General features: G+C 39.5%; 3 protein-coding genes across 3 annotated transcripts; all 3 read right to left on the reverse strand.

The window, feature by feature from the left end:
- Nucleotides 1-2,198: 2,198 nt before the first annotated feature.
- On the reverse strand, nt 2,199-10,465 carry fap (fibroblast activation protein, alpha). The gene is made up of 26 exons (XM_071523033.1): nt 10,212-10,465; nt 9,897-9,981; nt 9,230-9,322; nt 8,997-9,091; nt 8,816-8,890; nt 8,589-8,641; nt 8,301-8,373; nt 7,828-7,948; nt 7,578-7,732; nt 7,259-7,356; nt 7,008-7,137; nt 6,813-6,851; nt 6,618-6,716; nt 6,457-6,527; nt 6,287-6,340; nt 6,019-6,143; nt 5,760-5,810; nt 5,113-5,211; nt 4,952-5,021; nt 4,635-4,829; nt 4,386-4,440; nt 3,832-3,931; nt 3,549-3,607; nt 3,338-3,410; nt 3,063-3,136; nt 2,199-2,774 (listed from the first exon to the last, which is right to left on the reverse strand). Exons 1-26 carry the CDS (start codon nt 10,212-10,214, stop codon nt 2,667-2,669), a joined length of 2,253 nt encoding a protein of 750 aa, XP_071379134.1. The 5' UTR covers nt 10,215-10,465; the 3' UTR covers nt 2,199-2,666.
- Nucleotides 10,466-10,736: 271 nt separating this feature from the next.
- ifih1 (interferon induced with helicase C domain 1) lies at nt 10,737-21,604 on the reverse strand. The gene is made up of 16 exons (XM_071523038.1): nt 21,092-21,604; nt 20,568-20,742; nt 19,951-20,085; nt 19,512-19,577; nt 16,834-17,060; nt 15,905-16,115; nt 14,640-14,857; nt 14,146-14,247; nt 13,889-14,012; nt 13,547-13,762; nt 13,109-13,365; nt 12,850-12,999; nt 12,534-12,695; nt 12,182-12,375; nt 11,923-12,016; nt 10,737-11,794 (listed from the first exon to the last, which is right to left on the reverse strand). Exons 1-16 carry the CDS (start codon nt 21,518-21,520, stop codon nt 11,594-11,596), a joined length of 2,961 nt encoding a protein of 986 aa, XP_071379139.1. The 5' UTR covers nt 21,521-21,604; the 3' UTR covers nt 10,737-11,593.
- A 1,680-nt stretch (nt 21,605-23,284) lies between these two features.
- LOC139647169 (voltage-gated inwardly rectifying potassium channel KCNH7-like) lies at nt 23,285-59,304 on the reverse strand. Its single transcript, XM_071523021.1, has 16 exons — nt 59,229-59,304; nt 58,508-58,738; nt 48,212-48,367; nt 43,057-43,497; nt 41,372-41,583; nt 39,195-39,620; nt 36,295-36,694; nt 35,858-36,057; nt 33,420-33,672; nt 29,537-29,742; nt 29,221-29,305; nt 28,939-29,063; nt 28,833-28,869; nt 27,203-27,359; nt 25,414-25,594; nt 23,285-23,608 (listed from the first exon to the last, which is right to left on the reverse strand). The coding sequence occupies exons 1-16, from the start codon at nt 59,302-59,304 to the stop codon at nt 23,285-23,287; spliced, it is 3,510 nt and encodes a 1,169-aa protein (XP_071379122.1).
- Between the last annotated feature and the right edge of the window lie 12,785 nt (nt 59,305-72,089).

Genomic DNA, 72,089 nt, shown 5'->3' on the forward strand with positions numbered 1-72,089 from the left:
GTGTCAAAAACAAACATGACCTCGAACCTGACAAACAAATTCAAATATTCGCTCCCATCTGCGTTCAGATTAACAGACTCTCAGTGTCTGTGTCTGTCAGTGTGTATTCATTTTGGATAGTTACATCTCTTTTCATTTTAAACTACCCGTGTGGAGTAGACAATATGGTAACCTTTTAAATTACAGGCCATTATTGATTGGAAATAAATGACTCAATAATATCCAAGTAAAATAGATGTGATAACTAGTTATAGCATTAGAATGACGGTAATTTCTGAGAAATATAAAAGTAAAGTGCTTTTTACCGGACTGGGCCTGTTCTGGGGTTTCTGTTGTTTTCTCTTCTTATTTGTTTCGAGTTGGTATGAGTTTATATACCTATATGTGAATATTGTAAATACTAAGTGGTATATCTTTTCTAAAATACATAATGTATTGTTGTATGTATTCTACAGCAAATGAAAACCTAAAGAAAAAACATTACAGGTGTAGTCACTGCAGATGAATGTCCCTCCCTTCAGTGGAAGATAAATCAATGTAGACAGTGTGATTCTTCCTTTTTGAACTAGTTTATCCTTTGCCTGCAGCACCTCTCTAAGTTTTCAACAGTGTGTAGTAGTGACACTTATCTAATACAATTACTGGTAAAAGCACCTTTTTTTCTACTTTCATTCTACTGTCATTCTAATGCTATAAGTTATTTTCGGTCATTACTGCATAATTAATGGCCTATAATTTAAAGGCCATCCCTTTACAATCCCTAAAAGCATGATATTCACTGCACTTGTTCAATGTGCTTCTATTTGTATGCACCACTTGAATGTGAACTTTACGACCATGTAAAATATGAATCAACCTATAACTGAAACACACCAGCAGTAGGCTACTTTCTCACACCATCAGTGCTTAATTTGTACCGGATCCTGCCGGAACAGTACCGGATCCTGCCGAAACGTTATGCCACTGGTGGCATAACGTTTCTTTTTTTTTTGTAATAATCCCAATAGTTGACACTTCCTTTCCCCTCCCTTCAAAAAATCGAATGGGCTCATTTCCATATAAAGACAGGTGATTACCCTATTAGAAAGTAGCAACTAGCACATCACATGAGTGAGCTGCTCTGCAGAGTATGTTATGGTCAATTCAGACATCGTCATGGCTAAAAGACAGTTGAATTTACTGTCCATATGTCCGCTGTGTGGACTATTTTTGGAAAATTAGACATGGTAGCCTAAGCATGTTTTTTTTTTGTAAACGTGTTACAGTTCTCTGCTAGGACAATAACATCTAAATTCATATTTGCATAGATGAAAACAGAAATTATTCGAGTGTGGACCTGTAAGTCCCGCAGTTAAATATGTGGGCAATTGCACACGTTATGTTGAGTGTCCAGAAATAATTGGTAATATAATTGGTTGAGTGAAGGGCTGTAAGCCCCACATCAATGTGGGCATTTCAAAACCAGCGCAGCCCAGCTGAGTGTGCGCATTTAGGTCTACTTCTAGCTGCATGGCATGACCATGATACATTTTATTTTTGTTTATGTGTGATTATGATGTCTCACAGCCAAGGGTGGCCATTTTTATGTTGTGCACAGCACAGTTATATATTTAGTCCACTTCTTGAAGGGCAGGTTTGTAAAAAAAAACATTGTTTTGGACAAAATGGGCATTATGTACCCTATGCAATAATCAAATATTGTAATAGGTCTCCAGTAGTCGGAGCTCTAAGGTCATATAGTCATTTAGTAATATTTAGGGTGTTGGTCTACAGTAAGCTGTATGGCTGCACTGAGCACCGCCGTGCCTCCAATGCACTTGTTGTCTTGATATGTTCCAGAACCTTTTCCCTCCACACCGACTCGCGGGAACACCGACCACTTGGTGTTCTGGGACCTCATCATTTACAAATTAAGCACTGCACACCATAATTACTTTATCACAGAACTTTCTCAAAAAGGTGATGAAAGTGACTTTTAGCCAGGGATTACACTCTACAGTCAGTGTGAGCAAGGTTTTACTAGACTGTTACTCCTGATATAACCATTCTTATGATACAACTACTATCAAAACATTGGAATGTGAATGTTTCACAGATATGTGTGTTCATAAAAGGAAACAAGGCATGTAGCCTAATCAGTACTACTCTATGCCTGTTATTCAATTGTAATGTGTGTTGTACAGTAAGCAGAAAATTCATTTGCATAAAAAAGATCACATTTATTTGACTAGTAACACATAATGTGATGTCACAATAAAGTATAAAAAAGTAACACATAATGACAATAAAAAGTATTTGTAAACATTTCAAAACAATTTCAACATACATTTCATTATACCATGTTTGCACCACGAATTATAACATTTCACAACCAATTCAGTGCAATACAATGCATCTATTGTATGTTCACACAGATCATATTCACATAAAATGTTTTCCAGCATACATGCATGCAATGGCTTTTACTAGGTTTTAAATGTCACATATTTGATCAAAAGTTCTATTATTCCACATAAAATACAAATGCTCACTTGTACGAGCAATCCACAAAATGTACAGACTTCAACCTGACAGAGTCTTACACTGCAGAATATCAATGAGATGAGAAGTATGACAAAAAAGAGCTTGTATAGCGGCAGTATACAGTATAAATGCTGTCATATTCTTCACATCGATTCGGGTTTGACGAGGCATTTCTGCAGGAAGCGACTCATGTGGGTGTAAACATGTCGGAAGGCTGATCCTCCGAGACTGTGGTCCTTGTCGGCGTACCACTGAAATGAACCCAATAAATCAGATTAGTGTCCACACGCTACAATCCTTTCCCAGTCATGATATCTTTATGGTTTGTAATGGGGAAGAGTAAAAAGTGTAGCCTATCTGGTAAAATGACCATTGAAAGGTTAGCATAAAATTACCATATTACCATATTACGCATATTTTAGATTAAGGCCAGTTACAGTGAGACTACAAGGTGCTTTTTAAGAGGATCTATTTGCACCCCTCATTCAATCAACCCCATCAAGGCCAATATTAGTCCTCTTCCCTGAACCAATATTTACCATCGCCTCAAAGTCCACTTGCTGGTCAACCAGAGCTTTGGAAATTTGTGCTGCTTGCTGGAAATGAACATTGTCTACAGGAAAGAAAAAGTGTTTTTACTACCTGATTGAACATCAAAGCTTACTTATTTGTCAAAGGTTTCCATGAAGCCAATAGAGTCCATTTTGCACAGGGCTTGACTGTGTTGCCTGCCATTTTGATTAGGACTACCACATGTTCAATTCATATCAAAGACTGACTAGAAGAATTATTTGGATGAAATTACTTAACATACCATCAGCTGTGCCATGAACCAACAGATACTTCACTGATTTGAAGTTTTTTGCTCTGGCTGTCACTGTGGAATTCTATTGAATAAAAGAACATTTTCACTGTTAAATAAATATAAATGCATAGTAGTTTGAAAAAGCTATTTTAATAGAGCTGTCTTATTTATTTTTTCAGTATCTTCTTTGTATTGGAACAAAGTGTTTCTTCATGTTTACCTTATAAGAGTCAGAATTCTCTGTGGGCTTGCTCATGTAGCGTTCAGTGTACACTGCATCTGCAAAACAAAACCCAACGTCATTAAAATACAAACAGTTAAATGAGTCACAATTATTCAACAAGTGGAAAGAAAATGTTTTGTTAGAGAAATCATTAACTACACAGTATAAAAAACGCAGAGTGAGAAATACAGTGTTCTTAAGTATTTGCGGCTGACAGCACTGAAATATAGAATATAGAATATGTAAAATATAGAAAGATGTGGCATGCATGTGCACCTACCATAATATTCCCACTTGGATACAGGAGCGACTGCTATCCCACACTTGAAGAGTCCGGTTCCAGCACCCAAGGCCATTGAGGCGACATAACCACCATATGACTGAAAGTCATAATTAAGAGTTTTAGTGAACACAAAAATAATATCTGCTAAAAATAAAAGCATACACTACCACTCAAAGGTTCAGACACACCTGATTGAATGTACTATGTTTTTCATTAATTTAAAGCCATTTTGATCTAAAGGCTTATGCTTAAATGCTTGAAATTTGTTTTTTTTTTATAAATATAAATAGCAAAGTTGATGCCCATGTATGAATTTCTTTCCAAAGCCTTTGCCTTTTCATCAAGGCAAAGGATGGCTACTTTAAAGAATCTAAAATATATGATAGTTTTGATTCGTTTAACACTTTTTTGTTCACCACTTTGATGTCTTTACTATTATTCTAAAATGTGAAAAATAATAAAAATAAAGAAAAACTGCTTGTGTCCAAACTTTTTCCTGGTAGTGTATGAGAAATATAGAGAGTAATAAGATAAGACGAAATCAAACTTACCCAGCCCCATATAGCAATTCTGTCTTTGTCTATAAAACCCATGTCGATGAATTTCCTAGAAACACAAAAAAAATCTTTTAATTTCCTATGAAAACATTTTTTAAAGATAAAATTACATTTACCTTAATTATGAGTTATTTGACACCAATATGACGTCAAGTTTGCTTATCACAGGATGTAGCCTACACATTGTATTAAATCTTCTTATGACACACAGGTGATTGACGTTGGAGTTCAAACGCACTTTACCTCACAGCTGTTATTTGATCTTCCACTTCATATGTGCCAAGGCGCTTGTAGATTGCGTGCATTATTTTGTCACCTTGGTAACCGCTTCCCCTTCCGTCAAAACTGGCAAAAATGATGTTGTGTGTGCTGGAAAGGTAGGTTCCCCAGTTCAGCCGGAAACGATAGTCTGTCTGCTGACTGCAGGGTCCAGCATACCTACACAGGACAGTATATTATCAGCTGTGAATAGCCGCAGCTCCATTGAATTGCATTGTGATGGGATGAGATGGAGCGGCTACAGGAGTGTCCTCATTTAAGATGCTCTGTTGTTTACTTACACATCAATAAGAAGAGGATATTTCTTAGATTTCTCGAAATTTGGTGGTAACATCATTTGATACCAAAGATCTGTTGGCAAAAATAAAAGTTATGAAATGTAAAACACACAAATTTTAAATGAAAAAAAAAGGTATCTAATTTTAAACTGTTATTTCCTCACCAAGACCTGCAACCCTTATGGTGCCACGCTGCATGGTTGGCATATGGAATTGCGTTAGAATATTTTCTAGCTCCTTGTTGTCTTCAAGAATGCTGAGCTCTGAAAAAGATAATAGTGTAGCAAATATGGTGAATGTATAATAGCAATAAGAAAATTAATATTAAAATATTTCAGCTTTTAAATCAAAAACCTCAAAGAATTCACACTCTTCCACTCTTTTTTGGTAAATAATTTTCTAAATAATCTGATCATCACCAGTGGACATTTGGTGTTGGATTTGTGTGGAAAGCACTAAGCAGATAGCTCAAAAGAATATGGATCACCTCTGTAGCCCTTAACTTTGAAGAGTGCAGCCATTCAGGTTTTTCAGATATGCTAAGAGAACAGGATCTAATCTAGTTGGAAGAGCAATATTAATGACAACAACAATCAACCAAGTGGAACAGATGATAGTCAAAGTGATTTTAATAGACTGCAGAATTGCATTGTTTTATGAAAGTAATCCTTCTGCATTGGTGCCTATCTGTACTGCAAAGTCAGATGTTAATATTTGTTATTTGCATACAATGTATTATTGAACTGATTGAGCACTTTGTAAGATAATGTAAGAGCATAATACAGTTAGTATATGAAACTTGAAAATATACCTGCACCTGAGCCCCTGTTGTCCCTGAGTGTAAAGAGGGGCATTCCAGGTCCTGGTAAAAACAAAAATAGAAAATGCATGAACTGTTTATTACACATAAAGTTATCTGTATGACCTTAACAGTGACTGACCTGAGGTCAGATCTGTTTGGACACAGGATTTATCGTTCACGCAACCTCCCCAACACAGAAACCCTATATATTGGCCATGGATGAGTTATTGCTCATGAGGAAATGTGGTGTGGTGGAGGAGTAACTGACCATAGCAGCCCATTCGGTAGTAGGAGGCATCATAGCTGAAGTAAGCTGAGTTGTACTGACACCTGTCCTCATACTGGCCACAGGTGAGGCACTGGGGGGCAGAAGAGCTGCTTCCAATCATAACCCTGATAAACAAACAACCAGCAGGTCATGTCAGTTTACATCATTTCGACAAAAATATTCACCTCTCCATGCCAGTGACCGCGTATTGCATATTTTAGTTCTTTGCTCCTGTTGAGACATCAAACAGAGAAGAAGCCCTCCTTACTTGTAAAGATTTCTCTGTCCGGGTCTTCCTTGGTGCTCATTACTTACATAATATCTGTGAAAAATTAATTACAAGAGCTTTACTTGATACAGTTTTTTTTTCAGATATTCTTTAAGGGATATGGTATGTAGCAAGCAATTCTCTCAGAGATGCATTGAATCATTACTTACAAGGAATCTTTTGTTAATTTGGATATGTAGATCACTTCCCACTTGCCTGAGGTGATAGGTGTTGCCTTACCCTTAAGAAAAGACCCGCTGTGAGTACAGCACATATTTTACTTATATACATAGATTTTAGATTTTACATAAAGATGCTTGAAAATACTTACATCTTTCACATAATGAATATGTTTGTAGCCATAAGTGTCACTCATCACTTTGTAGAAGCTGAGTTTATCCTCAGCAAAGAAAAGGGGTAAGGGAGAGTACTGAAAAAAAGGTTAATATTTTATAGTTATTAATTGAATCTAATGCCGAGGAACAATTAATCATGTTGATGGTGGTCTTAGTTTAGTAGAACTTACATGGCCGACCCAGCCTGTCTTGCTTGTTTGCTCAAATTTCTATAAAGAGTAGAGACATTCATTGCCATTAACTAGCATTTACTCATGTACATTTTGTTGCATTTGCATTGCATTTTTCATAATCCTCAAGCTCATACAATTTGATTCCAATCACGATTTCTGAACCAGAGAGGTAACCAGAGAAGTGACAGCTACCTGCTTTTCTTTCCAGCTGCTTCCATCAAAGTCATAGATCTGTGCAAGCACATAATTCTGTTTCCTCGTGAGCCACTGCACAGCGATGCGCTCATCCGTGACCCAGGTCACTGAGCTCAAGAAGTGATCGCTGAGTAAAAACAATAGAGAGTGACAAGTTTTTCACATATGGTCGACCATGACAATTGTTTGCCTCTGCATTGACTGTAGCATATTTTTAGGTGATGACGTAAGCCAAAGAATATACAGACCCAGAAGCGATGGAGCTGGGGGCAGCCACCTGTGTGCGGTGTGATGGATTTGTTGTATCAACAACAAAGAGTTTCACCTTAGGAATCGCTGACCCAGCCTAGATCGAACACAATAAAAACATAATCTTCTCAATGAATAATGATTCATAAGAGAACGTATTCTATGAGGAACCCAATTTAAAGCTGGATAAGAAAGAAGCAATATGAACCACACAGAGAATATAAATGGTATATCATAGGAGTGCATTGTTTTGTGTTTCATTATCTTATCTGTTATTACTCTTATACAAGATTCCCTGCACATAATTGAGCATCCCACCTTTGGGTATGGAACAGCCACTGTTTTGGGGTATTGCTCAGATCCATACAAGGTGAACTCCACTTTGTTAACTTCTGTATCATTAACCTCTGCATAAGCCAAGAATTTTCCATTTGACGACCACCACATTGCCTCGTCGGATGAGAACACTTCCTCTGAAAGGGTTTAGGAAAACAAATCTTCAGTTACCTTCTTACTCACACACACACCTCTGCACCATTAACATATTAAAGCAGTGAATGTTACTCACCCTCATATACCCAGTCAGGGACACCATTAAGGATCTCATTCTTTTTCCCATTGTGCGTCACTTGTATGGCTTCAGCGGTGACATTGGATTTCAAATAAATGTTGAAATTTGAGATGTAAGCCTAGGAAAGAGAGTCTAGTTATGGTCTAGTTATATTACAAATACACTACAAATCTATTCCCTGACTGATAACTTTACAACATCAAGCAGACTTTCTGCGACAGTTTTGCCTGGCCTGACATTTTTTGCCAAGTGCAACCATCCCCAAGTTACTTTATTTACCTATCAAGGCAACACACTTTAATATGTATGCATGTTGATGTGGCTACACTATCATTCAGTTCAAATGAAATTGTAATGACTTGATGAAATAGATATTTACTGTGTTAGTAAATATCCTACTGGTATATTAAAGGTTCAGCCACCAATTACAATGATAGACAAGGGTGTATTTTAAAATGTTCTACACTCACATATTTGTTCCCTGTTGGCGCCCAGGTAAAGAACTGCACGACTTCTGGAAGACTCACAGGAGTTACAAATGCTCTGGAATAAAATAGTGAAGATGATATATACTGTACATTAGTTTTGATGTGCTTGTCTGTCCATATAGCAATGAATGATATACTGTATCACTATTGAAACAGTCAATATTTACCACAGTAAAAAACATATATAAATATCTGGAGTTTGTAAAATCCTGCATAACAATGTCAGCTAATTAGAGAGTGATATCATTATAACAAAACAGGCCTACTTACGAACTTTCCATGTCGTAGATGGAGTATGAGGCTGTGTAAGAATGTCTCCATTGCTGTTGGATTGTCAACACAAAACTGTGATTCATTAGGAGTTTTTGACCTTTCTTGTCAAGTTGTATCTTCAAAATTAAGATGACATTTACACTGCAACCACTGGAAAAAGTTAAATAATGTAAAAATATGCATGCAAAGCAAACTGGAAAATGTTCATGGCGTTTATTTCTCACCTTTGTGTAGTTGCTTTCAAAGCAGACATATTTATGATCAGCTGAGAGGATATAACCTGTGGCTTCCACCTGGGCCTACAGGGGAAATATCAGCACAAAATATGAGCATATCAGCACTGACAAAATTGTATTTATTGTTTAAAAATTGTGTGCTATCTGAAAAAACCCCCCAAAACATTACAAAGGTTGAATTGCTCAAATATAGCGACATCTCTTTCGTTTCAACATTGTAGAGGATGACATTTCCTTCGCTTGTTTTATGCAGATATTCATTATCTGCAGGTAAAAAAGACAAGGAATAACCTTTTGAACATCAAACATCAATCAACAACAACACGTCAGGGTTCAAACAATATTTAGTAGGCTACTACATCACAGACAAAGACTTGACACTGGTTTGATTTAAAGTGATACCTGATATCCATCGCAAGTTGTATGATTTCCACTTAATGGTGTCATTGAAAAAATCTGTAAGGTTGAAAGGTCTTTTGGCACCTGCATCAGCTCCTGACAATATAAATACATATAACTTGCATTATTTGGTTTGCACCATAGCGTATCGCCTATTAGTACATTAAATAGTAAATCAACATTTTGACTGATGTTAAATCTTTAACAGAAAAAAGGCTATGAGACATGAATCCACATTTACATCGCATGGTGGCGCCATTTCAATAATAGCATAGGCTACTGCTGGATGGCTCATATACTATTACAACACTGATGATCCTCATGCACAGTTTAGTCAATGAAATAGAAATCATCTCATCATAGTTCGATTTCTACACAATATATTAGGCTTGTCACATCGGGTAAACATTGCAAAGATAACTGAGATTAAAAGTGCTCACAAACAAGCAAAAAAAGTTTATATCTCAGTAAACCTAATTTAATACATAAAAAAAATCAAATTAACCAGGCACCAACCAAAATATGTAAGTTGTAGCCTAATAAATTAATGGCACGTTACACAACGTGAGCTGATTATTTTCGCACTATTCCAATAGATACAATTCACGCAGAGAAGAAAAAAAAAGAAACATAGTACAGTAGCCTAGGCCTAGACTATAACGTTACTTACTGTTCAAATAAACTGCTACTGGGACAGTTATTAACGTGATGACGACAGCCGCCCCTACCACCGCCCAAAGCACCTTCCCGCAGCCCTGTGAAAGGTGAGGGTGACACAAAAGTTGCAAAAACTTCCTCTGAATAACACAATATAGACTAGTGCAATATGACATCTGTTTTTGTAGCCTATTTCTGCATTCATCCCACTAAGTTACATTACTGCGAGGTAAGTCATGTTGCATTTACATCTATTTCCCTTTGTAGTTCAAAACTTATTTTACACCGCTGAAACTGAAGCTTGGACGGATATAAATCGATTACTGACCATGATGTCGATGAAGTGCTCGACATCCAACGGCGAGTGGATGTGCTGCTCGCAGTCTTTTAAAATCCTCAAAGGTCGCTGACGTTAAGTTAAAATTGACTTCTCGGACACACCGCCTGATTTACATAATCATACTGAGGAAATCTGTAATAATGAACTTAATAGCGACTCAGTTTGGCAACAGAAGAAAACTGAACTCCGTCCGATTGAAGTTGCTTCTCACTCCATACTTCCAGATGCACTCGTGAGGAGTCCGAAACCAGACAGAGATACCTCCTCGGAGTCAGCAGCCCACATAACTTTGCAGCAGCGCTCAACTTGCTAGTCTTTAGGAAGTGGCTTTTCCCCCGGCCACATTGCATACAGTCAACGAATGTGCAGAGAAACCAGGAAATGTAGGTCATTGATTTCGTGGTAAATTCAACATGTATTTCTTCATCTTGTCAAGGTGAGAAATTAAAAACAGCTCTCTTGCATAGTTGTGTACCGTAAGATTACACTATAGGGACAGTTTTATAAGTGTGAAATTGCATTTTATTCTGGATTATTTGACATGCACAAATGAAAAAACAGCATCAAAAGCCAGGGAAAACTGGAATAGAACAATAGTCCATTCTCAAGCCCCTTACTACCTTTTTTCAAAGTGAAACCCATCCACCACTGATTGTACTACTTTTTGTGTCAGGCAGTGCGATCAGACAGATGCCTGTATGTGGAAACAAATTCTTCTGTTTGAAAAACTAATTATGACTGATTCTCAAACAGTTGGGTTTAATGGAAAATTACCAGCACCTGTCTGTTCGCATGTGTGCTGACAGGTGCGCTCTGGTGAGGAGTTACCACAGGCTCAGAGCCTCTGTCTCATGAGACCACAGGGGCTGTGGGAAGTTAATTTATTTCTGTATTCATTTTGATCCAGTTCCATTTCTACCAGTGATACAAGCTTTAAGTACATTTTATGATTATTGTTAGTTAGCCTACAGAATCATGTATTGCATTTGATACACAGCGCACAGTGCAGAACAACATGTCTGTTTATAGATTTGGGAAGAGAGTCCTTAGACAAACAAAAAGGCAACTATTGCAAATGCTTTTGACAAAAATGCTTGCACATTGCTAATGCACTTGAAAAATACAGATTTATCATAAAGCCTAAAATAAGAGATGAAATATGACAGGAATACATAGTAGTCTAATATTACATGCAGCATTAAGGGTCTCCTCAAATTTCCAGTTCAGTATGGCTTATCATAATCATGACAATATAGGAGTCAAAGGAAGCTTTGCATTTACAATGTGATTGTTAAATTGTGTAGGCCACTCACTTAAGATCAAAATCAAAGTTTGCATGATTATTGGTAACGCTCCTACACTGGTTTAGTTCACTCTGTCTCTTCATCATCTGAGCTCTGCACCACTCGGCCGGCATGTTCAATATAGTCAAAGGCAGAAAACTGGATGTATGCAAGCTCACTCCATGTGGTGCATTTGCTATTCTTCTTTCCACTGTACATCACCACAAAGTTTTTCACATGGAGACAGGGGCACTCGATCCCACGGTAGAACATCATTGAACCCCATCTCTGCAACATAAGACATAAAATGGGCTGACATAAGTTGACACATGAACTGGACTGATACAGTATGTAGGTCTATCCATATAGCTAGCTTTACCTAACAACTGAAAAGCCAGGAAAACACCTCCACTTACCTGCCCACAGTCCTTGCATGATATAAAGCCATTGGTCTCGTAGTCCAGAAGCCTCATTTGAAGCGAAGTGTTTTCTCTTTGAATGAAGAGTTCACTGTAAAAGAATGACTTGTTATTGTTTGATTTAATTCCACAGGAATGCCGTACCAATGCAGAGTATATTTCAGCATCTGGTTCTCGTTACATACAGTATATGCACCAGTACAGATACACAACAGGGTCCAGATAACTTAAGTCAGCTCTGAATTGTAACTCATACCGAAACTGAGTTGAAACGTTGACTCTGTGCATTCTTTCAATGATTTTGATGTCGTCACCAGTGCAGACATGTTTGTTGCAGCCTCTGCAGCTGAACTTCACTTCCGACGGGCTCACATTCTTCATCCCTTGCTTCTTCTTCACAGTCATTCGCAGTCTCTCCTCCAGTACAGCCTGAATCTGAAACTCCATGATCTGATGGAAGAAAAAAGCATTGAAAATGATCTTGGCAATGTGGGTTTCAGTCCAGCTGGCATTGAGAACATTTAAGTGAAGGCCATTTAGTCTCTTTCTTTGCTCAATCAGTATAATTTGAAACAATTCAAATGATAGCAAATGATAAAGGAACATACCCGTTTGTCATATTCTGCTTGATTCATGCTTTTGATTTTGGCAATGGCTTTGGTCATCATATCCTTGCGATACTCATTGACACTCTCTTTTTCAGCCACTCCAGAGCCTTTCACCTGCACCAGAGTGTAACTGCTATCTGCAGCTCTCCCTCGGCCTTCGGCCTGCAAAGATTAATGACAATGTAAATGGTAAGCAAATACTGTAACATTTTAATACAATATCATATTAATGATTAGACATTACAATTATTATAGTATAACATAGACCACAGTTCCAGATTAGATAGACACTCATTTGACCAAGGGCATCACTGACCTGCATCATAGAGATCTCATTGGTCACAAGGCCATATCGTACAACAAAATTGCACTCTGGTATGTCCAAACCTTCCTCTGCCACTGTGGTAGCAATCAACAAGTTGACTTCCCCATCCCGGAATTTGTTCAAAACATCCTTTTGCTCTGCCTAATTAAAACAGTTTTGAATCAAGTGAGTATTGTGTAAATAGCATGGGGAGTACACAGGGTGCTCAAATGAAGTGTAATCACTGTAGTTTCTGTGGATGTGCACTCACAGAGGTCATTGGTTTAACAACACTCTGGTCCCCTCCTCCAATGACATGGGAGGCTTTCACGTCAACTTCCGCAAACTTGGGGTTTTCCTGAATCCACTGACTCAACGCGATGGCACTGCGACGCGTCTTGGTGAAAATGATCCCTCTGGCTCTCTCTCTGCTGGTAAACTCATGCAGAATGCTGATTCTCAGTTTTGACAGGCTGTTATTTTCAAACTCTGGGCATTTTGCAAGCGCCTGCAGCTCCTCGTGGTTCTCTGTAGGACATACATTTCAAATAATTAAGCTTAGTTGCTTTGTAATCATTTTTCGATTGAAAATGTTATAGAACATGTAACAGTATTAATAATCAAGGCAACAATAGTGTCCAAAACAATTTTGTTTAGATTTTATTGGTAATACTATAATTCATTGGGCCTAGTGGCAACACTACAGTACCTTTGAACAAATTGAAGAGGAATCTCTCAGTGTCTGTGATTTGTATGGGTTCCTCTTCCTCTGGGGCTACTTTTCTCTTCATCTCCTCCTCTTGGTATTTGTTCAGGAAGCTGAAGGCATCACGCATGCGTATGGTGTTGCTCAGTTCCAGACCCTCGCTGTACTGTCGAAGGTGTTCAGCACAAACCCGCACTTTCTGATCTTCCTCCTTTGCAGCTAAGAGAGAAGAAGATCATTTCTTAGATCTCTGCAGGCTGGGTTGTTTAACATCAGCAAGAGATTAACAAATGTTTGTGTTAGTATCCCAGCAGCTGAGCATGGCATGTTTAAAGTTATGCTCACCGTTGCGCTCTTTTTGAACCACCCACTGTTCATAGTTCTGGGAGCCTAGGTCACAGGTGGGGTTCAAATCAGCATGGGCATGAATGGCATTCATGATCTTCTTGATTACATCCCCAAAGGGATCCTGAAAGAGATAGTGTGCTTGGTTGTACAAACATGTATGATTCTTAATTCCATTACTTGGACAGGAAAAGTTCCTGTGGAAACTTTTGATGATGCCCATATAACAGAGACGAAGAGGAGTTAAAAGAGTGTACCTGTTCTCTCTCTTCAACAGTTGCAATTATTTTGTATGGTTCCTTTTTGAATTCCCCAAGGCTCCTTGTCATGATTTTATAGGCATCCAAGTTTGCACAAATCTACCAAAAGATACACAAAGATTTATAGTATCAGACTGAATCAAAAGCATCTAAATCATCTCTATCTAAGGAACGTCCACTATATGTACCGAATTTCAGCATGTCCAACAAAGAGTTAAAACCAAAAGGCTGTTTTCAATTTTTTCCTTCTGTGGTAGAAGTATGACAGGCGTAGTAAGCTTTATGGCTGCCCAGTGTACAGGGGCCATGTGGAACATTGGAAACAGCTTGGCAGGACGAGCTGGCTACTTAACGAATAGGGCAGGGAGGGTGGGGCAGTCTTTCACCAGACCAAAAGTGGAACTGAAAGCACGGAACTGAAGGAATGAGAGTGAGTGTTCATCATAGTCTGTGTGTATAGGGTGGGACAGAAGGCTAACAATAGTATTTACTCGCAGAATGTGTTCCTCAGCTTTCTCCATTCTGTTGGCGCCCCCAACACCCGGTGAGGCAGTCAGACCCAGTATCTGAGGGATGGCCACTGGTTTCTTCTGCTCCTTCTTCAGCCTTGCGTTCTTGTGCTTCTGCTTCAGATAGCGCATCATTATGTGGTTGTAGACCTCTCCCTTTTTAGTGTGGTGACACTCATCTATTACAATCAGTGTCAAATCTACAGAAGCATAAGACGGAAAAAACAAAGTCATATACGTGGTGCAATCTGGGACTTTGGATAATTATGTCTGTGGGTAATACAACTCTTTTTTACAAAGCATATTGAGGACATGTGAAGATATGTACTTTTGCATTACAAACTAATGAGAAACATCAGACAATACAGAGGGAAAAAGTACCATGACCGTGGGGCCAAAATGGGAAGATCAAATAGTTCAGAACTATAGCAAAACGTGTGTGTGTGTGTCCAGTGGTTCGTTCGTTCGGCTGTTTACATTGCTGCAGGTCTCGCTGTATAAATATTGTTCAGGGGCATAATTACTTGTATATAAATAGCGGTGGTTGATACAACCACAGTAGCCGGAAACATTTCCTTCAAAAACAGCTTAAAATGTGTATTTCGCAACAATGCGAGCAAAGTGATGAAGTATAACCATTCACATCTACAAGTTTAACCAGAATGATACAAATGTGTCCCTAGAGGAGCAGAGTGTGGGGAGTGGAACGGGCTGCTTGATGTAGGTGATAGAGGCTCTCATGTGAATTTGATCAGCCACACACTGATGGCTTGAACAGACGTGTGGCCTGGAAACTAGCAGATATGTAGAAAAAAAAGCAAGCCCTCAGGCGTTTCAACAAACAGCATATGTTCCACTGAGGTGGCTATTCCACCTTGGACTGGTGAGTGCCAACAAGAGCGAATAGCAGAGCCGGAAGACTTTGACAAGAACCTGTCAGGTATCATCAGGGGAGAGGCTATGAGTTCTCCTGGTGGCTTCCTATTCCAAAACCTGTCAATGTCTGCAGCGAAGGCCTGGGTAGCTTTTAACTAAAGGCTTCAAGAAATCTTGTCAACCAAAGTGGAGATGTTGTGACCTTGTCTGATCTTTAAAGTTTATGAGGTGTTTTTGTGTGATCAAGCTAATTGAAGCCAAAAGGAAAAAGTTATTCACGATCTAGCTATGTATTACATTGTGATGTGATGTACTGCATCCTGTTTACTGCAATGTGAGGCAACTCAGAGAGAAAACATGTAAGGTCATACCACGTAAGTAAACTCCTTCATCTTCCCCGTTATTGGACCTCTCCAAGTAGTTCTCGAGAATCTGGGCTGTGCATATGATGACATCATTTTTCTTTACAATCTCTGTGAAGGAGATTTTGAGCTGGGAGTCTCCGCTGACTCTTTCCACTTTATATGTGGGCTCCAGAAATGGACAGAACTCTTTGGAATAATGCTGCTCAACAAGGGGCACCTGCAGGATACATAGCACATTAACTTAGTAATGATTTGTGAAAAACAACAAATGGAGATAACTGGTAATACATGGATATTGAAAAACAGTACAGCAGTTGCACATGCAAAGTTGTAAAGCTCTTGAGGATTTTATGAGGTTTGTTTATGATCATAGTAACTGTAATGTTAGGACTGCACTGACAACACTGCAGCACAGATGCATATCTGTAAGAGTTTGTTCATTTTGTTTGAAGCAGGGTTTCAAATTGGCTGTGCGACAATTTGGGATATTTATGTGTTCAAAGTTTAGGGAGTTTCAGGGGAAAACACTCCTTTTTCAGCTGAGACAACATTACAAAGTTATTGTTCATGTGTTATTTTAGGTGATGAAGAATGCAGTCATATGATGAGTTTCAGTCTAATAGATATTTCTCAACTAGGCCACTCCAAGACAGTCTTTTAACTCTTAGTCATACAACATAGTTTGTAGTTGGAAAAAAACATTTAATGTGAAATAGTTTAAGTAATGACAGTGATTTTTCCAGAGCTGAGTCCATCACATCTGTGCCAAATGGTAACAAAGCAGAGGAAGTTATCTAAACCTTGAGGCATGTAATTTGTGGTGAGTTGACCCACATGTACAAATTTACTGAAACACACATAGCTTTCTCTGGATCTTCAATAGAACACAAGTAGGCCAACATTATAATGTATAGTTATAGGTCAACTGTATATACCTTATTCACCAGGACAACTACTTTCCTAGATTGCCCCTCTTTCTTCCTGCGGTCCAGATGTTCTTTGGTAATGTAGACTGCAACTCTGGTTTTACCACTTCCTGTAGGGAGGCATATGATGATGTTTTTTCCCTCCAAGGCGGGTTGAGCAACGTCCATCTGATAATCTCTAAGAACAATGTCAGCTTTTTTTGGGCCTCCAGCTGCTCCTGCCTTGCCATTTCCATCTGTAAAGCAGAGCAGAGGTTCAGACAAAACTGCTGTCCACATCAGCAACCTGCAATTACAGGCAACGGTTACAACATTCCCAGCAAGGAAAGGCTATGCTTGTCATTGTTTGGGGTTTTGGTCTTCTAGTGAAATGTCTCCTCAACCCTGCTGTTAAAATAACATTACATATGCATACACACTAAATTCATGGAAAGTGTGACATTTTTCAAATGTAAACACCAGGCACTTATGTTAACTATGTGTTTCATTGCTAAATTACAAAAATCTAACTGCAATGAACAGTGTAGCCCATCAAGTGACTCTCCTCTGAACACCTTTGTAAAACCTATTGTTTTTCAGTGGAACACCTATAAAACAGCATGTCTATGAACACTGTGCACTATAAATGATGTCACTGAGTGGCACTATTGGACCATTTTTGCTTTGTCCAAGCCATAATGTCCAATAGATTTAAGTAAAAAGGGTACAGAAAGCCAATATGGGCAGTTGACAGATACAATACTACAAATAAATAGATGGAATCTGGCCCTTTACAATATCATTACAAAAATAAAACTGGGGATCACGTTAAAACATGGTTGTGAACTCACTGTATTTCCTTATGCAATCTAACATCTACATTGGCCCATCACCATTATTTCCTCATCTTGCTTAGGTAATGGTGGGAATGCTGCAAATATGGTAGGCTTCTTTTCTGTTGTCCTTCTACTTAACCAGTTATGGTCATCTAGCTTTTGTCATTCTCATTATAGGCAATGACATTATTTTGGAATTAATGTTAAGAGTGTGAGTTTACTGACTGCAAGTTTTGGTGCTAAACAAGGTGTTTTAACCATATATTTTAATGCAGTGTTCCTCATACCTATTGTGGCAGTAATTTGTCTTATTTTCCTGTTTGTAATAACAGCAGGCTTGTGGTCAAGTGGATATTATATCCACTTTGGACAGACTGTAAGCCTAGCAAGTTTAACAGTCTGGTTAGGGCCAGGCTAGCAGGCAGTGGCTGATTTGTTGTGTCTAGTTTGGGGGCAAAACATGACTAAGTCACCAAGTCACAGTGTGCATATAACCCCCTTCCCTGGGTTCTGGGTTCTCTGAGTAATGAGTTCAAAACCCCAAGATGTTGTTTTTTCAGTGCAGACAGATTTTAAATCTCCTTCTCAGACTTGGTATGCCAGAGGTTAAAGTGCTGTCTCAAGGAACTTTATGAAATTACACTTCAGTAATACACGACTATGGAGATGGAGATATAGGGCCTTAAAAACAATAGGAAGTAAACAGTGACCTTTACGGCCCCTTGATCTTTTATTAGCAGTTCCCAGACTCTAAACATATTACGGAGGAAATTCAACCATTAGTCATGTTTAATACCATGCCAGTAAGACAGAAAAGCCACAGGGTCTGCTTTTTCACTTGATTCAGTGCACTGAAATTCAATACGTTTCAGTGAAGACCCGCAAATATGTTAAAATAACACACCACACATGCAACTCGTTTTATGGGCCGGCAAACCTATCTGTGCTATAATGTGCTCTGTTCAAACCATACGCTCTGGCTAACCGCACTCAGTTTTATGACATTACTCAAAATAATGTGACAAAGTGTACCCTGATCTTAAGATAACAAAAGTAAGACTAAAGAGAACACACACATGAAAACACGAACACACAAACACGCACACACACACACACACACACACACACACAGGACCTGCTCATATAGGCGTCATGCTTCCTGCCTCTGTCGTCTTGGTTTTCCATAATCATTTCCATTGCCTCACCAGTCCACATTTATCTCTTTTTATGCCAATGATAATTTCTGATTTGATTCTGCCTAAAGCAGACATTTATTATGTGAACACAATTTTAGATTTACATGTGAACAGTGAAACAGACATGATGAAGAAGAAATACAGCATGTAGTTGTCTAGTAATCTGCCTGGCAGCCCTGATAGGGATAAAAGATGCCCTACTCCATGCATTTGTCACTGGAGTTCAGTACAAAATGTTGCACTGAATTACAGAATCACATGGATTGACATTAAACTTTTACTTTACATTATTTTTCAATCCACTAACATACAGGGATCATATGTTTGTAATTTAAAGGACGGGCTAAGCTCTGTACTCTTCAACCTCTATGTGGTTTGTCATGGTACACACATGGAACATATTCTCTGGAGTTGAGCTGGAGGAACGTTCCAGTTGAAAACCCACGCTCATTTAACTTTCCTGACACTATGAGCCATCTATAGACCCAATATACATTTTTGATTTCAGTTTGAATTTTAACTACAAATCCTATTGGGGCATGGCAGCAAAGTGGGAACGGGTCAGAACGAGAATAATCTACAATACCTAGATTAAGTTACAGTGTCAGTAAGGCTAAAGGCATATGCTACTCCACACTGAGCTGTGAAAATCGAAATCAACTAAACACAATCCCACCTGGCTGTAAGGGAACCAAGCTATTTGGCTGTTGACTGGGTTCAGCACCTTCTGCATTGTATAGGTCTGAAAAGATATCAACCAAGGTATAAAATTCACAGGCAAGGCATTATCAGACATTACATGATATGAAATATCTTAACCCTTGTTTACTCCATTGAAAATGACTTAAAATGCCCTGACGTTGACCTTTAATACTTACTGAATAAACATCAAAATTCAGTTCTCGTGACTTCATTTGTGCACTGACTCAATTGCACCATAATCTTGTTTCTTTCATAACTGCAGCTAAATCGTTTCATATATAGTAGCTGATATTTCCTGGGATCCTACCTCACTGCCTACCTCAACTAGTATCATTGGCATCTTTACCTTTCTTTAAGTATATATTTTACTCATGTAATATAACAGTGGTGCTCTGTTAGACCTGGGGCCTCACCCACAGTCTCCTCTGTCCTGCTGCAGTCCAGATACTCTGGAGTAGCAGAGCGCTCTGCTCCCACTGGTCCCTCCTCTGTGGCAACATCACCTCCTGTAGGTTTATCTGTCATCGGAGGCAGGCCATCATTCTCTTCTGGGCCACACACACACAAACACACACAAATAAATATTTAAACCACATTGTGCTGCTTCAATAACATCCAAAAGGAGCTGTTCAAATAAGTTAAAAAAAACTCATTGTTATGGAGGAAATATGAGGATTTTCCTTATTTATATTAATTGGGCATGTACAATGGTTACTTTACTGAGAAGATTACTGCTGAATTTCAGCTTTGATATTCCTATAGCCGACTATAAGCAAGGCAACTTGATCTGTATTAGTGATCATTCATCGCCGTTTCCCATAGCGGCAAATAAATTGGGAAAGATGGGAAAAGGTTACTGTCAGCGCTATAATCATTTATGTAAAGCTGATGTAGACGTTTGGACAAAGTCTTTCTGCGTCCTGTAAATCACAGACTAGACAGAGTTATTTTTATGCTCTTAGAACAGCATATGAGAATTCCTGAACTCGGTATTCCCCATGTGGGTGTGAACTCCACTGAAGTCAGCCACCTTTATTGTCAGAGTCTTGTGTTCCTCCTGTCAGTTCCTGCAACAAGTCTCCGTGTTCTGTATCACGCAGAACCTTCAGAAAAGTGGAGTACCACCCCGGTCGACCTCTCACGATTCTTCCCAGAAGTTCACGAGCTCCAGCAATCGCTCCGTTGCTTTTTGTTGCAGCTTTAATCTAGAACATGAACATAATAACTGGAGTAGGTTGGTTTATGCAATCAGAGAAAACTGCAGTGCTGTGCACAGTGCTAGCCTAAGCCTGCCATCTTCCGGCCAGTGGCTGCAAAGACTAAGATGGAGTCCATGTAGCCTACGCTTTCAAAAAGTTTAATAGGTGAGTTACTGTAGGCTACTGTACTATCTGAGTCAAACAACTAACTTTTGATGTGTTGACAATCTCTGAGATGTATCTTGGATCATATAAGGCGCTAATAAACATCAATGGCTGATTATCAAATGATCAGGACTCGGATTTGTGTGTTCAACTCAATATGTTTTACAGTCATTGGTTGACTTCTACTTACAATATCTGCATCCTCTTGGCTGAGAATATCTTCAGAAAAACAGTGCTGGCACACATCAGCAGTCTTCATGTCCAACAGACTAGGGGAGAGGAGTTCAATAAGTCGGACGCAGTGATCATTCTCTGCCTCCACTTCAGGGTTTGGGGGTTTCTCCATGTAGTCCGCTGCATGTTGACAGCCTCCATTCGACAACGCATCAACAAATTCCCTGAACCAGCCGTCGTGATGTGGCGTCTTGATGACTGTATTGATGAGGAGATCCACTGCCATCAGTTTACTCTCAGTCTTTGCCTTTTTTCTGATCAGCTCCTTTTGGTCATTGTCAATAGAAAGAATAAGATCCAGAACCGGCTCGACTTGAATGAGTTTTCGCAACCTTGGTCTAAAGGTTTCAATGAGATCCACGCTTGCATTATCATCAGATGCCATTTCTATTCTCCTAAGCGATAGCACTTATCAGGTCATAACATTACGGGCAACTGTGAAACACTGGACAGCCTATCGTGACTCAGTGGTTTCTGATCGAGGAAATTGAGACTCTTTCGCTTTCGTTTCTCCAGAAAAAAAAACTTGAAAGAATAAAAGTCGCCACTGGGTGTCAGTAGTGGAATATGGTATCAGTGCACCATGATCTCCAAACTGACTGAGGCAACTGTAACATTATTCTGTTGTTGAACCCTAACTAAAAATAACTATAATATGCCTATATTAAAATAGGCACTTATAGTGTCTGTAGTACTCAACAGTGAGTTTATAGGGACCTTATCGTATTATATTTTGGTATCATCACTGTAATATTGTTATAATATTCCTATAGGGGCTTATAATTTTGCTGTGATATTTGTATAGCACATTTCTAAGATTTATCATAGGATTACTGTACGCCTAGTTCTTTCTTACAAGGGAAAAACAAGAATATTTCCTCAGTCAAGCATATTACACATATTTAGAATCACCTCAGAGCTACAATACACATTGCTCTATTCAGACAAACCATAGCCTACTTGATGTCTAATTAGACTGGACCCTTGCTTTCTTACAATGCGTCCTTTATTATTTCCTCACTTCATAGGTTTATTCGGCTGGATAGCATCAGTTATTGTGAGGTTAACTTAGCACATGATACAAGAAACTACACATTTCCGGTTGAAACGTTTCTTTTTTCATAATAAAAATATGGACAATCTTTGAAAAAAGGGTAAGCCACTCAAACCTTTCCCACAAATAAAGTGTGTTTTCATTTTATTGCTCCCACAGCTTCAGAACAAACCTATGTGCTATTGTTTCACTACACTCCCAGTTTCTCATATATTTTACTTGATTAAAAATAAATACATTTTGTTTTACATCTGGCCATATTACAACATTTTGTCTAACAATGTGAATTGTATATGAAAACAATACAGGGAAACAGTATGATTTTGTTGATGTTATGGTTATCTCTACATGAAGATGCTGATTTAGTGTTTGGATTTGGTAATAGGCACAAGACCCCATCTCTTTTGTGGGCCTATTTATGCTCTACTATTATGTGTTCTGAATCATGCCCCCCATTCCCCACCCCAAAGTGCATCCTAAAGCAAAAGAGAGAGAAATAAGTATTTGGACATCATTTTATGCTGTAACGTGCTACCTTTCGGGCCATATAAGCAGTGCAAAAACAGTAAATATACTGATATAAAACCACATGCACTGCCTTGTAGAAATGTCTACATCATACTTGCTTGTCAGAGGCCTAGCTCTGGGATAACATGCAGCAGAACACTCTCAAACCTGCATGTTACTTTATCTGCCTGGACAAGCGGGTATGGTGTGTTCTGTTGGCTGTAACATCAAGGGTGCATGTCAGTGATTGCAATAATAATGCACATAGGAAGAAAACTACAGTATACTTCATATATTGCAGTGCAATAGTCTGTAACCCCTGAGTCACTCTTCAGAGAAAGACAGGCAAACAGCAAAGGATCAGCAAATTGTTCTCACACCTGCATAATAATGCTGTTATTACACTGAAACTGCAGATAACAGTCCTTAATCCACGTGATGATTTAAATGACCTAACTCTATTACCAAGCAATTGCAAATCAACAATAAACATTTCTGTGCCAGCATGCTGATAAAACGCTGCTACTACAGTAATTACAGCATTACGACCCAGATATAAGAACACTTGAACATGTGCTGCTGAGGGATTTATGGCCTTGGAAATCCTGGGTCTGAGGCAGGTCTGTGGAGTCCCATGGTGTTGAGGTTGGAGTCGGAGGGGGAGGAGGAGGAGGAGGTGGAGGAAGAGGAGGAGGAGGAGGAGGAAGAGGCTTCGACCGGAAGAAGGATCAATTCAGCCTGTTGATGTCCTTTGCTTTGTTGCTGCTGTTGTTGCTGCTGTGGTTGTGGCTGTGTATGTCTTTGTACAAGCAGTGCTGTAAGGCTGTCTTCTATGGGTGCATTCATGTGAGCCAAGCTCGACAGAGAGTCTTTGGATTCCTGATTGGTCCTCTCCAGTTTGTGGTTGGGACCCTGAAAAAGAGAGTTGCAGAACATATACAGTTTAGCAGTTGTCTCTCTACTAGGTACTACTACTGTGACAGAATACAAATCCAGGAATTAAAGGCCTATTTCACTGCTGTGAATATGATGATTTATTAAAACTAGGTCACCCATGTAGTAGAAATGTGCAATTATTTTTTAAATTGGAGCCCTGTGACCAGAGAAAACTGAGAAAACGGCTGTAGATTCCCCATATCGCTACAACAACCAGAATGCATTGCACGCGTCACTGACTCTGACGGTGTGTTCACGGTCAGTGTAGCACCAAAGACAAAGTTAGCGGAGACAAAGTAGCATTATATCTCTTTATTGCGGCTTATTTTCATTTACAAAACATTTTTCCTCATTGAGTCTGGATAAATCGCACCCGTTTTCAAAGGATCATAAAACAAACCAGCGTGCTGGAGTCAGTTCCGTTATGTGGATCAAATTACAGAGTGCTGAACGGTGGATGTAGCCGCAAGTTACAGGTGAAGTTAACACAGTCACTGTTCGCTGTTGTTCTGTATTCAGAGTTGGCAAAGTCCGATATAATATTCTGTCAGAAAACAAAGTCAAGTTCACCAAAGCACCGTGAAGTTTGTTGCAGAGCGGAGTTTTCTGTCTGTCCCCCTGACGATCATCACCGGGAGTTCACAGGTGTTCAGCCTCCCCCGGTGCAGGCGCGTCTCTCTCGGCCCTGTCTCTCCTGTAGTCGCCCTCTCCTCCACACTCTGTTTTGTCTGATTCCACAGCACTATATTCGGCCTCATAAATTGTAATAGTGGCGCCACATCTCTGCTCTGACATTATATTGTAAATCTAGTTGTTTTTTTGTGTTAGATTCAGCTCTTCTGGGTGAATCATGGAGAAATTTAGCAGCTTAGCTTAGCTGCGGCTAAAACGTTGCTCCGGTCCCGTGGTCGCTTCCTCTTCCAGACTCTGTTGTGTCTGATTCAACAGCGCGATATTCGGCCTCGTATCATGAAACTATTTTTCTTCCAAATATACTGATATTTTAAAGTATTTAGTAGTATGATATTTTAGTGTCTGCTTTTCCCTATCGCTAGTGTAGCATGGGACGGGAGTGTTTTGGGGAACCCACATTTTACCGTCCTTGAAGGCACTACTACAGAAAATGGGGAAACATAGTTTGTAGTCTAAGGCCGATCTCCAAAGTCTTTTGGGACTTTTGCCGGCAAATGAACGGGGAGCTCTGGGTGCAGGCAACATGGAGGGAAGTTAAACATTGTTCATTTACATATGCTACCCATATTGTAATGATACAATGCTGGTTGAAAATCAGCGAAATTTTCCTTTAACAATCCAGATTAGATTTGTATTGTCATTCTTGAATTTTATCAAAATTCAAGAATTTTGATATAAAAACTAAACTAAAATAATACAAAAGTACTTTCATACCACTTGTCATTGATCCTTTCTACAATACCAAAACCTAAACTAAGCCAACATATCAGACCTGGGTTCAATGGCATTTTCAAAAAACACACTGTACAAAAACATTCATAGGACTTGTTGCAGGCTGTATAGACTACCAGATGGGTGGGTTAGGGTTAGCAAGATAATTCAGACAGAAAGGCATATGAAAATAACTTTCTAATACTTTCCTGTGATTGTCAAACATTTCTGGCACTTACTGTGGCAAACCTCTACCATCTGGCACCTAAGAACACAAGCCTGTGAATCATATTTGCAAATACCACTGGGCTCATATCTATTAAAAAAAACGCAGGGACACAATCTGTATCTATTGAATGAAGTGAGAACCCCCTTACTTGAGTTGCTGTATGGCTGAAGAAATGGCTGGTAGTCAGAGCAACGGCCTGCACCTTCACAGCAGGTCTGTGATAGTCCGGACTGGCAGTCACAGTGCTGTAGGCCGGGGGTCCCAGGGTGGACTGCCTCTGCAGCAGCTGCAGGATGGTCTGAATATCTGACATCATCTGAGACTCCAACCTGGAGCACAGAAAAAGCACAGAAAAAATAGAGAGAGAGAGAGAGAGAAAGAGAGAGAGAGAGAGAGATGAATAGATAATACTTTGACAGTACTGATGACGCAAGGAGTGTAATGGATGACAGCACATTCAACTATGCTTTTCTGTCTTTCCGGGTGCTTCATTGAGCACTAGGTGGCGCTAGTGCTTCTCGGCAGTGGACAAATGAAGAGATGGTGAAGGCTTGGGAACACATTCTGTCAGCGTAGTAGACGGTTGCCACTGCTCTTGCTAGGAGTGATAATGAGCATTCAGTGGGAGGTGTGAATTCGGCATTTTCTGTGGAAATGACTGGATCACACTCCTTCACTCAGTCTAATTATGGCTAGATTTAATCCAAGTGCTATATTTAGGGCATCAGGCAAAATGGGTTAATGCTGAATAATGTTTTAATTACTCGTCTACTATTCAAGGACACTGTCAGATTCACTTTGTTCCTGGTTTACATGTCGCTGTGTGCAACATGTGTTTGCTAGGCCATGATTATGAGAGATATAGTAAATGCAGAGATACAGTAGGTATTCAATGCAGGTGCAGCAAACAGGATTTTTTTCTTGGGTGTTGATATGACTTGGTTCTAGAGAATGCTATACCAATAGTTTTTTTTCTGTCATATCCTTTCAGACTAGTCAATGGAAAAAAAAAAACTTAAATTGAGCCGAAATGGCAGAGAAATGCTGCTGATCCTATATAAGGCAGCAGCGCTTGTTAGGGGAAAAACAGGGTCAGGTAGAGTGCAGTGGATAAAATGTCTTATTTGAGATAACCAAAAAAAAATCTGAAGCAGCCCAGTGAAGCAGGAGCCCTCCAGTGTTGTCTCTTGTTCTCTGTGATAATTCCTGCTAAAAATACCACCTGCTGTTCATCTGTCTGTCTGTCAGGTGGCCTGCTGGCTGCAGGTGTGTTGTTATCACTACGCTCATCGTGTTTATCCACCGCAGGAAATAATGAGAATCAAATGTACTAATGCTGGACAAGTAGCCTATTTACATATTGTGATGTTTGAATCAGACTGCATTTATCTAGAGTAGGCTATCTCCTGGCATCTCATGTTATTCCTTCACAACATTTTTCAGACATACTTGTCTGTTCTCAGTTGTCTGTTTGAGATTCAGAGGTTATTTCAGTAATGAGATCCATTCAGAAATAAAAGCAACGCTACAAACAATGTTCATGCACCAGTAACTGCAGTCAGAAAGAAGCAGAAGTGCCACAATTGTTATTTATCTCTTTGCCCTCTACAGTTTCAGAGGTTGTAATTATCTGTATTCTTGATGATGTATTATAGTCAAATGACTGGACTCTCCTTTAGACTTCATCATATAAATGATAAAACTCTGAAAAAGGGCGAAGAAAATGAGAGAAATACAAACTGTGCTATGACACAAAGAACCCCTGAGGGGCTTATAACAATATCTCACCCCAAACGAAGGAAAAAAGCAATATGCTAACAATATTAAACTTTCAAACTGACACTCTGATGATATACACAGGTGAAGTTCATAATCTGGGGGTTCTTTATGGTTTATGATATATTAGGATAAATTAGAATAAATTTTAAAACATGTACCTGTTTAGGTGCTCTTGAAGCTGACCTAAGCGCTGTTCCACCTCTCCATATGTGATTTCACTGGCAGAATTGTCCTCCCCTCTCAGGTCCTGCAACTGTGCTGACTCATCCAGGTAGTCTGTGGGCTTCTTACAGGCCCATTTATCACAGCACAGATCTGGAGAGAGAAACCAACACACATACTTTACAACCTCACATGTGGGTCAGAGCAAGGTAATCACTAAACCAAAAAACCACTGAAATAGAATGTAATTAATCTCTACAGGAGAGCTGCGTGTTGGTTCTTTGTCGTCATTTATCAAGCCCTTGTTGCAGGAAAATTGTTAACGCAATGTTTTTCCACACAGCTAGCAATCTAACCCTGCTGTTATCTCTACTGGGCACCTGTTAGTAGTCAGCTCCCTGTGCACTGATTTGTGCTGAGCCCCTTTTGTGATTTTAAACAGAGTGATGGTTAGCTCTGTGTGACTATATTATCTGGTGCAGCAGTCTGTGCAGGTGGCTTTGCACAACTATGGCTACCATGATGTGCTGTATATATACTCCTTGCTGGCTTTGTTGTGTGTGCCACCGCAATAGATGGTGTTTACCTTTGCCCTCAGGAGGTCTTACTTTCAATACACTTCTAACAGTGGAGATCAACAATAGATGCGGTATGTCCCTCAGCAATTTACTGACGTTTTACCTCCATAACCCCAGCTGTTGTTCATGTATTGGTTGGCTAGCGAGTCTTATTAGGAATATGTGAAGCTGTCTAGAAATGCCCTTAAAGCACCCTGTGACATCTAACTCAGGTGTCGAGGTGGGTAATGTGGCAATTGGACATGGTTCTGCAGTTATTTAAGGGTATTCTAGATCTGTAAGCAAATAAATTCCTCAGAGAATAATTAAGCAGGTTATGAATTTGGGGTAGAGTGAGTGAGCATGTGATGTATGGGTGTAAGACAGATTTTCCTTAAGCCTCCAAAAATGACCTACACTATGACTAAAACTTGAAAAAAACTAAAACCTGGCTCCACTGAGACTTCCCATAATATTTGTTTCATGGGAACTACTGTAGGGCTGCATAATTCAAGCATAGAGATTTAGTCAGGGATTTACTATGAGCATGATTTGATGAATACACATTTTTTTTGTCATTGAAGCTTGCTCCATTCATACAGGTGTAACTGTCTATTGGGATTTTCTGCAACAGGGTTGTTGTGGACCACTTTGACACATACATGTCACCAACCAACTGACTCAACAGCCAATCCATAGACCTATTTTCCTACTATAGCGAGATGACTATGACGCTGGAATAATTGGATGATGTTCATCATGATCCTCTTAAAGCGGATATCTGCAGCAGTGGCCTTTTTCATGATCCAGCTGCTATGATGTCATTTCTGTGTGGATACTGAGGGACTGTACCATCCTGGCTGCACGGTTTGGGAAATCAAGGCTGTCCAGTCCTTTAGAAATAGGATACACAACCTGTCTAGTAAGGTTTGAGTTTAGGTTTAGGTTTAACTGAGGATTAGCATGGTGCTATGCGATTCAACTCACACACCAACAGGTTTTAAGAGCTTCTGTCAAAATAGTAAAGATTATGTACACATTTTCAGAAAGATAGAACAAAGCATGTTACCTTCAAAAGATGGGCTTCTCTCCAAGCTGTCTCTGACCTGGATGTGTCCAATGAGATTTGAGTCTAGGCCCAGGACCGGGGCATCGGCCGAGGAGTAACCCAGGACTGTTGAGCCCAGAGACCGCAGCTCATCTTTCCCTGAGTTCTTGCGGTCTTCTGAACCTCCCTTTAGGCACGGGTTAGAGTCCCTCTCCCTCCCAGAGTCTTTATCCACTTCCTTGTTGTTTTCCCCTGTGGAACGGTAATCAACAGGAGTCAGTGGAACACACTGTACCCTGCTCCCCAGAGAATAGCCTTCCTTAAGGAGCAGTGCTCAGTGAACAATAACAAAGAACAATTTTGCATCCACAAAATACAAGATGTAGACTGCAGATTAGTTTCTATTCACCTTTAGGTAGATCTGGTGTGAAGGAGATCCTTCTCCTGCCCTTAGTGCCCTCATCATCTGAATCGCAGCCTTGGGAACAGGTAGCCTGCACCAATGTGAGTGTTAGCATTAATTAGTTAATACAAATATTAATGACAAATATGTTATTGAAATGATGAATTCTGAATTCCTGTTAGACAAGTAAAATCTAATAATTTAATTATCTTTGTGAAGACAGTTTTAAAGGGAAAATCCATGCTACTGTAAATATTGTATTCAATGAACAACATCAATTAGACATGCAAAGGTCCCACAATACCACAGTAATATTATCTACCTTGGTATTATCATCTCTGAGGTTGAAGGTGAGCTCCAGGTTGGTGAAGAAGAAGTCAGCAAACTCTGGGTATTTGTCTAGCACCTCCAGCAGCTCTTCTCTCTGAATGGTGTGCAGGTCACAGTAACTCAGCGCTCGCACGTCAGCGTTGGACTTTCCAGGCTTGGCATATAGGTGAATCATTTCTCCAAAGATGTCATTTTTTCCTGGTAATGACACACACACAGACAGTGCACCTTGTCAAATTATTCAATGGCAATTTGAAACTAGAAGGGCACTCGGAGAGCGCAGACCTCCGCCAAGGTTCGTGCTATTATTGCTTGTTCGTGAGTCGGATCTGGATCCGCTTCAAAATGTAATGGGTTCTTCCTTGGCCCATGCTACACCCTTCCATGAAGTTTCATGAAAATCGGGCCAGTAGTTTTTCCGTAATCCTGCTAACAGACAAACAAACAGACAAACAAACAAATGGCACTGAAAACATAACGTCCTTGGCGGAGGTAAAAATGACGCAAAATTTACTCACAATGACATCTACAGGTAGTCATGCATAATATGCAGTGAGAAAATTTGACTGTGTCATGTCTTCTATGTGGACTTATCTAACTATTTCTCCCACACTGACTGAAAAGACGGCAAAAATATCTATTTGTTTTTGTGGATTATGAAAATCAGAGAGCCTTTTCTCCATATGGATACTCTCCCCAGGTCTGTACATCAGTTGTCTTGCTATCTCTGATCCATTATTTATGCTGATGAATAACTGCCAACTCAAAGCATCTTTGATGTTGAGAGAAAAGGGTTTGATTGTGATTGACATACTTTACTTGTTGTGTACTTCAAAGGGAATATTTGTGTAGATAATGGCTACCACATAATGAAGTCAGTTCTTCAGCAAACTCATAAGACGTCGTAAAATCTACCATAGGCCTCGGTTTCAAACTTGAGAATGAAATATATTGCTTTGTAGAAATGGGGGTGCATTTTCCAAAGGACTAGAAGTGTAGTTTAAAGGGCATCATGAAGAAGGCCTTTGTTGGTGCCAGGGTTCACTAAATGCCAACACTGTGAGTAGGGGTTCATGTGAAAGAGATGTTGGTGTGTTGGTCTCCAGTCTGCCCATCACAGCAGGCAGCGGACACCTCTCTACCACAGAAGACAGCGTCACACAGAGTGTTGTACAATCTATCTCCCACATACAGCTCTCGCCGCAAGGATTTAGAAGGTCATCTGCTCAGACGGTGACGTAAGAGACTAATTCCTCACCTCTGGAACAATACTACTGACCAAGGATGGAATCCCACCAAGACCATCTCTTCTGTATCATCGCTTAACTGTTATTCTTCCGAAACTTTGAGAAATTAAAAATGTTTTAGGACTAAGGACTGACTGCTACCTCAAAATAGGGGCTGGGACTGTACTGTAGGTAGCAACAGACAAATAACATAAGTTTTTATAAACAAATTGGTGCAAAATGGTGCTGATGGAGCATTATTTTTGTATCAAATATAAATGAGCCTGATCTTTGAGATCAGTGACTTTTTCCAGTGTATTTGTTAATAATGGGTTTTGTGTGATGCTGCAGCTTTTGCTAAGCTCAGACCCCATTCTGTCAGGTGCAGCTTTGGAGAGCATTCATCTCATGAATAATGGCAATTTTAATCCAGGCTTGGCCCGTAGCACCTGGTTGTGGTACACCAGTGAAGAAAAACATTATCACTAATAAGAGTAATGAGTATTTAGCATCAGTCTATTACAGAAACAAAACATTATTTCAAATTTAGAGTTGACAATTGTTTTACACAGAACTGTCTTTTAAAGCCCTCTTTCATAATCCCTTTTTGCAGCTTTAACTCATCTCCCTGTGCTATTAAAAAAGTGGTAAAGCAACGCTATGACAGCCATTTCACTGTGCTCTTTGAAATTGCTAAACAGTCTTCCATGGAGCCACTTAATAGAAATGTCAGAGGCACAAGCTTGTCACATGAACAACCTATTGCCTAAAAGACAGAACCTTGGGAAGGTATACCTTGCCATTCTTGTCAAAATGTGCGAACATGATGTGGTTTAGATAACTGGTTTAAAAAGTATTCAAGTGTGAAGAGCTCAAAAAGGACCAAACACATTTTATTGTAATGGAAGTCCCACCGCACCTCTTTGTTAGTGATTCTGTGTTTGAACAGTGTGTCTCCATTGGGAAACCACACAGCCTATCCTTCCTTGAGCTGATTACAGTAGCATCTCTGCGTACTTGCAAATATCAAGCATCCTAAATTGAGTTGGAAGTTATGAAAATCAATAATTCAAATCATTCAATCCAATGGATCAGAAAAAAAAGAAAAACAAAACAAACAAAAAAAACCCCCTACAGATTTAATTCTCTTACAAAAAGAGACACGTCAAAACCCACAAGTGAATTCAAAGCACACGTGCTTTTTGGACACATGCTGGTTTTCATATGTGAACAATATTTTTCATGTTGTATTCACGTTGTATTCACATGTGAATACAATGGTTTAAAGTGTGTTTTGTTGTTTATTTGTTTTTACCTGTGAAAACTTAATTTCACATGCAAAGAGACAATTCAAATGCAAAAAGTGAAAATGTAATTTTCACTTGGGAAATGGGAAATTTCCCATGCAAAAAGATTTGCCTAATCATGTCTTAAAAGGTTTTTCACTAAAGCAGGGAATTAGTTATGTTGCTAAAGTAACATCTGGCCATTTAATTTTCTATTCCAAACTAGTTTTGAGATTACCATAATATCACTTTAAACCACCCTGTCCTGTCCTGTCCTGTTTTTTTTTTTTTTTAATCAAAATGGACCACAAACAGTGGAATCTGGGTTTTGTGTTTGGTCTTAGTAGGTGGTTTTGAATCCCAACAGGTTTGATGTTGACATTCAATACACATTCAATTGAGAGATCTTCTATACAATAGGGATGTAACTGATAATATAATACTTCCATAGATGTATCTGATAGAATTGTTCACACCTTTCAGTGGATGGTCAAGCTCGAGAGGTTGAGAACAACAGAGTAAGATCACTGGCATTTAAATTCATGATACTGATGACAGACATTGGCAAAAGGTCAAACAAAAAAGAAACCCATCTTGAGGCAAAGGAGAAGGAAATCTCTCCAACTTGTTCCACTGTCATCAAAAACTCCTTTTACCACTTAGCTGCCATTTATTTTATTGGCATTAATAAGTACAACATATTGTTATAGCTTTACTGGCAGCAGAAAAACTGTAGAGTGGACTTAAGACAAACTTAAGACTGTACTCTTTTTCAGTCTGGGACCCTAATTAAATTGACTCTTTGCCGAGGGACCAAGATTATCCAAATATGCTTATACTCTTATCATGAGGGTAGAAACAAGCCCACAATCCATTTTGTCTCCTGCCTTTTAAATCTTTTAGAGACTTTTTTTATATGTAGAAGTAGAACTTCTGCTGTAGATGGAACATAAGTGTTTGGGAAATTTGTTAATCTATCATAAACATTACAAACTGAAACAAATATTTTAGAAGTTATATGGTTGGTCTTTGTATCAAAAACTCGACAATACATTTCTCAGTGAAAAAATAATTCAATCTAATAAATCACTATGTAAACAAAGTCAACAGTGGGGCAACAGTGTTTTAAAAGCAACAAATGCCATACTGCATAATGCACAGAATCCACAGGTTTTTTCAGTTTTTGTGCCAGTTAACATTGAATATTCTCAGCTTTCATAAAGGACATAAATCACAGTCAACCTTTTTTCTTTCACTCCCCAGTTGCCCATCATCATACTTCAGGCTCCATTACCTAAAGTAATCGCCCTTGGATGTTACACTACCATGGCAGTAACACATGATCAAGAAGGGATTGCCTTACCAAGGATGGCTACCACAATGTCATCTTTCAGGATCTCGATGGAGCCGCGGGACAGAAAGTAGAGAGCGGTGAGGACGTCACCGCTGTGGACCAGGGTGTCTCCTGGAGGGGCGTGGATGGTCTGGAAGCGCATGGCCAAGGCCCTCAAGCAGCCCTTGGTGGCTCCGTGGAACGCCTTGCAGTCCTGGAGAAGATTCCTATTGAGGTGGAGGCAGATATCCGCCTGGAGGCACTCAGGAAAGCCTTTTAACACCTATGATGCAGAGGTAATCCATGTGTAAGATGCACACAAAGATCCGTTTGATAGCCTTGGATGAGATGCATATGGAAAAGCATTCTGCCAAGACAGGCGATGCAGTCCTGTGCAAGCCATGTGTAGCAAATGCCCTATTGTTTTAAGATGAGAGTGCTTTCACAAAGAAAAGTTGCAGTTAAGCTCGACAATGGCACACAGAGATGAGGAGATGGCATGAAAACAAACACTTAACTGAGTGATACACAGTTGGTACACAGTAGCATGCGTCTACACCACAAAAAGATCCATATTGTACAGTAAGAAAAGGATTGAGTGTGAAAACGTAGACAGACAATATACCATTTCTTAATTGAAATAGGTTCATATTTTTTATATTGAGATTGAAAGATTGTTGATAACCCCCACTGGAACTGGACTGAACTGGAAACACCTGAAGTTGAAGTGTGGATGTGAAATATTGTGTGACAAGTATGAGTAATGATGATGAATAATGAAACCAGAAGGTCGCCATTTTTATGCCCCAAGTGCATTTATTAAGTAATGCCTTACTAGGGCTGAATCTCAAAATCTTGAAGTGTGCATCCACCTTAAGAGAAAGAATTGGCTGCATGCATTCATTGTTATATAATGTATAAAAGTACAAAAAACAAACTGTTCTTCTCTGTTTGTTAATTTAAATAACCACAAATAATGGAACTTTTTACAGATGCACAGATGTTTCTAGCAATCCTTCAGTGCATATGTCAAGCAAGATTTGTATCAAATATTCAGGAATTCATGAAGATATTACAGAATAAAATGTGCTATGATGATGATCCAATTCACAAAAACACCACAACTCCAAAATGAAATGGATCCAATATCCACAGGACATTTTAAATCTTACATAGCATGAATCACATAGAGCGTAGATGTGGCTTTTAAACATGTGCATTTTCACCAGATTCCTATGTAACACTTTAGTTTATAGACCTTCATTTTATCTCACATAGAGATATACCACATATTTAGCACTGCATGTGTCTGCCTCAAATTTTTATACTCACCGTTATAAGGGTGGTAAACCCTCCTTCCTTTTACTGTCACCCTAAGTACTAAGACTAGAAAATTCTGTGGCAATTCCAGCTGTAATTCTGGTCCGATGCAGACCGGTGTGTTCGTACCCAGTATTTAAAAAAATGTATGAGTCATTATTGATATAATCACCACAACTTACATTTAAACGATTTCATAGAGTTTCTCTGATGAGCATAATAAACTAGAGCCATGAACAATTAGGATGAATGAGAAGCTAATTTATAGGAAAGTATTGCAATAATTCCTAGATAGTACACAGTTAAGCTTGGTCTATTGGAAATATAAGCTTTCAGTGCCTACAACATTTTAATTGATGGGTGATAGAGGAGGAATTTCTAACAAAGTGTAGCCGAATTCCTAGTACTACCAGAGGTGCTTTGAAGTAATTCAGCTGTGATTTTTAAGCATCACAGTTTGAAGAAAGCTGAATTTATTTTTCTTACCATGTATTTACTTCAATAATACCGGCCGGGTGACTGTAAAAGGAAGTTACCGATAAAGTTATTGCACGTAAATGTACAGTTGGGAATCTTGACAAAAGTTGCCAATATCCGCTATTTTTCAATGTATGCAAACATTTATTCATTTATTCAATTACTCCATTTTCCCCCACTCATATTTGGTCTGAATATTTGAAACCATTCCCTGTATTGCATGCCGAAGAAGGGCATCTTGCCTGAGACATCTGTGCAATACAATTTACTGTCATGTTTTCTTTATTCTAATATATGTAAATGTGCTATAGCAGTGACATGAAAAGTGCAGTGTGTGTAGACTATTTTTGCACTAATGCATACGGAAATCATGCATAATTTCTATAAATTTATAATGCTGATACTGTAAGGATAATGATGAGAGTGATGTTAATTTAAACAATGCTGAAACAGCGACACAAGCCATGAAGATGGCAACAAAACAAAATATGTACCTCCTGCTCTTACCAATGTAGAGATGTTAATCCAGGGGAAAAGCAGACAAGAGAAAGAAAGCTCTATTTAGCATTTTGCATAAAGATTGTGATTATCATTCATTGAGCTCTGTTAATTTTACTAAGAATCCTACACAGTTACAGTAGCAGTTAGATGTGTTTATCATTGTTTCTTACCGTGTTCATGTCAATGCCGTTGGTGTAGGTCCAGGAGTGTTGGAAGTATTCCTCTAGCCTCTGCCTCAGCGGGTTGGGGATCTGGTGGAAGCGGATGAACTCCTTGACCCGCAACATTTGAGCATGGTAGCGGGCTGTACCCGAGTACAACCTCTGGATGATGGCAGAGACGTTCCCAAATATACTGGCATACATGAGGGCTGAAATACAGACAGTGATCAAGACATGAGGTGAGTCATATTTGCTTCAGCAACACCAGGAACCGTGAATGTGAATAAATGCTGCTATAAACACAGAAGAGTGTGATCACGAAAAGAATGAGTTTATGTTTTTTACCATTACAGGTACTATGCTATAGATAAACACAGAGTAAAGTTGTTAATGGAAAATAAAATGGATCCATTGTGAAAGACGATAAAAGACCATAACATACTCACAGCCGATCAACATGACACAGATAGAAAAGATCTTCTCAGAGTTGGTGTTGGGGGAGACATTTCCAAAGCCCACACTGGTCAGACTGCTGAAGGTGAAGTAAAGTGCTGTGACATACTTGTCCTTGATAGACGGGCCAGAGCTAGGATCGCTGTAGTTGTACCTCTTTCCTATGGACACGCCCAGATTGTCTAGCCAGCCAATCTTGTGCTCCAGGTAGGGCTTCTCCACATTGCCGATGGCATACCATATACAAGCTAGCCAGTGGGCAATGAGGGCGAAGATGCACATGAGTAACATCAGGACTGCAGCTCCGTACTCAGAGTATCGGTCCAACTTCCTGGCTACACGCACCAATCGCAGGAGCCTAGCTGTCTTCAACAGGCCAATCAGAGTGGTGGTCTAAACAAAATGTAAATAAGGCATTTTATTAGTGATAGTAGTTTGTATATTAGTATGTTTGGCTAACCATAGTGCTACAGTAATTTTATCACACAAAAATCAAGTTTTTAGGTTGAATCAAAATCCAAATGCTCAAAAAAGCAAATGTCAATTTCTACTTTACAATACACTAACCTATAATTGATTATGATATGTTGCACTTTTCATCTGTCATGCAAGTCTCTCATGAAGAAACAATTTATTTTGTTGCAAATCTACCCCAGCCATGAATGCCAGCATGTTTTGTTAGCTAGCAACAAATCTCCATCTGTGACAAAACACTAGACTTCATTTCACAAACTCAGGTAATGGTTTCCTCAACAGTGAACTAAATAGGCTAAGACTCTATCCTGGCAACTCCCTGTGGCTCTTTGGTCAAAGCCAAATTAACACTGAAGTGAAGACACCAGCGGTGTACAGATAAATCCTCATTTATTGAAGAATGAACAGGCAGTAACACACACTGAATGAGTCCCAGGGAGTTTGCTGCTTGTTCTGTCTCATCAAGAAAGGCTTCAGCAACACTTACCACTGTAGCCTGGTCATTTATTTACCTGACAATTACAGAATGGCCTTGGAAAGTGGAGTTAATGTCTGTACACGGCAAAAATGTCCTTCTTAACCAGTCAATTAATCTTGTATTTAGTCTTATTTTTCTTAAAACAAGTGAAACGCAAAATCAATCCACCAGTGGAGTGAGATATTTTTTCTCATTCAGTCTCTTGATTCAATGCAGTTCAAGTTGTTTAAAGAATCTCCTTGAAACAAACAACAATATCTTTACATTGGGTAGATCACTCACAGAATAATTTCACCTGTATCAAGAAAATTCTTGAGATTAGTTGAATTTCACTGAGCCGAGTTAATCTTTTTACCCCACGGGTGTATTTTGACTTGTTTCAACAAAATTATGATTAAGACCAGATACCACTTGAGAAGATGGGCATATTTTGCAATGCAGTTTGTTATTTTAGACTCATCCTAATAGCTAAAATTAGCAGTGATTATAGTGCATGAACCAGGGATTTAATTTAATGTAAAAGGACAAGGTTAGGCTTCAGTGTGCCAAGCTTTTCATGTGAATCCCAAGTGGGATAATTGAATGAGACATCTTCTAGATATTTTTTTTCTATAACAAATCTATATTTAGTGCCCATGTCCTCTGTAGTGTGTACATTGTAATCTGCGATCTAATGAAAGCTTAACCTGTACAAGCAAATGTGTATAGTATTGCTCACAGTAGCTTTAACCCCCCCTCTTCCCACGAGTTACAAGTCACGACAAAACACTCAACTTCTTTCCCACTATACTCAAACTGTGTAGCAGTTTGAAAATAATTCCATTATTATTATTACTCCATTATTATTATTATTATTACACCACATGATGTTGATTTTGCATGAATGCTTCTCACAGTATGTTCAATTTGCCTGCAAGCATGTTTTGTTTTGAAAGCAACAAGACATTGATTAAAATCTATTTAAAATATATTGCCTGGTCTAATCAAAAGCTTTCCATAAGCTGTTGAAGAGTAAAACCTTCTTATTAAGCTGCCAAATCAAATGAGCCATGAGAATACCATCTGCTAATATCTGAGTTGCTTTTATTTTCTAAATCAGAATGCAGTTGAGAGGGGATTTGCTTGGTCAACCTAGAAATTATAAACCAAACTGTAAAGGTTTGATTACCAGCTATAACAATTGTATCAGCGTGTGATTACTGTATCTGCTATCCTATTTACAGAACTGAAAAAAGATACTACTTTTCCTGTATGTATGCAGTCAAACAGTTATGGCTTGCATTGATTTCCCTGTGGTGAAGGATAATGGGTTTTAATTGCAACTAATTGCAATTAATTATATTATATCCAGTCTATTCCAAGCAATGTTTCTATTCTATGAGGGAAACTGATGTTGCGTTGTTTCTTTTTGGTTTGTTGTCAGTCACTGCACTGACTCAGCAGTAGCAGCAGCAGTGGAAAAGATGATTATGGTTTATAATCAGGAGCTTTTCTGGTGTAATGGAGTGCCTACAAAGCACGATAAAGCACTGAAGTGGATCCAGAGCCTGAAGGGACATATCCTACCAACAAACAAGCCAGCAAGCCTGGCGGCCAGCCTACCAATGGCCATCTCACATCTGCATGTAAGCTGTGCACACAGCCCTGCTGGCTTGCTCCTCACATAAATGCATCATTGATTGCCATTTGGTAAGCCATTAATCCGTGTAAATGGATTCTAGAATGAGGACCATTCAGAAAAAAAAGAAAACACAACAACATGCAATTTAAAGTAATCCTTTCAGAGCCGAGACAGAAAGATTCAGGCTTTAAGTAGTGGCCCAGGGGCACAAGTCTGGACTTAGTAAATGGATAAGAGTGCAAGCATGGCTGGAGTGATGTGCAGCAAAGCTCCCTGGGAGAGAAAACACGTGAAAAAGACATGCATTAGAGATAACATACCTCATCTGATCCTGAGCCAAAGATAAGGAGGTCAAAGGGGATCGCTGCCACCATATCTATAAGGAACCAGCCTTTAAAGTAATGGATCGCTATCTTAGCTGGATGGCTGACCACCTCCTCATTCTGGTTTACGTAAGTGGTCCTGAAGTTTATGAGTATGTCAATGATGAACATGATGTCCACTATTAAATCCACTACATTAAGAGGGCTGCAGGAGTATCCACATTCACGCCTCTTCTGCTCCTCTCGGTCATTGAGAAGAAAAGCAGCGGAGTAGGGAGTGAGTATTGCGGTGTAGATGACCAGCAACAGGATCAGCCAGTCCCACACAGCTTTGAAGGGGCTGTAGTGGAGGATGGTGAACTTGTCAATGCGGGGTGTCTGGAGTTTGTACTCTGGCAGCACATCAGCTCCTAGTGACAGCACCTGGAGGAGTGGCAAGAGGGGGACACAAGTTACACACTGTATGTAAAGACTCACAACGCACATCACCTCATTATTCTGCTCCACTTTGATCACACTGTGTCAGAAAATTTCACTTCCTTTGCTTTGCAATTAAGCTTAGTCTCAAGTTGCCTTAGACCATTGGCAATATTAAAGATTTGCTTGCCATCACTTGCTTCACTTGATTTTGACATTGTTTCTCTTTGAGGTAAAAACGAACAATCAATCTGTTGATCATCCTTTTGGCAGTTTGATCAAGACAGTTCAAGTTCACTTAGCTTATAAGCTGGTTATTTCTGAAGCCCTCCAGGTAATGTACCCTCCAGAAGGACTTGACAGCAAGTATGATTTAGCAAACCTGAGAGTAAGTGCTCCGCAGTCAAACAGTATTAGGACAAAGCTTCCTCTCCAATATGACAGACAGGAAAATTGCCTGTGTCCTGGCACCATGAATAATGTGATTGTCACTGACTTGTTCCGCATCTGCAAGGCTTACACTCTGTACTCTTGGTGGAAGTGAATGTACTTGAAGTAGAATGGACAAAAACCTTTTAGGTTTCATAATCAGTTCTCTACTCAAAAGTAATAGCCCTTGGGCTGACAGATATTCAATAAAGATATGTTGCTCAGCAAACATTTGTTTTAACGATGGTTAATTATTCAGTGTGCTCAGGAAGGCTAAGCTTTCCTCTCTTTTGGCTTAATAAGTTGTGTCAGACAAAGAGAAGGCTCCCTTATGGCAGAAAATAGTGCAGGAGTGTGAAAGAGGTCAAAGGGTCTTTGTTTTCCGTTATTTCAGCACATTCCTTTATCTTCAGTCTATGAATTATAGATTTCACCATGCTAGCAGTCAGGAAGTAGATGCAATGTTCACATCTCTGCGGTGTGTCTCCAAACTACTGACAGTCAGCAGGGAGGCAGAGCATTTAATTATGATGATGGTGGGTCTTCATTTATGAATGAGAGCTTTATCCTTTGACTGCATTACTGCTGTCAAGATGACTCATCTTGTTGAAAGAAGTTTAAATATAAGCTTTCTGCGGCTCCTCTTGTGCTTGTTTTGTTGCTGACATTGCCTAGAGGATACTGGCAGCAGTGTTTTGCTGTAGAGGTGAGACCTCCACACGGAGCTTACAAATTTGCAGTGCATGGTTATTTCCATTCACAGAATAAATACAGAATGTGTCAGAATTATTCATTTTAGCCCAAACAAACAAAGAGGAGTGTATATTGTGTGTGTATATAATCTCATCAGCTGAAATACAGGAATCAATAGGTTTAGAGATGGTGATGAATATCTGCACTCTCAGAGGAGGTCCTTGGCAAGTCCTTGGCCCAGGTTCAAGTCCCGTAACAGCAAGTGTCCGTGTGTCTGAAATGTCCTTGAGCAAGACACTGAATCCCTAACATCTTCAGGAGCTTTAAACTTTAACTGACCCTGCACTTTGACTTGCATGTGGAAGGGACAAGCAAAGATATGAATTTCTCCTATGGGGGATCAATATAATATCACAAAAAACACAGAAAAAAAAACAAGAGCGAATCGCACTAAAAACGTGAGTTTTCTAAATAAAGACTAAATCTAAATACCTAACTTAACTAAATCTAAATCAAAATAATATCAGTGTGAGGAATGCCATGGGCCAATGGGTCAAACATGCTTCATTTTCAAAGGAGGGAGCACTCCAGAGTAGATACCGCAACATCAAGTCAAGAGGAGTTTACTGACTCACCTGTGTGACTTTTTCTGTGACATTGTGAGTTCTCTCTTTGACCTTTGGTGCTATGATGGTTTTCTCGGATGTTTGTGGAGAATGAGTCTTCTTATCATTCCCCTCAGTGAAGTTGAGTGCAATCAGAGGGATCTTGTTGATGGTGCTGTACTTGTTGATGTTGGAGTCAGAGGTAGAGCCAAGTAAACTGGACTTTAGATGATTAAAAGGGCCTGGTGGGTTGGGAAAAATAACAGTCACTGTAGAATAACAGTACTCTTGGTAAACATCTGTTGACAGTAGGTTACAACACACAGTCACCGCCAGAGTTGTCACCATCTGTTGGCTTTGAATTGCTTCGGCTTCCTCAGAAGTCTGTCTTTATTGATAGAAATATTGTATACGGTATGAATGTAGTATAACAAGAGGCACTTGAGCTGCCTAAGGTCCCAAAATAATGAACATGATATATTTATATTATATAAAAAATTAATGAGGTCATTAATTAATTAGGTAATTAATTAAGCTAATTATTGCATTAATCTATGTCAATGTACTCGTCTCATATAACACATGGTTGGTTGGTATAATATGAACTCTGTATATTAAAGCATTAATGACTTATAGAAGTTTAAAGAAAACCTTATTAATCCTTATTAATATGCAAATGTATGCGGCTAAGTGGTCCAAAATCTAATCACAACATCTACTCTATAGAGGGATCCTGTGGTGTAACGATTACGTTTTTATCATGTGCTGTTCTTGAGTTATTGCGTTCACAATAATGTGTCTACAGACAGCCAGACAGCCAGACAGCCAGACAGACAGACAGACAGACAGACAAACAGACGTCACCATGATAACATGATGTCCAGCATACCATGTACCATAGCGGCGGGACATAAAAATCAGTTCAGCAAGCAAAAATTAAGAAGTTACACTTTGCAGTTAAAAAAAAAGATGCATTCAACTGGTTTCTCAATTTTACAAGAATGTACTTTAAAATGTTTCTGTAACATACTGTTGAGTTCTGGTCAGTGCAATACCTGAATAAAATTAGAGAGGAATAATGGGAGGAGGCAAAGGTTTTTGCAGAATCCCAAGCCATGACAAGTAGAGACATATTCATTTAGATGCATTTTGTTCATTCAAATACAGACATTTTGTTCATGCAGGTATATTTAAAAGCAATGCTTTTGATAAGCAGTTGATGAGTGCAGGCAGCAAGCTTTCGTTTCAGGATGTGCATACATTATAGGATTTTTAAGACTGCTGACATGACAAAATCACCACACTGGACTAAGTATACAATCGTAATATGTTATTAAATGCAGTAGGCCCACTCGACCTACTCCACCAAAAGTGGATCTCTGATGAGCATTTATGCTGATTGCCTTGCTTTAAAGTCATGCTTCAAAGCAGTGCTGAGCACTGAAAGCATGGACAGAGAACACGTTACCTCTGATACGGCAACCATTGTCTAAAAGCAGTATTTTGTGGTCAGAGCAGATAAAGGAGAAACAAATCTGTGGATGCAGATAATGCTATTGCAGATTGGATTAAATTTGTAATAAATCGACAATTATATCCAGACAAGGCAAGGGGAATATGAAGAGAAGTTAAGAAAACTAAAGTTCTGTTTCTAAATCATTAACTAAGTAATTTGGTTTGAGGGGAGGTTTTACTTATAGAGGATGCTATCATACCTTCACTTGCATGGCGGTCCCTGAATAGGCTTTTGGAGTTGGAGCTAAAGCCCTCAATGTCGTGGACGGAGGAGGCTCGCCTCATGCTGCTGATGCTGCCTCTGGGGAAGGTGTTTGACAGGGATGCAGAGGACTGGTGCTGCTCCGTCTGGTACAGCTTCTCCCAGGGGTGCTTAGGGGAGGAGTGGTCGAGCGGTTCTGGACCCACGCTGGCCTGGGAAGAGTGGTGGCTCGAGCCGATGAGGGCATGCGTGTCATTGGCCTCGGCGGGGCTGCAGCTGCCCTTGGTGGGCGAGGGGAAGCTCCTCAGGGGCACAGAGTCCTCGTTCTCTTTGGGCGAGTCCACCATCACAGCATCTGGGTCCTCTTGTGGAAGAGACTGCTTGCTGGTACCCATTAGGCTCAAAGCGGCCTGGCGGAATCGGAAGAATCTGCTCCTCCCTAAACATCAAGGAAAGATTATGGGAAGGCATTTTTATTCGTTGGTGTGCAGCACTAGAAAATAAAAATGAATGCAAAAACCAATAATGAAAAAGGTTATCCACCCATTTTTTTTTTTTACATACAAGAGAATAAAAATCATAGTTAGATAAAAGGAGCTTTCTTCAGCTATAAATATAGATGGAAAAGTGGAAAATGGTATTTAAAAGATCTATTGCTCACTCAGTGGGAATTGATATCACACTCAAATCACAGTGTTTCAGACCCATTTCCAGCAAATGCAAAGGTCATTACAGTGCAGCCAGTGGAGAGCCACACTCACAATCATTTCCCTGATTATGTGATATTGTATTGTTGGATTTCCATATGCTATGTGCCCCTGATCAAATAGAGGGAGAACAGGAGATAACTTTTGGTTCTGCAATAATCTCCCTAGTCTGTATACTGAAGCTTTAGATGTTTTACTTGAAAAATCAAGGAGAATCAAACATACTGTATGTACTGTACGTCCAATAGCTTGAGGGAAAGAGCAGATTGCATTATCTATTTATTCTGCTTCATTAATCTGAGACAGGAGCCTGATTTTTGTGCACAGTCACATCTTCAGAGTGGACACAGGAGCATATGTTAATGGCCCCTTGGGATAGGGTGGTGGTTTTGGCTCATTAACAATAGAAAGAGGGTGAAAGTGAGACCTGTCTCACTCGTAAATATGAGGCAGCCATCCTTCAGCACCCTCCTTACATCATGTCATTGCCATCTGTTTCCATTCCCTGGCCACATGCGCTGATGTTACAACAACCTTAGCTTACAATGGAGTCATGACACTCAACAGGCTTCCTGGACAGGAACTTGATGATATCCTGGGCTGGCAGGAGATGTTGACTACCCCCCTCTGCGCCCCTTCTGTGTAGGCAGAGAGAATTATCTACACTGAGAATTATCTACACTGTTTCGCTGGCTCTAAGCTTACTTCATACCTGTATGAGATACTTTAATATGGGAAAGTCTGGCTTATACCAATCCAATAAGATGCAATACCAATATGAGATACTGTAATATGGGAAGGTCTGGCTCATACCAATCCAGTAAGATGCAATACCACTATGAGATACTGTAATATGGGAAAGTCTGGCCCATACTAATCCAATAAGATGCAATGCCTGTATGAGATACTGTAATATGGGAAAGTCTGGCCCATACCAATCCAATAAGATGCAATACCTGTATGAGATACTGTAATATTGGAAGGTCTGGTCCAATAACATGCAATTTGCTATGGAGCTGCTCAAGGAATTGTTTGATCACCCTGTGAAATATAATACCAGGGATCACTTGCTCATGATTGCTAAACTCTTCTATAATGACACCAGACATACAGTATCTCAACAACATATTCTGGTATTGTATGGATGCACTCAACATGTTCTGTACAAGCTAATGGGACCATATTCATAAAGCCTTCTATGCTAAGTGGCCAATTTAGGACCATGGCCAAATTGTAAGGTTATCTTACCATTGCACACTGACAGTGTTTGCTGTAGGTACTCTGAATTCCGCATTTCAATCTGTCACAATACTTGTTACTCCTTGAATGTGCCTGTATGACTGTAGTATCTAGAGGTCTCAAATTTTTAGGGATAAGAAAAACTACTTGATGATAATGGGCACTTCTAGAGCCTAATAGATCCCATCTAGCCCATAGATCCTAATGAATTTTCAGGAAACCACAGATGAGAACATAAGAGTCGGTTTTCTGTATTTGCCCTGCAGCTGTAGTGTAATTCTATCATAAAGGAAGCTAGCTGGCCCTGACTGATTTGTACCATTAAGCCTTCCAGGAGTCATTGACTCTAAAAACATTAATTTTCCATCCCATGCAGCAGCTATTTATCTGTTGGAATAACTCGGTATGAAATTAGAATTAAATGGTTCAAAGAGAGGAAGCATAATGAGAAGGACGCTCTTTGGCTACACACAGTTAACCTATCTGACAATAGAAGTTCTAAATTAAAGTAATTGATTGTATTGTCCTGTACATGAGTATGAGGCATTCAATTCTCCATAAATGAATGGCAGAGAGATGCATCCATGTAAAGAACAATGTATCTCTCCACCAAGTAATTTGTAAGTATTGTATCTGGTTCCAGGGCTCGGCGGCATGTTAAAATTGCTGAATGCTGTGTTCAGGATGCCGGCTTGGGGAAATAGGGATTACTCTCTGCTAGGCTCTCTCTATTGTGTTAGTTGCTATGATACCTGTCGGCTTATAGCCTACTATCAGCAAGGGATTATAATTAGTCACCCATCGTCCCAAAAATCACTTTTCACATGAGGCCAGTACAATAAAATTTAGGGTTAGGCCAGTATATCATTTTGCGGATATTACAGGCTGATATTGGCCTTATAATAAATATTGGACATTGGCCTGTCAGTCACCGCTGATATGGAGATTCCTCCTTGATCGCAGTCACATAGAAACCTGCAATTAATTTTTATTTCCCTTGCACATTTTATTTATTCATTTAATTATTCAGTAATGTTTTTTTTTATTAGTGGCTTAATTTAAAAGCAATGTATCCCAGATTTTCCCCTACCATTTAATAGGAGGGGTCCGTCACCCTGCCTTAAAGAGCTGATAACCTGAAAGGAACTTCAATTAGTTAAACAAATTAGTTTTGCATGATGGTTTAAATACTGTTTCAGAGGCTTTTCCACCTTGACAAGAATAAACTTCTGGGGGACACACTGAACACACTAATTTTCTGGCATGAAAATGGTCAAATGGAAAGATAGAGAATATCGTCAGAATATCGGCTATTGGCAGCTTCAATACAAAAATACCGGTATCTGCCTTCAAAGACCCATATTGGTCAAACTCAAGTAAAATTACACCTTTGTACCTTAAAGGCTGTTCTTCATGTGCAAAAGACAATGTGAAGGTCAAACTTTAAGTGTGATGTGTGCATGTGGTCGGGATTCTGAGTTACTGCTCAGTCACATCATATGTTTATCTGCCTCATCTAGCCACAGGTCCCCTCAGCAAAGCATGGACACAAGCAATCAACTCTGATTAGTAACGTTAGCAGCACACACACGTGCACACACACACACACACACACACACACACACACACACACACACACACACACACACACACACACACACACACACAAATTATATACACGCAGGCACACGCTACAGCACAAGCAGAATGCCAGTGCCTTGGAGGAATTCATGGTGAGTGAAGTGGATAGCTGTGCTTTGCTCAGTGAGAAGAGATGCTGAGTACCTCCAATGAGAAAGGAGCAGGAATGTCTCACTGACATTTACACCTCCTGACACACATGGGACCCAAATAAATCAAAATAAAGAATGTGGAATATATGCTGTACTCCCAAAAGTGATTAAACAGACATAATGCTAAAAAACATGTAATGTTTTTCAATAATGAAGATCAGGTTATATGAACAGCCCATTTACTCTCTACACTGAGATATAGTCCATTTTGTAAAAAATGCAAATGTAAAATGTACTGTGCTGGCAAACTAAATAATGCAAAGTTTTGTGGGGAAATCAGAAGCTGGCAACATGTTTGGAAATTACACCAGGCATTGCAGGGAATTGAAACTGAATCTCTGGTGCTTACTTAATTAGAGTCTACCAGATGTAGATGAGAATCTGCATGAATAATCTCAATTAGATCCATCCACTTATGTAATTGTCCTTCTATTGAGGAGGAGAGTGTATTTTAGGAATGGTACCATCCCACAAAACAGGCACAAGTCTCATTTGAAGAGACTTGAAGAAAAATGTCACAACAGATGCAGTGCTAAATGTGAGAAAAATTGAGTCAATCTTTTGAAATGGTACTGCGTTATGCCATAATTCAGTTTAGAAGGTGGAATAAGCTCTTCCCCAGAAGATACTGCTATGAAATAACTTTCCAGAAAAAAAGAAGCGGATATGGTTACTTTTGGTTTGTCAAAAGCCTCTTTTGGAAATCAATGTGGTTGTGATAAATGAGCACATAATGGCCACAAAATATCTAAATAATGGAAAAACATTGCCAGATAATGATCTGAGGTAATAAATGTTATCAAGAAAAAAATAAGATAATATCTCCATCCACTTAATCCTCTTCAGGGTTGGGGGGTTGTGTGTGTGTGTGTGTGTGTGTGTGTGTGGGGGGGGGGGTATCTGTGGGGAGTGTATCCCAGCATGCATTTGGTGAAAGGCAGGGAGCCATCATGTATAAGGTCGCCAGTCCATTGCGGGGCAGTAGATATATATATATATACAGTATATATACTGTATATACCAGTGTTTCCCTAGTGATTTTAATCAGCAGTGGTGCTTGGGGGTAATGTTTTGCATTGGTTCCTGATTTGTCCCCGTTTTGGTGCCAGTTATGGCTCTAGTGCAGGTTGCAGTGCTAAAAATTTTTTTTTTTTGCTTTGGACATCATAATAAACACATCAATACTACATGTTAGAGTTGCATTTTTTATGTTTTAATACAAAATTCAGCTAAATTATACAGTTATTTCAATTTCCCATTTTCTCTAGCAGTGGTGGTAATTTTCTTACTGTGGTGGTGCACCATGCACCACTGCTGAATGAATACAGAGGAAACATTGTATACTAAATGTAAATATATATATGCGGTGTAGAATTAAGTATATATATATATATATGTAAAGTAGAGTACTCACTTTGATCAGACTTTGTGGGGGATGTGTGGTTTATTTTCTCTGTAGAGTCGTCACTTCCTTCATCCAGGATGTAATCAAAGTTTAGGATAAACATCATCACCACGCCCTCCTCATTCTTCACAGGGATTATGTGAGTGTTGCACTGAAAGTCCGACCCTGAAAGAGAGACAAACTGTCTTTGCCAAAAAGCTGAACCATACCTTATCCTTCAGCTTGTAATTTTATTTATGGCTGCTCCTTGAAATATCTCTAAAAGGGGGCAGTATGCCCCAGGCTGACGTCGTTTTCAGCCTGACATTATAGAAATAGACTATTCTGCCAAAGGGACATTTAACACCAAGAGAAACTACTATCACAATCAGCCTAGTATTTATAGTGGCCATTATTCAGGAACATTCATCACATTGAAGTAAAACATGACTAACACCTCTTATGATTGCATATAATGGATATTTGGAAGAGAGAAGGCAACTTGATGTGATTTAAAGTTCATTGCCTGGTCATGTCAGAATATATGAAGTGGTACCCACTTAGAGATAAAAGAAGTAAGCCCAGGGGTTAAACATGCTTACTGTGTGTGTATGTGTGCGTATGTGTGTGTGTGTGTGTATGTTAGCATGCATGCGTGTGTGTGCATTTGTGCATATCAGTGAGCAGAAAACTGAAATAGCTTGCAGAGATTGGACCGACATAACACAACAGCGGCAGTATAGCAGAGACACCAGGGTTTAGCTGAATAGATTGATCAGATTAGAGACAACTTGGAGGATTGTAATTTGCTCACATAGCAGAAAGCCATCCATGATATAAACTTTTGTCTTGAGCCAAAAATATAACAATTTCTAGCCTGCACTGGCCAGCTGGGTCAGCAAAAGCTCTGGTGCCCCAAGGCACAACTGCCCACCAATAAAACTCTCTAACCACTAGAGACTCGCTGATAGGAAAACTTATCTAACAATCCAAAAGCTATTGTAGAACTGTGACATTTCACAATGACCATCTCTGGAGTGAGAGACAGCCGCGTGTTTACATGTGCTGGAGGAAATTGAGCTTGACGGTGCTTTCCCTGTTATCTTTGAATTTACACCAATCTCGAAACTATTTACAACACATAATCTGAAACCACACTCCACATTTAAAAAAACAAAAATCTTTCATCAAATCTTTTTAGAGAAGGTAGGGAAGTAGTTTGGCACCCTGAGGTATGCCGCACTCTTCTTAAAAGGGTTCCAAATATTTTTTAGAAAGGCACACCAGTGAGACAGTTCTCTTTTAGACAAAGTAAGGCAATTATTTTTCCTCTGTCTATCAATCCCTCTGCTTATCAGAAGCCAAATGCTTTTGGTTCTGAACTGTCTTGCACAATCCCTTGTTTTTCGCTTTGATTATGTTTTCTATGGCTTTCAATTAATGTACGAATGAAAGAAATTGAATAAAATGAGATCCTCAGTCCATCCCCTGCAAATGTCAGTCTGTCCATTTGTCTCTCTGTATGCCTGCCTGTCTGTCCGTCTTTCTGTCTTGCTTGTTGTGTTGCTCCCTCCGAACTCACAGAGGACACACATTACCAGTGTTCACAGTAATATCCTCAGGGCTCACAGACACCCTGCCAGCAGCATTCATTAGCAGTAGGCTTGCTGTCTGACTAAATATAACAAGCTTGGTCTGCCTCAACATGCCAGGATTTTATTGGAGGGATTTTTGCATGAAAACTCCAAGAAGTGATCCTGAATTGTAACCGTAGAAAAATATTCCCAAAGTGATTTGATGAAGAGATGAAATATTTAAAAAATACCCAAATTTAGAATTTGAGGTGATGGGTACAATTTAACTCTTCATGTTAAATGATGGGATTAAATACAATGGCATGCACTAGTATAATGCATGTGAATAATAGAACTGAGGCTGTACACTGCACACCCATCTTGTTTGGCGTCATAGGTTCCTACTTACAGTTTGTTGTAAAATGGGAGAGCAGTGGGATGAGTTAGAGGGATCTGTGAGTCCTTCCCCAGAAAATCCTTTTTTCATAAAACCCACTTTCCTGCACTTCCTAGTAATTCCGCGCCATTTTCTACAAAAGGGAACATTCGTTTTGTTTTGATTTTGGTCCAGCTGCTTAAATGGTACGCTCATTTTTGAGAGTGAAAGAGAAAGTGAGTGAGAGAGAAAGTAATTTGGTATTAATGACCTTTAATATCTGAAAACTATTTTAAATTATTGTTGATAAATGATCAGTAAGCCTTTTTTTTGTTATTTTAAGCAACCCTACAAAAACATTACATTTCATGATTTGTTCAAGAATCCATGTTTTTGGGTACAAAGTGTCTGAGTTTATGGTATTGTAGTCACTTTTGATCATTTAGATAATGAGGTAAAATTATAAAGGGGGTAATGCCATGTTCTTCACTTTTCCATGACCTCATGATGGGGTTATTAGGAAGGATGTCACATTTCTAACCATGTTCTCCCCATTCTATTCTATTCACACATTATAGGCTTCACAGGATACAGAAATAATGACATAAATATTTCTTGTTGTGGGCGTTTATCGTGTTAGGAGATATATAAATAAGGCATTGTTAGAAATGTGAGACTATTCCCTTTCTATTGTGCCCACTTGTATTATTGTCTGATGATATGAGAAGATGATATGAGAGGACACTAAAATATCGTTTTCCCCTTTTTTGTATGGCAGAATTCCAAAACTCAAGGTAAACGAGCTGCTAGTTTCCACTGATGCCATTGTATTAATTTGTGAGATTTTTAGCCTTGTGTATCCAAATTCCAGATAAGTTGGTAAGACATGGCACCTATCAATCATTGCTCTAACTGTAAGACAGAGCAAGGAGGAGGTGAAGTATGTTGTCTATATGTGGAAATGAAAAATGAGAGTGAAAACTCAACTTTGATCCTTCTAAATGAATACGTTGGGGAACAGATGCAGATGCTCTGTTTGCTCCATTGCTCAGGCGTGTATGCTTGGTCTGGGCTTTTTTAAGTTCTCTGAATAGAGCAGTAACCTATGCATTAAATATTAATTGTTTTTTGAAGTTCTCTGAATAAAGCAAAAGGCATATGAATTAAATATTGTGTTTTGTCTTAACAGCATTAGGGTTTCCCTGCAATTACACACAGAAATGACCACTATTCATCTTCTTAAACATCCTTTTCTTTACAGAATTTTTCAGTCAATACAATGATCCTGTGTCTTATGGCCCCCTAACATGGTGCACAAGAGTTAGTGATGATGTAACATCACTAACATTATCAAGTGACATTGAGAGTAGAAGCAGAAGGTTATGTGAAATGGAATTGAAAATGTATGTATGAGAAATATAAAGCAGAAGCTGTTAAAAATCACCAATCTGAAAAAAAAATTACATATGAATAGTGCTAATGTTTCTTTCAATTCATGACATCCAAGATGAACTGTACAGTATGAAGAACAGCAACCATGGTTTGTGTACAGCCAAAATGGTAAATTCAGCAGAAATATCTCCGGGCTGGAATTTACCTTACCAGATGGAAAAACAATGTCATGCATAAAGGCTAAGCTGTGGGGGTCCCTTCTCATCTGCTCCCCTGCTGAATGTCACCTCTACCAAAACGGATCAAAGGAAGTGCCTCCTCATTTTATAACTGCTATGCTAAATCAGCAGAATTTGGATCGTTACAAATTTGATTACCGCCTGTCCAACCTCAATGTTCCAAGCTAATTTGCCCGCAACGCTCACTTGTCCTTGCAAAGAAGAAGAACTGTTTGAGAATAAAACTGGGAAATCCTTTCTTTCCCTTCACCGCAAATCAGTGGCAGGGTTGTGGCCATGTGATCAGCAGAAGTATTCACGACCTGCCATGGTCATTAGGAGGGATTGTTAGGAGAGACAGCCTCTGACGTTGATTGAATACAACTGTGCAGTTCATTTCCTGCCTGACTTCCAACAAGGGCCAAGAAGTCTACTTGGTGTGGAAAAATATGTGAACCCCAATCTCAATTCTTTTTCTCAGTTTTGAACATCATTATTTAAGTAAATGTTTAAATTCATCCCATAATTAGTAATATTGATAAAGATCAATTGGATATGCAATTTCTGTGGAATACCTACTTTTTCAAGCAGTTTTAGATTAAATGATCCCTTATGCATGATGCTTTTTATGCATGTTCAAAATAGAGGCGCTGACATGTAGTTTTATGATATCCCAAACACATTGAGTTCTTTGTCATTATGTGATAAGCCACAGCCACATGCTACAATCAAAACCAAGCTTTACATTTTGACTCATACTAGAGCCCAAGAGCATGCGAACCAAATTTGATTCAATTTGAATTCAAAATATGAAAACATACAATTTCTAGCATTAGAGATGCCCCCCTTTGATTGATGTTAAATTGCCTTGGCAGACATGGTTTCACCTGCACCGAACAAGTATTGAATAGATAGTCTGATGATGGACAATCTGTTGTGGAGTTCAACCAGTTTTATGATAAGCTATGGCCTTTCTCAAATTCATTGGTAAATTGCATATTGTTTATCTGAATGGGCCTATTTATGGACCATTGTCCATAAATAGGCAGTCAGTCTGATAATATTGTGTAATATTGTTTCATTTATTGAGGACATTTCCAGAATGGGAAAAGCCTTGGGGAAATCCATTATTTTCAAACAAAAAACAAAAAACAAATAGTCCATTTGTACAGCAAGGTATGTGAATATGAAAACAGTGTGTATGGTAGATAGAAAAAGTCATAGGAATACACGTATTTTTTATCATCACTGTGTAGTTAATTTCTCTCTGACATGAATGAGTTAGTGTGATAGGAGTGCATTTTCAACTCATGCCTGCTTATGTTACTTAATAGTATCTACACCGCTAACGTTAAAGGCAGTGTTTGCATTCCTGCTCTTGTTTTCTTGTTTGGTTTCCTTCCTTCTCTATCTTACCATGTCCATATCATGGGGATCACTGATGCCCTGAAAAGGGTCTGTTGACGGAAACGTTGGTGTTTTTTCCTCATAAAACAAGAATAAGTGAGAACACCAGTGTGCTCGAGTAATTCTTTTATATTTAAGTTCACATCATGGGGACTGACAGGAGGACACAGAAAGGTAGATAATATACATCAGTGTTTTTATATCTGTCATCATTTTCCTTCATAGTTTAGAGTTTCACTGCCTGTGTCATTTTTACAAGGTCTGGCCACGCGCTCCATACCCCTCTTTCAATCGCCTAGCAGGATAACTATCTTTAGATCCTCTCTCTCCCTCCCCTTTGCACTTGACATGGTGAAAGTCTGGCACTGGTGAACACAAATGAGTGTGAGCTGTAGTGTATGTAAGCCACTGGAGAATGTAAGCCTTTCTGGTTTTAGGATGTTTATTCATCCTTTCTCAGCACAGTGTAATACTGTACAAACATGGCCAAACATGCCGGACATGGTCAACATCCTCGACAGTGCAGCAGTTTGGTATCGATGAAAGAGGGAATGTCCATTCATTTCAACAACAGGCAGAGAGTTTCTCTGGTAAAGCAGCATTATTTACACCTGTGGGAATGAATGGACAATGTATTAAGACTAGCTCCCTTTTCATGATGGAAATTTCATTACAGTAGATTCTATTTCCATCATCAATTATTAAAACATTGCTGCTTAATCAAGCAATCTTCGAGACACTGTATTTTAATGATGCCTCACAGATCAAGCAGGAGTCTTATTCGGATTGCACAGTAAGTTGTATTTAAATGAGCAAAATATATAGTATAAGTAAGTATTATCTTTTTTTACGTTTTGTATCATAATTTAAAAAAGAAGCTATTTCTTATTCGAACCTTGCTATTTTATTTACTTTTGATGTATTGGGGCTTCACATTAATCTGAATAAGCTGAGCTGCTTTAGGGAGAAACATGAGTAATATTGTTGAGCACTAATTTTTGTTTTTGTAGCTTGCTACAAATGCACTACCCACAACTACAGCTTTTAAAGAGTACAGCCCCAGACTACTGCCTGGTAGTAGTCTTGTATAATGAAATCTGACATGTTTATTGTTTAGGGCTATTTTGCTTAAGCCAATACGCAACTTCACTGGGGCATAGCCAATCGGGACTGGGGCATGTAGGGAGAGGGCATGCAAGCTAACCCTTTGTTTAGAGTCTTTTGGCCTTGTGGCAATATCTCGCCTCAGTGAGACTGCTGTAAGCTACACAGCCTGGCCTAATTTCATCTTCAATCAGTGTCTCAAAAGCCATCAGGGATAACTAGCAGCTCTAGCTCAAAGTGCATCTCATTTGTGTTTCCCGATATCAATTCATGATATTGTGCTCCATGATCTTCCTATTTAATTCAGCACAAATGTTGTCAGAGAGACTGAATGCAATGGATGTTAAAATATCTTATTAGCACACAGCAACTGATTAAGAGCAAAAAACAGATGGTTTGGAGAGGACTATTAGATTACCTCCTCCAGTATAAGCATCCCATGAGATGGAAATAGCCCATGGATGAAAATACCTATCGTATGCAAAATGAGACCTGTATTGTTCAAAGCTCCATCTGCTCCTCCTCACTACTAATAAACTTTGTTTCACATCCTAATTATGGACAGCCGTGCTAGCAAACTATCCCTTTGTAGAATAAATTATGCTCATTTTCCTATAATTAACCTGATTTATCACTACTATTTTTTCTCTTTAAAATGAACTGAAGTTACAGTACTGTATGCTATCTACATTTTCCACAGTGAAAATATGGAAATCTTCCCTGTGCTGTGAACTGATGTCATATTAAACCTGAACTGCGCTTATTGTTTGTAGTTGCATTTATTTTGTAATTCAAACTTGGACAGACACTCTAATAAATGCATGGAAACCTGATGAAGGAAAGCTCGGTATGTTTCACCACATACCGTGAGAAACCAAAGAGGGCTGAGAATGATGAAAAATGGATGTGCTCTTTTAGAGGGCAGCCATCCAAGTCTCCTGCAGCATGCCTCGTGCACTGTAGGCACTCTGTGTCCCCTGTCCTCTCGCTCCCCTGCTACCAAACCCTCAGCAGGGGTAGAAGGCCCTTCAGTGCCCTCAGTGGGGAGTCACCTATGAAACCCTGCACCCACGCATACCACATGTCCCAGATCATTCAGCACGGTTAGCTAAGCTGCCGCGGTTTTGTAGCCATTATCCATTTAACTTCGCTGCGCTGCGTGGTGTCAGCTTCCTTTTGTTAAGACTCATTCAGTTACAAAGTATTATTACACCCCGTGGAATAGGATAGTTTTACAAAGCCATCAAGGGAAAGCATTTATCTCATTGATTATGCATTATCTTTGAGAGGAGAAGGCATATGCACTACCTTCCCTCACAACCTTTCTTGGTTGTTCAGAAGGTAACACAAAAATATAAAGAAATGCCCTTGTGATAAAGGCCTTTGCTATGCTCCAATGGTCTCCATTGTCCCACTACTTTTAATTTCTGAGCATACGCATAAGCAGCTTAACTTTTTGCCTTTGCGGAGCAAAGAGCCAAAGCTTTGTTACTCCTGATGTCACCAGGCTTCCTCAAATCCTGACATTACTTTTCAAGATTTCCAAACTGTGGTTATAGACAGGAGGGGTAAAACAAACTATGTCACACTGCAACTATTCTAAACATTGACATTTAATGCACATCAAGAGATTCTAATAGAACCAATATTTTGTGTGGCTATTTCAGAGAGAGAGAGAGAGAGAGAGAGAGAGAGAGAGAGAGAGAGAGAGAGAGAGAGAGAGAGAGAGAGAGAGAGAGAGAGAGAGAGAGAGAGAGAGAGTGAGAGAGAATAATTGCCATACATGATGTAATATTGGTTAATAGTGTTGTACGTTTTTGAAGTTCAACCTATCAGAGCTAATGCTGGTTTATTTTCTGTTCTCTTTTAACATTGCTGTGTGATTTGTGATGTGGAGTAGGTGTGTGGAAAATGGAGGGATTTAGCAAAAGGACCAGTTTAATATGAGGGATTAACTGATTTGCATGGGCACTGATAATTTAAAATGCAGTTAAGAGAGGAGACATGGAACACAACCACTTTCCACCCCATCAGCTTCAATTTGTAGACAACTAGCTTGAATCAATAGGGCCACTGCTCTCAAGGATGCCATAAATGTTTCATTTGCATTCCCCTATAGCTGTGGGAGCGTGTGGATTGTGTCCTCTATACCAGTTTAATGCATTTACTCTGTAAGCTGCTCATTCCCAGTCACCACACTGTCAGCCCTGACATCTTTATTCATGAGCACAGCCGCTCACTGTAGATTCCTCTGAGGAGTATTAAGAGTCATGTCTTAAAGCCTTGATGCACACCAGGGAGGATTGGGAAGAGACAGGGAGTAATGATTATGTTGGAAGGTTTCTATGGCTCCTTAGTCTGCTATGCTTTAAACATTACAGGCACATGAAGTTTAGACAGACTACAGCACATGGAGGATGGGAGGATGGGAGACTAACTGAAGTCGCTTTGAAATCCTACTTGTCAAGAGCCGAGCGGTAGAAGTCCTCACCAGCAGTCCCCAGAGTGCTGTGTGTAATTGTCTTGCAGGTTTTCTTAGACAATCTATTCTAGCGGAGTAGCAGCTGGTTTAGGGTTTCCTCCTGATTAGTTGAAAAATGCCTAGACTGATGGCTGCTGATGGTAGATTAAACATGTATCCATGGCCTAGAATTTCATCAAACTCACAATGAAAAATTCAAGCCCCGGCTCTTCTTCAATGATTAAATAAAATCATATGGCTCTTTTTTCCAGGGTACACTCTCCATACACTACTGCTTGTAGATTGATTGGAAGACACTCTACGAATTGAAATTTGAGTTCAAAGCAGGAATATCGCAAAGCAGCAATGGATGCTTTTAAACTAGTGCATACTATTTTTTAAATTAAAAAAAAACCTGCACGCACCTGTCCCATTCTACAAGAGGAGTACTTTTTCATTGGCTTTGAAGGGCCATATCATGGTGACCACAAAGAACTGTGTGAGAAGATGGCAGGAGGTGGCAGTCAATCTGGGGATTTATGTCACTGAGCAGTAACATCATTCTAATTCTCTCTGACTCAGGATTGCTGCCTCTGTACACCATTCATACCAGGGCTAGGATTTGGCCAAAAGCGAATGACAGACCAATGACAAACAGCAGTGTTGGACCTCAAAGGCTAAAATGGTTTGCATTAAAGACAGACAAGCTGACAAAGCTGTATTACATGTAATGTATGGATTATTGATTAACATATAATATTACTATAGATTAGTAAATAGATCCCTGTATTATTATATCGAATCAATCTGTCTAATGAACACTATACCTTCACTGCAAACTACGATATGGGTGAATGCATCATGCATGTATCGCATCTTAAATAAACATTGACATTATTTGATTTTTAAATGTGTATAGCAAGTGTATTTATGGTAAAGTATGTCCTCATTAAAGCAGAGTACGGTTGACAGGGCAGCAGGTGAGCTTTGGACTCAAATGAACTTTCTGTCTCTTTCTACTACAGTCTCTCACTCTGCCGTCTATTGTAAGTATCTCAGTCACAAGACTAAGAGGATATACAAGCCACCATTTCAACAGCCAGTGTTTGAGACACCCACGCTCATGATGCTGTGAAATAAGGCGCTTGCCAAAAAAAAAAAAACAGCGCAGTATAATTCCACCTCTGTAAGGTCTTAATAAGTTGTCATGTGCAGCTCTTTGCTGTAACGCAGTGACTTTTTGATTATCAATCTCCCTTTCCCTTCCTTTACGGAGTTCACAATAACATTATTATAACACAATTCTCACACAGCTCCTTACCACTCAATGAAAACCATGAACGGGAGCCAGATCAAAATATAACATTGTTTTGATATGGATATACTGCAGCAAAGACACTGCTTATGTTTACCATGCAAGAAAGCTCTTAAATTCTGTTGTTATATCCCTCTTGACATATGAGGGAGGATCAAAGCTGTATATATACTTTTACAAAGTACATGAATAATATACACTACAAATACATTCAGCAACTGCAACAATAAGAGAGACGCTTAGCGGAGTTGTTTTAGAGCTGACTGTCCTTATTGTTTTGCTCTATCAAGGGCAATGTCTACCCCTCATCTTGTAACTGACTCTGGCTGGTCAGTATCAGACTGACAGGCCACGTTATGGAATGGACATATTGAGGAGCCGTGGTGGGTGCTCTCTCAGGGACAACATGTCACAAAGACCCCTCTCCGCTTCGGGGTATGCTTTGACAGCTGCACCGTTGTGCCAGGTCACTGACTCACCATCCTTACGGTGGTAGGTGATCTCCACCTTGCGCTCCTCTGATCCCAGCACAGCCTGAGACACCTGGCTAATGGCGTGTCCGTCGGTCAGCTGGCCGTGGAGGAAGTCACAGGTGCACGGCTTCTGCATGATGTCTGGCCTCGAGAAGCCAGTCATCTCACAGAAGCCATCGTTGCAGTATATGATTGCACAGTTCTGCACCCTGGCATTGGCTATGACAAATTTCCGATCTACATGAAAAAAAAACAAAAAAAACAAAAAACAATTGTCTATGAATGCACTGTAGACTGCCTACTGTGGTACATCTGACCTCATAGCCTACATCATGGTGTCATGTCACAAATAAAAACAATGTATATTAAGTTAACCATGACCATCACCATCAAACATCTTTTTAATGAAGCTGTACTATATAGCAGCATAGTTACTCCACCAATACAATTTAAAATGTAATAAAAACCTTATATAAAACAGTACAGGCAATAACTCAACAATTCCATCTCTCTTTTGTTTGTCTTCTTATCCAAGAAAATGTTCTTCAATTTCTATTTGTTTTCAATGGAACAAACTAAGCAAGTTTAAAATTAGACAAACTTAAAGATTTTCACTAATTTCACGCTTCTTTCTTAATTTTCACAAGTAAGCAAATTTAGTTACTAACATTCGCTTATCTAGTAGTAGCCATAGGTAATTTCGGTCGCACATCATGGAAATACTTACTCTGACCCTCGAATTTCCGAATTATTATTCCAAGGAAGGTGTTTTGTGGCGCTACGTGACCTCTTCGTACAGGCATGTTTGGGCACGGAATATCCCACGATCTTCAGTAAAAGCGCCTTCGCAAGTAAATCCCGAAGTTACAGTAGTTGGCTCTCGACGATATTTCCTTTACCACAAACCATACTCGGCGCAAGCACTCATTCCACTTTAAATGACCTTTCCTAGTTTCTCCAAGGAGTTATTCAGCCTGCATGCGTACCGGAGCATTTAAATGCCTCCTCGCCGAAACGCATGGAGTCGGGGAGGATTGCTTGGGTCAGATCCAGCTCGCAAACCATTTCTCGTTGAAGATGGATGCGATCTTGACGTCCTCGGTAGTGCTGTGTTGGACGCTTACAGCGGACAGGGGTTGATATGCCAAGGGGAGTGACGTTGCTCCCAGGGGGCTTTGTTTCCTCCACCTCGGGTAAGGTTAATTCCCAGCCTTGTGTAGTGAGATGTGGCATAATCGGAAACGCAGTTAGCAGAGGTTTATTTCGAATTTTGTGCTTCATAATCTGTTGCGCATTTTATGGCAAGAACAATGTGATTTTGCTGAAAACCGAATTATTCCTGTATGTTGTGGAAGGTTGTGTTATTTATGTCTTATATCGTTTGGATTCCACAACTTTGCAAAAAATGTGTATAACAGATAAGATGAACTGGACTGAGCCGCTGTCCGTGGTGCTGAAGTTTCAGTTCCACCTAATGGGAGTTAGGAAGCAGTACTTCACTGAATGTACTGTACAGTCGCCTATACTCGTGTTGTGCATTAAAATACTTCTCCCTTGTAGATTATTTTCTATCAATCATTCATGATATTTTAATGAATGGGTACATTCAGACCAGAGAAATATAAGTTCAGTCAGTCTCTGCAGACTGCAGCCTACAGCCAGGCGGTGTAAAAAATGAAAATGTGTGCATAATGCAAAACCCTACTTACAGTGCTGGAACATCTGCCCCAGTATTTCAGCAGGAGCTCATCATCCATCTGGTCCATTGAGAAAACAGGTTGAATGAAAGCAAAAGATACAAACATAGATCATATCAAGAGGTCATGCATTTTCCCTGACAACAACGAGTAACAACGTCGTTTAGTACTGGCTCTTATTACACTACTCACAATGACTTGAGTAATGATTATTATTGAACAAATGTCACCCAAAATGTTACACATTGGAATGTTTTAATCTAAAAGGGTATTTTTTTTCAAACAGCAGATGCATCTCCTTGAAACTCCTATAATGTTATTCTATTGACATCTATTAACATAACTAATAAGCTAAAACTCCATTGTGAGTTTTAGCTTGATAGCTCATCTAGGAACAAATCACTTCAATTTCCAATAGTCTGCTAAGTTACTTTTTTCCCAATATGCAAAGTAGTGGTGGCATCATAGCATTACAAGATGTATTAGATTAAACACTACTTGATTACAGTCACTGCACCTTGTTTTCTTACTTTATCAGAGGGACCTCAAAACTTAAAACTTGGTTGCCATGTTTTGCTGCGTAAGAATTTTTGAATTACTAGTTTAGACAGTTAGCCACATGTCTCAATTCAACTTTATGCTGGCGGCAAAATTGTATTTTAGGTCAGAGTGTACAGAAGCAGGTTGTGGCCCTCGGCTGATGTGATATTTTGTTGCCTCACTACCTCCTGTGAGCTTGTGTGGAGCTGCAGGTGTGTGGCTCAGGGTAAAAAAAAAACACTCCAGGTTTTCTTGCAGTTTTCTTGGTCTAAATTTAGAAGATCAGGACGAAAAACTTGTGGCAGTAGTTGTTCTCTTGTTCTTACGCCCCTCTCGGAGAAGCCGTATCTTTATACCAGTCAGCTGGGCTGGCAACTTTGGGGCTTTGCAAGAAATATGCAAGATAATCCTGAAGTGTTTTTCCTCCTGTATCCATGAACACAGACCTCCCCAGGCCACAGTGCTTTGTCTGCTGGGTTTTATTAAATCACTGTTGCATTAAGCCAATCTGCAGCTCTCATCCATTACTCACAACACAGCTACAGTTGAACCTTTCAGAGAACAGCCATTACTCACTAACAATCACGTTAGGAGAAAACTGTGACATGTGTTCTGTGTCCTTTGTTTTGTTGGTACCTTAGGATAAAAAATAAATTTATTAATTGTCCATTCTGGGAGTTGAATATCTTATGGTATTATGGCTGATGTGAGAAATATCATTATTGTATGCATCACACCTCAAGAAACATATTTGATTAATATTGATTAATATACTGAGTATTAAAAGCAAAGGGAATTAAGCAATGGGTCGGTCAGGGTGATATTTACTGACCTCATTTGAGAGCGCCACACAAGGGAAACAGTTTCCCATGGAGGCCTGTGTGCCCTTGGGTATAAACATACAACTACTCCAGCATGCTTGCTCATCTCACAAAGCATGCCCCATGCATGTGAATTACACTTGAAATAAGTATAAGTAATATATCTTCTACTGGAGCTAATTTGCTTTCCCTGATTGCTCAACTAGTAGAGAAAAGCAGAGCAGACTTCGACATGGAGAAGGATCCCATCTACCAGTACTGATTTGTACCTCTTTAATTGCTTGCTAGTCATTAAAATTCAGATTAGAAATGTACTGGATGTTGAAAGTGTTTTGTGGGTGTTAAAAGTACATCATGTAATGTTCAGACTGCTTTAAATGCTATATCTGGGAAGATAGTTGTGCAATTTACAGTAAAGAGGATAGATGGTTGGGTTCAGAAATCTGATGAGCAGACACCACCCTGCCCTACTATTAGGCATGAAGTTAAAGGGTGATGCCACTAACACATACTACACAGGTTTAATCTGTTGAAGTTAAGGGAGCAGTTACTCTAATGGCACGGTGGCTGATCTTTCATCTCCAAATGGTACATCTCACGCAATGCAGGGATGCATGACGTTAAATCTCCCACTCATGGCAGCTAGTAGTGTAGGTGATTCAACATGATTACTTTCATCATTCGGCTGCTATAGCAATATTGATTGGCCCGTCAGGTCTTAAGAGTTTCAGCTTTGTGTGATACCAAAGGGCATGGAAGAGGGAGCGCCTGGATTCAAGCATCCACCATTGAGCAAGACAGTGAATCCCTACCTGCTGTTCTGTCACTCTGTGGAGGAGGGAAAGTGCAAAGAGAATTTCTGCATGGGGATCAACAAAATGTCATATTATTTACATTACATTACATTTAAAAGGTATGCAAAATCCCCCCCCCAAAATTGTGGAATATCTATTTTTAAGTGCATTTGCTTCAAGTATACAATAGGCATGATGTCTGAAGTTCAACTCAAGCACTGATAAACGGGACACCGCACAGTGTACATTGCTTTTTTAAGCATGTTTTCTGGATATGGCATGGCTGTTTTGAAAATCATGTCACTGTTCATTCATTCATTCATTTCCCTTAATCTCTGAGAATTTAGAGCGATTTGAAAAACAGCAGCAGCAGCAACAGCAACAGCAGCAGCAGCAGCAGTAGCATCCAGTGTCCAGGGCCTAATCCAGGTCTCACGGCAGGAGCTGCAGCTCTCTGTCCTCTGCAGTGGCTCTCTCTCTCTCTCTCTCTCTCTCTCTCTCTCTCTCTCTCTCTCTCTCTCTCTCTCTCTCTCTCTCTCTCTCTCTCTCTCTCTCTCTCTCTCTCTCACTCTCTCCCCTGCTGTGTCCCATACACATGCACCCATGGACCACAGTTGCAGGGCTTACTCATTGTCCATATAAACCATTACTGCCCTGTCTCAGAGAATAATCCACTAGTGCAAAACACTAAATAGAGTGCTGTCGCTGCTTCTGCTGCTGCGTTTTACCCCATATGCCACCGCACACAGTCTAAACCATCTGCCCTCAATGAGACAAAATGGAGCAAACAAAAAGAGCTACCCGGCACCTTTCCCTTTTATGTGACTTCACAATATCCTTTAATCTGCCAGAGGTCAGGGCTTTGTCCCTCAGGCTCTATTGCAAAGTTACAGACTTATCAGTTCTGATTAGAAAGCCCACATAGTGTGAAAAATGTGCTTTGACAAATGGTTGTCTCATTTGCAGAGGGAAACCATGAGCAAATTGATTGTCAAAGCAATAATAGTGTTAGTGGTACTGCACATGATACATTGTAAGACCATGTTGAACGCTGAAGTGAAGCACTTCCAATTATCTTCTCCTGCTGCCTGGTCCACAAAGCTTGTTTTGGAACCTTGCTCACTTCACATTTTTCCATTAATTTGCAGGGTGTGAAGTGCTGCAGCATCTATCCCCAGTGTCACCATTTTTGGAGAACTAGTGCTAGGCCCTGGGTGAATACATCTGCAGTCTCTAGACACAAGCACCATATGTTGCCACCCACAAATAGGCTAGAAAGTCATTTGACAGTGAACCACTGACTGTGTGGCTTGCTTTGTCATTTGCCATTGTCCAGGCTGTGACTGCTGATTTGTCACAAAGCCAAGTGTCTTCTGTAGGTCAGCCATCCACTGTTGTCTGTCAGACTGGCAGTGGAGGGTGAGTTAGCCCTGATGGACATTCACCTTACACAAACCCTGCTGGTGTGAAATTATATTTACAGATGGGACACACTGTTCATTGCAGTTTAAGTAACCATGGTATCATGGTGTCCAGCATAAAAGCATCGTGAGAAACAAATATATGGGAAATATTTTTTCTAGTGAAAGAAAATTTCACTTAAAATAACTGTACAAAAGGTCATACGATTATGATCAGCAATCACATTAGGTGGTTTCAATGGGTTTTACATCAATGACACCGTGAAATATTCGGGGCACACACAAAACAACTTTCATTCCAAAGCTTTTCATAATATCCAAATGGCAATAGTTCCCCACTGAGATCATCAGCAGTGTCCCTTTTTCTCCAGTGGAAATGGCTCTCCAAGGCTACGGCAAAACATTACTGTAGATCCTTTACTCAGGGGCAGTGCACTGCCATTTAACATGACACGCAGAGGGCACCATCTCTGAACTTATTCCCAAGAAATAATTCACCTTCATGAATAATTTAATTGTTGCCCAATTAAATCAAACTAAAAGAGGCACACTATTCAAAATTACTTAGAGCAAAAAGAAAAGAACATGTGATTAAGGACTGCAGGTTAAACAGCACTAAAAACAACTATGTTGTATGTCTTCCTCTAATAGTGCTACAACAAACACAACAGCAACAAACAGTATTGATTTTCTCATCAGTGAATCCTGAAGACTGCAAGGCTTAATTGCTTGAAAGAAAACTAACCCATAAACTGCTTGTACACATATATATTAATAGCATTTTGTTTGTGCTTGTATAGGAAGCACAATATAGCAAACTGATGAGTCAGATACGCTCATCAACCTAATGAATTTTACAGGCATGATATGGAGATGTCTATATTACTCTGGCTCTTCTCACTATTTAGTGTTAAAGTGTTAAGCAGGTATATGTAGTTAGTGATGAGATTGAGTGTAGTTAAAGAGCAACATATCAACGAGAATATCCTTACACTTGATGGGATCAGAGAAGTAAATGCTTTTCGGTAGAACATCCTTGTCTCTGTTGTCTCTGTTTTTGTCTAAGCGAGACTTAATACAGATGTCATGGAGATGTGGAACAGCTCAAACTACGGCTCGTCTCTTGGCAAGTTTTGGGAGGATCAGTTCATTAGCACTGTTGTCAAACTGCTGGCAGGACTCAATGGAGTGATTACCTCATTTCATTTATCCCGTCTGTGTGATCAGAGGTTACCATGGAAACTGACGTGCCCCAGTGGATCCGCTACTGGCCCTCTCCCCCTGAGAATGTATGCTACTTCACATATCATTGTTCTATGGATCTGTTTTCTTCATATCTTATGACTTATAGTCTGAAAATATTAGAGTGCTGCCTAAGAATTCAGAATACTGTAATATAAAATGTTATCTAACTGTTGTAAAGGATAAATAAAATGCTTTCAGTTTTATTATAAGTGAGATGTTGAGCCGGCTAATATAAAAACATAGGCATGACTAATGCAGCTTTAGCTTTATTGAGTATTACAAAATATGGCCCTTATGCAGTATATTGTTGGATACTGGATAATGGTACTTTCCAAGTGGGTGTGTATTATGGTTTAGTCTGCAGGCACAAACAAGTCCCATCTCTTCCTAGTCTGTCTGGTTGGCACAGCTCACATGGGGGACTCTCATTGTGGGTAGTCTCCACAGCTCTGCCTCTCTGGAGGGCAACTAACACAAAATGTCCTTCTCCACACCCAAACTGACTAACACAGATGCTGTTATGCCTCAATTAGACAGCCTGCACACCACTCAGACTTTTTAGAGTATTTTCCACATGCACAAGCTCCCAAAGAATCTGATTTAGGAACTAGTGCATTACTGTCATTATGCCCACGAATGGATAGACAGGTCTTGCGTATAATATATCTACTGGGGGAGACAACTAAGGACAAGACAGGGGCAAAATAACTGGAGCGCTTACATCACATTTCACGGCTTATGATATACAGCTACCACACTCCAGAGAAGGTTTGTTTCATCTATGATGACTCATTAACACTGAACAAGGATGCATGTGCCTTTGTATCTTGCTGATAGGCATCTTTTCTCAAAGGGCAAAGGTTTGTTTTTGTACAGCAATACTGGCTGCCTAAGCATCTTTTCATGAATACACCCCTGTACTATACTGTACCTCTCTCTGACCTTTATCAACACTCAGTGCCACATCAGTCACGCAAAGGTTATCTGTAATGATTGAAAATAGAATAGTGGTTCATAAGGCAAAAGGCAAGGCAAGGCAAACTCTATTTATATAGCACATTTCATACACAAGGCAAATACCATGTTCTTTACATAAAACAGAAAAAGTACATACACAGACCACAACTATTTAAAATGACATTAAAAAAGAAAGAGAAGAAAGAAAGATAGAGATAGAGATAAAATAGGTAAAACACACATAAAAGAAATAAAAGAAATAAATAAAGAATATAGCCGCAAGCGGGGATTGAGGGGTCCAAGCACAATTTGATAAGACAGACAGATACACAAAACATTACAGAAGGTAGAAAGACACACAAAAACTGACATGTTGTGAAGATCAAACATGCAGTCTAACACCAGCTTTTGTGTTGGGCTGTGACTTCTGTCAAGTTCATCATTTCATTGCAACCACATTGTTGAAGTTATTCACAACGGCCAAACTTTCTATTAGAACACATACTGCTTGTTCTTGACAACTAATGACAAGCCTGGATTTAAACCCACAACTTTCCACACAAGAGGCAGACACTTTACCTACTGAGCTAAATTCCTGCTACAGGGTTACTGAGGAGAAAATAACTAAAGGGAGAAGTATTGTGATACTGCAGCCTATGATTGACAGCACTAATCACTTTATAAAACATTGTAATACTCTGGGTTGAAAGGTCTGGCCACACCCCAATCAGTGATGCCAATCAGGTATTTTGCCTTTAAGAGATGATGTCAAACACCTGTTTGAGTTTTCTACACTGTGATTTAGTGTTGATTTACTTTTCATGAAACTTCAAAATGGTCACAATTCATCAGGGACTTGAACTCACAAGCTTATGGTCCAAAGACCTGAGCTTTACCATTCTGCCAACTTCCACTTTGCTGTGTGCCATTGTGGGGAAAACTGAGTAGTGGGTGGAATTTGCAACCCACCTGCCAATTTTTGGTGTTTCTAGGTCATACAGTTTTTGCTACACAAACACTTTTAGCAGAAACAATAATAATAAAAAGACATTTTCACAGGATCACAATAGGCAACCTTCGACTTAATATTACCTCAATAAGCACTTGAAAAAATACCACATGCTTGAATTGCTACATTGTTGGCAAGTATGACTTAGCCACCTGGGGATTCGAACCCTAGACCATTGTATCCCCAGAGAAGGTGACTTACTGACTGTGCCAATGGGGAAACCTGGTTCCCACACACCTCACGAGTTGAGGCAATGACATCACATGTGCAAAACTGGGGTAATTTTGTCTTTAAACTTAAAACACTTACAACAGTCAAAATGTTAGTGATAAAATTCTGAAAACAATCACACATTCTGCTGGTTTTGGGTGTATTGTCAAATATTTTGGTGAAGTTTGATCAAACATTTGGTGAAATAGAAAATGATGTGCATACAGTACAAATTACAGCAAGATATTGAATATCACTGCGGACTCACCCAAACTTGATATCTACCATCTAGAGAATGTCTGTGTCAATTTTGGTAGCATATAAATGAAGACTTGTGGAGATATAGATGTTAATTGATTTTGCATATTTTGAAAAATATAGAGTGACGGACTTCTGAATTGACCATAGGTTGCAGTGAGGCAAACTTTTGTCACAATTCAGTGGATGTGCTGAAAAAAATTTCAGCTCTGTAGGACGTACAGGTGATTTATTTAGATTTTTTGAATTTTGGAATGTGAAATGTCTAGAAATTTAGATTTGCTGCAATAAGCCATGCCCACTAATCAATCATTACCAAATTTTATGCATCGACTGAGTCATGACCCTAGATCGTGCGAACCGAATTTCGTCCGAATCCATGTAGCTGATTACGAGATATAAACTTTTTGCATTTATAGTGCCCACTAGTGGTAGAGTTGAAAATGCTTTTGGGAGTATGTTCACGCAACACTTCTCAACATGTGTTTAACATTTTGGCATAATTCGATGAATGGTTAATTAGTTATGGGCAATTTAGTGTTATGGCGTGTTTCGTTAAAAGTTTATTGGTCGATAAAAGCCAAATCATTTGACCTATCAATAACCTTTATACAACTTTGAAAGAAGATGGTCCCAAGATTCCGCACACCAAGTTTCATGTGAATTGGATGAATGGCCTAGGAGGAGTTGCAAAAAAAGTGTGTCTTAAATAATTAAAAATGGCGGACAATGCAATATGGTGGACATTGAAAGTGATATATGGGTTGGACTCGGCACATTCCAAAAAATCTAGGAACACAAGAATTTTCAGTCTACGACACACGGTTCAGAAGTTATTGGCCAAAATGTAAAGTTGCTTGTTATAGCGCCACCATCTGGCCAATGTGCATGGACTGCCTTGCCTGAGTAGCGGTGTGCCGTAGGAGCCCACCTGCCAAATATGGTTGCTGTAGGACTTACGGTTTCTGAGCTGCAGATACTTTTAGCGGAGAAAAAGAAAGAAAGAAACAATTCCAGCAAATACAATAGGGTTCCAACACTACGTGCTTGGACCCCTAATAATAACACCTGTTACAGATGATTTAGCGGAAGGCCACAGAGAAAAGGAATGTTTTGAGCTGACTTTTAAAAGAGCTGACAGTGGGAGCACATCTCGGTTCTTCAGGAAGTTTATTCCAGTAATTTGGAGCATAATTATTAAAAGCAGCTTCACCTGATTTAGTTTTCACCCTGAGAACAACTAACAGACCGGTTCCAGATGACCTCAGAGGTCTGGGAGGCTCATATCCTAAGAGCAGGTCAGAAATGTATTTTGGAGCTAAGCCATTTAGCGCTTTATAGTCAAGTCAAGTCAAGTTAATTTATATAGCCCTTTGTCACAAGCATGTCTCAGAGGACTTTACAGAGAATGTGTCTAGCTAGGTCTAACTAAACACAATCAATGGTGAACAAAGTTATGTAGGACAAACATAGCAAAAAAACACAGGTAGGCAAGAGCAGATTTAGCAAGACAAACAATATACCTATTCTACATAGCCTAACCTACCCGGCACCCCAGCCTTAGACCCTAAATGCACACAAGGAAAAACTCCCAAGAAAAATAGGGCAAATAGGGATCTCCCCCCGGGACGGCTTATCGTGCAATAGGTGCCGGGCAAAACATTGACAGAGTCATGGGCAACAATAATGACAGAAGCAAACAGAGAGAAACAAAAAACACTATACTATAGACAAGAAGCAGAATTTTGAAATCAATTCTATGGCACACTGGAAGCCAGTGCAGTGATCTAAGAACTGGTGTAATGTGTTCTGTTTTCTTAGTCTTAGTCAGAACTCTGGCAGCAGCATTCTGACTGAGCTGTAACCGCCCCAGAGTTTTTTTGGGGAGACCGGAGAAAAGACCATTGCAGTAGTCTAACCTGCTGGTAATGAATGCATGTATCAGCTTTTCTAAATCAGGTTTTGACATAAGATCCCTTACTTTGGCTAAATTTTTAAGGTGATAAAAAGCTGATCTTGTTATGGTATTGATATGGTTGTTAAAATTGAGATCGACATCCATAATAACACCAAGATTCCTAGCTTGGTCTTTAATCTTGAGAAACAGGGAGTCAAGGTGAGCCCTAATTGTCTGCCTCTTTTCCTTAGTGCCAAAGATAATTACCTCCGTTTTGTCTTTATTTAGCTGAAGACAGTTTTGGCACATCCAGTCATTCATTCCCTCAATACACTGAATCAGAGAATCTACAGGACCAAAGTCACTTGAAGAAAGAGATATATAGAGCTGAGTGTCATCTGCATAATTGTGGTAATGAATGCTATTTTTCTGTATGACATGTCCTAGTGGAAGCATGTAGAGGTTGAATAAAAGAGGGCCAAGGATTGAGCCCTGTGGAACTCCACGTCATACCCTGTCAGACCCTTTCAAAGACAAAGATAGACACAAAGTAGTTCCTCCCTTGCAGGTAGGTCTTGAACCAATTTAAGGCTGGGCCAGAGAGTCCAACCCAATTTTCTAGTCTATCTAATAATATTGTGTGATCAACAGTGTCAAATGCAGCACTAAGATCCAGAAGTACAAGGATAGAAAGCTTGCCTGAATCTGTGTTCATACGAAGACCATTACAACTCTAATAAGGGCTGTCTCAGTACTATGACGAGGTCTAAATCCTGATTGGAAATGGTCAAAGTGAGCATTTGAAATTAAATAGTTGTTAAACTGGTTGAAGACAATTTTTTCCAGGATCTTACTAATAAAAGAGAGATTGGAAATAGGTCTGTAATAACTTATCACAGAGGCATCCAGGCAACTCTTCTTTAACAGAGGCTTAATAACAGCAGTTTTCAAAGCATTTGGGAAAACACCAGACAAAAGAGAGCTGTTAACAATTTGCAATAGCTCATTCACCAAACAGCTAAAGACATTTTTAAAAAAGCTTGTGGGCAGAGGGTCAAGGCAGCAGGTGGACGACTTAAGCTGTTGCATGGTGTTCTCAGGTGTTGAGTAGCCAATAGCAGTAAAATTTGCCATATTACTTACATTATGCGTGAAGGAAAAGGAGGCACCTTCCTGTTAGGCATGGAAGCACTGATGGTTTGTCTGATACTCACAATTCATTACATTTAGCAGTACAAAGAAGCTCTGGGGCAATTGATGCTGGGGGATTTATCAGTCTATCAACAGTAGTAAAAAGTGTATGTGCATTGTTTGTATTTTCACTAATGATCTTGGCAAAAAAAAAAGGATTGTCTGGCATTTTTCGATTCTATGTTGTAGTTTTGAAGCTCCTCTTTGTAGATATCATAGTGAACCTGGAGTTTTGTTTTTCGCCATTTACGTTCAGCCTTTCGGCATTCTCTTTTCTGTTGTTTTACAGACATAGCATTTCTCCTTTTTGCTTACCAGAGATTTTCACCTTAACTGGTGCAATGTCATCAATGGCATTCCTAGTTTGACAATTAAAATTTTCAACAAGGTCATTAATACAATGCGCAGTGGGCATTTGTGACATAGATATGGCATTCATAAAAGCTGCAGCAGTATTATCATTGATGTAGTGTTTTTTAACAATTTTTGGCCTAGCTTGTAGTTCCAGATTTATGGACACATCAAAGAAAACACAGAAATGATCAGATATGGCAAAATCAATAGTAGTTTTAGTTATATTGAGACCCCTAGTGATAATCAAGTCCAAGGTATGCCCCCGATTGTGGGTGGGCCCCGACACATGCTGAGACAGACCAAAAGCCTCTAGCATACTAGTTAGCTTTCTAGCATGGTTATCATTTGGATTATCAACATGAATATTAAGTCACCCGATATAGCCAGACAATCAAAATCTGTGGAGATTTTGGACAGTAGTTCACCAAATTCGTCAAAGAAATTGTTGGACTGTTTAAGTGGTCTATATACAATCAGAAATAAAACTTGAAGAGTACATTTCAAAGTAAAAGCAAGGTATTCAAAAGATGTAAAATCCCCAAATGACATCTGTTTGCACTGAAACACATCAGAGAAAAGAGCTGCAACACCTCCCCCTCTCCTGTCAGCTCTAAAAACATCTAAACAATTAAAATTGAGATTCAATAAGAATAGCCATTCTGCCATTTTTGTCTAACCAGGTTTCATTTAAAAACATAAAATCAACTTTATAAGTAGTAATTAGGTCATCGATCAAAAGAGACTTATTAGCCAGAGACCTAACATTAAGCAAGCCAAGCTATATGTTTTTTTGGGCTAGTTTTAGATTATTGGTTACAGGCCCTGAGGCAGGATGTCTGCAATTGTCAAGTTGATTCACACTTACCAAATGTGATAAGTTTGCAGCATGGAGAGGGTACGTCTTGCTTATTCTACTGCTAGTCAAAACAGGAATGGGGAAAGTTACAGGCACTGACGTAAAAACTCTTGGTGGGTTGTAATCCAGAATACTGGGTCCCAGCTTGATATGGGAAATTTCATGAGTACCAGCTACATTGTAGCAGGGACCCCAAGGCCATCAGTTGTTTGCTTCTCCGGCATTGATATCAGCAACGCTGGTGTGACACAGTGTGCTTGGCGCCTCCAGGATGGATGAAGGTCGAGGGGGGCAGGGAGGGGGAGGACGTCTGGGCGTTAAAGAGGGGGGGCATGGGC

Source organism: Centroberyx affinis, unplaced genomic scaffold, assembly GCF_046629955.1.
Source record: "Centroberyx affinis isolate AG114_WGS23_722 - 3 ecotype Tasmania unplaced genomic scaffold, CSIRO-AGI_Caff_v1 ptg001058l_1, whole genome shotgun sequence".
NCBI lineage: Eukaryota > Metazoa > Chordata > Actinopteri > Beryciformes > Berycidae > Centroberyx > Centroberyx affinis.

Excerpts from the sequence above, each read along its gene's own strand:
- fap (XM_071523033.1), bottom strand. Across the intron at positions 7,733-7,827 it reads CCCTGACTGGGTATATGAGG|AGGAAGTGTTCTCATCCGAC; the intron begins GTGAGTAACATT and ends AAACCCTTTCAG. Across the intron at positions 6,528-6,617 it reads ATATTCATTATGTGAAAGAT|GGTAAGGCAACACCTATCAC; the intron begins GTAAGTATTTTC and ends TCTTTTCTTAAG.
- ifih1 (XM_071523038.1), bottom strand. The coding sequence starts at position 21,520 with ATGGCATCTGATGATAATGCAAGCGTGGATCTCATTGAAACCTTTAGA. Across the intron at positions 19,578-19,950 it reads CAGGACAGAGGAGACTGTGG|ACCTATACAATGCAGAAGGT; the intron begins GTGAGGCCCCAG and ends ATATCTTTTCAG. Across the intron at positions 13,000-13,108 it reads TTGTTAAACCAATGACCTCT|GCAGAGCAAAAGGATGTTTT; the intron begins GTGAGTGCACAT and ends TGTTTTAATTAG.
- LOC139647169 (XM_071523021.1), bottom strand. The coding sequence starts at position 59,304 with ATGCCTGTACGAAGAGGTCACGTAGCGCCACAAAACACCTTCCTTGGA. Across the intron at positions 43,498-48,211 it reads CCCCACAAAGTCTGATCAAA|GGAGGAGCAGATTCTTCCGA; the intron begins GTGAGTACTCTA and ends CTTGATGTTTAG. Across the intron at positions 36,695-39,194 it reads TTGGCTCAGGATCAGATGAG|ACCACCACTCTGATTGGCCT; the intron begins GTATGTTATCTC and ends CATTTTGTTTAG.